Below are 72089 nucleotides of genomic sequence, written 5' to 3' on the forward strand. Positions count from 1 at the left end.
TCACTACCCGATCCGTCCCACAAGCACGATCTGTGCCATCGGCTGTATATATGGGTTCCATAAATTATGTAACAATGTTACTAAAATTACTTATTTCTATCCTTAACTCACTAAAGAATGCTAAAACATATTTTTAAAAAATGTGACATTATTATAAATTATGACATTTTCTGAGACAATTTCGATGCTTTTTATGTTTTTCTCTGTTGAAAAATTTGTCTAACGTCATCATTGGACGTGCTCAGAGTAGTTAGGCGAATTATGATTTAACCATGTTTATCCACATTTCAGTTGTTTCTTTCTTTAGGTTACAAGTTATATACCATAACATTAACATGAAAGGAAAAAACTTAAAGACAAGCCGGTAGGTTAGCTCCAAGAAGTGGCGTTTTCAAAATACACGAGTGATAAAACAGAAAGGATTTTAATACATTAATTTTCTCAGGAAATACATTATTAACCTTTAACACATTATATTTAAGTACGCTTAATAGCGTAATTTAGATATTTAAAAAAAATAAATTAAATTGAGGGTGACCTGGATGTATATCATTGCGCATGCGCGAAAAAGCTGATGGTACGGATCGTGCCTCCGGGACGGATCGGGTAGTGACAACTACAAATTGGACTCATCACTGAGGGATGTCGCTGGTCCGACTCAGCAATCTGGAAGAAGAAGAACTCCTTTGTTTGCACATGCGCAGTGCGCAAAGTTCGGGTAAATCGGCTCGTATCTCTGCTTCAACAGCAGGATTTGCCCACGACAACCACGAAAATCGAACATGTTTGATTTTCTCTTGACCTTACGATTCCTGATCAGGAGGAGATCGTGACAGACTAATCACCCCTCATTACCCGCTGTATACTACTCCACACAGGACACACCATGAGGCTATAACTCGGCCGGTCCCAAAAATTCGCCCGAAAGGACAAAAACTTGTACAGTCTATAGACTCGCTTAAAGTGTTAAGTGTAGTCTACACGTCATTCAACATTTCTTAATTTAGTATTCAAACTTACAATTTTTACTATTCATGGCTGTTTTGTTACCTGAAAAAAACAAAAAAAGAACAAATCTCAACCCAAGTTCAGCTTTAACAGTTGAATTGTGTTTTATCAACGTTTAAGAAGTTTTTTTCTTACATAAAATGCTCAGCCATATGATAACCATGCAAAGACATATTAGAGATACTGCTAAAACCAAGCAGAGAATGATGTGTCTGAGAAAAAAAAAGAATTCCCTGGAAATAATAAAAAAAATATTGTTATTAAGATTAATAAGAGAATCTGCTAGCATGGGCAGCTGGACTGTCGATTCTAGGATCCTACCAGCAAATTGAAGCATTTAGGAATATTTTTAGATACATTTTCAGTATTGTTCTGTTGTTGCTTTGCAACAAACTCTATCACTTTGATCTCTAAAAAAACAAAACTGTACACAGTTAACCGATATCATCGCCAACATGTCACTCTGAAACTTTGTATTTAAAGGAGCAATCAGTAAGACTTCTATTGAAAAATTTGTCTTAAATCTTTCTCATTTGTAAACCAGGATTTAAGCAACATTCCATACAATAAACCCAGAAAAATCCTCCCTCCCCATCAACAATGTCTTAGTACATCTTAGCAGATAAGAGTAAGAGCTTAAGTATACATAATAAAACCCTGAATATGTGTCTCAGGTCACAAGTGCATGTAAACAGTCCATCATCTCCTCGACTGTTTTCTTACCTGATGTCTGATGGCTGAAGGTGAACAGGTAATCTTTTTTATTGTAAGCCTCTTTAACTTTGCACTTTAATAACTCATAAAACTTAGAATTCTGATGGAGATAAGACATTGGTACTGTGACTGCTGCTGCACAGGAAGTTGACATGTTCTTGTCTGGGGATATGTTCTCTTTGCCCTCATACAGCCACACCACTAAGTGCTTGCAGACGGTATACACTGACACAGAGCATCTAAAGGTAACTTCCTCCTCGTTCCTATGTTCAGTCACTGCAAAGATAGAGATATTGTTTTTAAAAAGACAACATAATTAAATGTAGCTGGATTGCTGTATTACTACGGTAAAATCTGAAAACAATGTGATATAAATACTCACTGGTGACAACATTCAGATCAACCTTAATGAGGGAGAATTTTTGGTCTGTTGTCTTCCTTCTGCAGCAGTAATAACCAAAATCATCTGCTGTGACGTTCTTAATGACCAGAGAACAGTTTGCTGTAACACTCAGTTTGCCTGATTTAGCTTTAGCTTCCTTTGTGAAAATCCCTTGTCCAAACCATGTTACAGTTTTCCGTCCTGTGTGTTTGAAATTCCATGTGATTCCGTCACAGTTATGATTCTCTGTCCTCACATTTCCAGACGGTAGGGTGACCTCATCACCAACTGCAACAGTGAAGAAAGCTCGCTGTTGCCCATCTGATGCTGCAGTGAAAATGTATATCAAATCATTGGGTATAAACATTTAATCTTTGGCTTAAATTCTACGAACAAAACATGATGAATACAGAGCACTTTTTAGTAACACATTTTAAGGCACATACAGTATGCATGTATATAGATAAAGCATATATACTGTATGCTACATACATATAGAAACTACCAACAGTGAACCATTAAAAATTAAACAATCCTTTTTCTTGTACTGGAATTCCTCAGGTTATCCACAACGTTCCCCCCTCTCGATTAGATATCTACATCAGAGTGTAACATAAGCAATATGTTATTTTCCTTTTTTTTGTATGAAGTACATTAAAGTGTACAAATAACAAACTGTTTTGGAGAACAGGTATTATGTCATTGGTAATATTATTTCGAATCTTCACTGGTAAAAATGATGTTGGGTATTACAATGCTGTTTTTTTTTTTTTGGTATGGAGGAAATTTCTTAATAAAAAGGGGCGTGTGCGTCGGCGCGTGCGGCTTGACCGGAGAGGAAGACCACTCTTTTTTTCTAATCTTTTTTTGGGGGGATTGTCGATTGGATTTTTCATTTTGGAACGGACCTTGGACTTAAACACTTCCAGGACTTTGCTTTGAGTTTGGAGTACTGTATATGGAACTCCTGTGTGGAATTTATTATAAAAAAATAAAAAGAACGGGCAGTTTTGGACTTTCAGTTATTAGGGTTGTTTTTTTTCCTCAGATATAAGGATTTTTGGTTATTGATCTATTTATACCGAATTATTATAGAATTAAACTTTTGGTTCCTGGTAGTATTGTGATATTTTTTAATAAATCTTTGTTCCTAAAAATCAACAACATCTTACGAAGCGGTTGGATATTTTCCTTTAGTATCAAATTTATAAGACATTTTACTTGTTTTTTTCTTGTGAGAGAATCCCCCTTGAGTTTTTGTGAGTTCTGCTTTTAATAAAGCTGAATTTGACAAGAGAACCGGAAATAGGTTTTCTACTTTCTACTAATAACTTTTAGCTTAGTTCGCACTCCTCTCTAAGGAAGGCTTAGACTACTAGGCACTCTCGATCACATGACGGATTCGACCCTCTCCTGTTGCATAGGTGAGTTTTTAGAAGAGCAGTCCACAATGAGCATTCATAAATTAAAAGGGTTTTATATTGACCCAATAAAAACATTTAAAGGGAGAATGTTTAAGATTTACTTCTTTCTAATGGTGCACTATATGTATTATAGATGATAGACTGATGTCTCTCCCTCAAGTGTGTGAAACCTACTATGAAAGCCACAGATTGACATTCTACTCTTTCATAATGGAAGAGACACATCAACCTTCCTCACCCTTGTTACATCAGCTAAAATAAATTCTGAATACATGGAACATTTCTCTAAATACAGGACATAAATAAGACTTTGGATCAAAGGAAGAGGTTAATTTGACAGTGGGTAAGAGAGAGGGATGCTGAGCTTGTTCCAGAACTAAACCTATTGAAGAATGTTTTCAGTTCATTGGTTCTGTCCAGACTTCCAGAGAGACAGCAGGTGCAAATCGTGGCAGGTACCGCTGCCATGGCACTTTGCACATTAGATGGTATGACTTCAATGAAAAAAGCTAAAATTGTTGCATTGGAACTATGCTAACGAAAAACAAACAAGCAATCTCTACTGGGGGGGCAGCGTCAGCTTAATCTCTGATCACAGCAGAGTGAAGCTTATGATTACCTGCATGTTTGACTTTTGTTAAGAAAAGCAACAGCTAATAATAACTGTTAGACATAAAGCTTCACAAACAAATAGTTCAAGTTGTATGTTATATTAAAATAATATTTGTTAGATATTTTCTTACCTTTGAATTGAAGCATCAGAATTGTAAAGAGAGATGTTGAAATCCGTCCAAAGGAATGCATTTTCCTTCTCTCCCTGTCTACCTTCACAAATGGCTGAGGCTGTAAAGCAGCCCTTTTTATCATAGATAACATAACACCCCTCCTCTGGTTTCTGGAGGAGGAACTTTCATAAAAACTCATAGGGACTTTCCTTCCTTCGACACTTTCCTTAATATCTTTTTTAAGATATTCAAATAGTTCCGAAAAAAAAACATGTTTTTTTTCCTTAGTTTTAGAAGGTAAAATTTAGAAAACAAACGGATGGTACTAAATGAATGACGCCTTCACAATTCCATTTTTAAACGGAGTCATGTCTTTTTAAAGTGTTCGTTTTTTTTCAAGGGTTTTATATTTAATTATGCCACCCAAAAATATGATTTTACTAAGAAATATAAATTTACACCTAAAACCAATCTATGACTAATTTCTGATGCTTTATTCTTCCATATAAAGTAAAAAGGAATGAATAGAGATAACTTTATATCAACTCACCCCCAGCTCAGTTTCCTGTTAGTTCTCCCTCATGTCGCTAATTTTAAAGTATTGATTGATTGATTGACTTTATTGATCTCACAGTGGAGAAATGTTCTCCACTGTGAGAGCTCAAATATACAAAGAAGAAGGTGCCAAAGGAAGAAAAGGGTGCATGGGATACATACAGTGCGTCCACATATGACAGCTTTTTAAAACATTTTTATAGTAGGATCATTATACAAATGTATTGCACAGGGTCTTTACATGGGTATTTATATAGATGGATATTTATATTTAGATGATTCATGTCGTTCCAGAGGTTTATGCTTGCCCTCAAATAACTTTTTAAAAAACATTCCAAGGAAGGCATTGCTAAGGGGACAGCTGATTGTGTGGAGGGAGTGATTGAAGGACATTGGGGTTTGCTTTTGGGGTCTAGCATGGTCACTGACATCAGCGCACAGGCCGTTTAGAGTGACGCAAACGTGGAGAGCAGAGCAATCACAACGATGAGATTGTGTTATATAATAATACCACAGGGCCTTCTGTATCCTTCACATTTCACAACCAGTGATTTCAAGATCCAGTAAACAAAAGATCAAAACATTTTTGTGATACATGCTAACATTTTTGGTGGCTAAAAGCTTTTTGGACAAGCTTATATTAAGAGTGGCTCAGGTTATCTGGAGCTCTTTCCACAAGTATGCTGCTATTGGCATAACAGGGGCCATTTTTCCTCTTTCTGTTTCATTCTATCTCTATTTTCTCATTCTGCAGTATTTTTTAGTTAAACCCCTGACTTAACTTAATGTTCTTTCTGCTTTTTATCTAATTGTTACTGTTTGGCCTGAAATCAACCTGGAAACATGGTGATGGTAGCTGGGCTGCTACCATCAACACCTTTGCTTATGGGTGCTGGACTGTAGAACTATAAAATTCTATGATACAATAGTATGGGAAATTGACTGGTTATACAAGAGGATGGCAGTATTCTCTCCCCTGTGTGTTGACCAAGTCTCAGGGAAAGGCTGAAAACATTTTTGTCATGGTTATTTTAACTTGCGGTGGGAGCCTTACACCTATTTATACTGCTTTACATGCTATTTTCTAGGCGGGCACTAGCTTCTCAATATGCTCCTCATTTCTGGGAAATTTGCCTATTTTGCATACCTGAATGGAAAAGCAAATAACTCAGGAACTATAAGCCCAAATTACATGTGTGAAACGTTATTTGAAAGCTAACACCTTCTAGTGTCTGAATATATACATGAAAGTAGGGTGAGTAAAAAACCCAAGCTGCATCAAGCCCAAGCTGCATCAGTTCAAACATGACTCAAAGTTGTATACTGCAGTCCTACTCATATCAATGTTTATACATGTATGCATGGCCTCTATAGCTGTGTCTAGTTAAGGGGCTGCATCTTTTGAAGACCACATTTGTTGCCTGATTACATAACAGTGAGACTACAAATGCTGTACTAATTTAGAGGCTGAATCCTCCCGAATACCTTATTCATAAATATCAGGTCTTACAAAAGACGAACGGCTTTAATTTGGATACAGCAGTTTCCTTTTCTTGTTAAGTGAGGCACTAAGTCTGAATAAGACCTCACTTTCGGTTGTTCAGCCAAGTGTAACTTGCAAACCTTTTTTAGTGCAATGTTGGTGATCAGATACTCCATTCATTCTGTCACTGTGATGGTTTATAAACACATTATGAGCCAATTGTTGATGGGGGTTGGCGGGCGGAAGCACGGGGCCGCCGTTGTCCAGGCTACCGTCACCGGGTCAGGTTCGGGCGCTCCGTCCACCACTGGCTTCCTGTTTCGACTACATGCAAGACTGCAATTCCCCCTGGACATTTTTTCTAGGTATGAAAAGTAGGACATGTTCGGATGTCTGGTCACCCTACCATATCCACAATTTGATGTTTCAGTGACTGAGTGCTTGTTGCTATGATGCATCTTTGCTGAGCAGCATCTCTCGTTATAAACCAACCAATCAGTGCACAGCTCATATAAATATTCATGAGCATACCATAAAATGAAGAAAACCTGTCATTTCATTCTGAGGCTTATAACCAGGCTTGCATTAGGGCTCATAGAACAGCAAATATGACATTTTCAGCCCAACCAATGTTACACACCCTAATGCTGTGCTACAGAAGGTAAATCAAACTGATTGTCATTCTTTTTCTGTTTTTACCTTCTTACTGTCACTAGTTAATTCAGCTTAGGTTGGTGGTTTGATTTTATTCTGAAAATTCACTAGGACTGGTGCTTGTTTTACTTTTTGGAGTGCAGGCTTGGTCCAGAGATCACAGAGGCATCCAGACACACTCCCTTTCCTTGGAAGACTTTTGAGCATTGAGTGTGAGCCTGACTTTATTCGTGGTTCCCATGGAAAACACAATTTGTGGTAGGGGGAAGCAGCCACACAGAAACATGCTGTGTGGCTGAAGTCTCTACAAACCTAAATGAAGAAACATGTTCCAAAAAAAGAAAAGCATGAGTGAAGAGCACATACCAATGAAGATGTTGAAAACAATGCAGCAATCATCTTCACCTATCATCAAGCAACTTCCTTCTTGAAGAAGTGGCTCAAGGAAGGAGATGTATTTTTGCTACACTTTGATGATCAGTCGTGGGAGGACAGAGAATGTGTCAAAAGGAACAAATTAGACAAATAAGGGCCTACCAAGGTCCGCTCACCTCTGATTGGTGAACTGGCACAGCTTTAAAAAACTGCTCAATTTAGTACCGTGGGACGGCAGTTTGGTGGTTGTGAACATGAGATATGTGTAAATGTCTTCATGGAAACAATGCTGGTTAGATGTGAGCTATGTCACCAATGATGTTAACTTCCTTTTTAACTTTTATATTTTGAGAATGTGAGATAGTAGAGAGGAAGTTTGCTGTGGTGGCTGCAATAGCTCTATTACACAGAGCATATTGAACACAAATAAAACCTCTTGTTTTAATGGCTAAATGAAAAAAAAGATGTCTATTAAAAAAAATTATGATTTTTGCATGTTTTGCTGCATAAAATCTCAATGAAATTAGGTATAAGTCAGTTAGTTTTACAGAAATGTTTCAGGGTTAGAGGTTCCACTTCTTTTATTTTGCTGCTTTTGTTTTTAACATGATACATCATTTTCTTCTACATCTCAAAAAGAGGCTGCCCCAAACTCTAAAACTGTTAAAAAAGAATTTGAGAAGATTTTAAATATTGCAATGAATTAAATGATGTCAGAGAAACAACATCCTCTGAGTCACAGAGGTTGTTGAGACATCCGCTAAAAAAATGACACCTTAACTACATGGGCTGTGTCATGTGTTTATGTTTAAAATAAGCTGCTTTACAGCCTCAGTCATTAGTGAAGGTATGAAGAGACAGAAGCATGATGATTTCATTTGGACTGATTTTCATGCCTTTATTTCTAATTCTGATACTTCAGTTTACAGGTAAGAAATATTCTAAAAAACCTCAGTTTAACAATATTTAGGAGGGCTGTTAAACATACTACTAGAAAGTGTTTAATATTTATTATATTTTGTTTGTGGCCTAAAAGCAGAAGATGAGACGTTCGAATAAGCTTGTGTTAAATCTTGATCTTAATCTACTTGTAGCAGTAATTTGTGACACAGTCTTTTATGTTTTCACTGCAGCAGCTGCTGGGCAACAACGAGCTTTCTTCACCGTTAAAGTCGGTCATGAGGTAACTTTGCCCTGTGCATATGGAGGACAAGAGAAAGATAACAGTCACAGAATAGAATGGACGTTTGATCATCCAGGAAGCAGAAACGTATCGTTGTTCAAACAAGGGATTTTCACAGAGGAAGATCAAAATAAATCAGGCAGACTGAGTGTTACGGCAAACTATTCTCTGGTCATTAAGAACGTCACAGCAGATGATTCTGGTCATTACTACTGCAAAAGGAAGACAACAGACCAAAAAGTCCCCCTCATTAAGGTTGATCTGAATGTTGTCACCAGTGAGTATTTATATCACATATTCAGTCAGTGTTCCTTAGTAATACAGCAATGAAGCTGGATTTACTCTTGTTGTCTTTTTTTAATAATATCTCCATCTTTCCAGTGACTGAACAGAGGAACAATGAGGAAGTCACCTTTAACTGCTCTGTGTCAACTCCTACCATCTGCAAACATACAGTGGTGTGGCTGTATGACGGCAAAAAGAAAATATCTTCAGACAAGAACACATCAACTCTCTGCTCAGCATCTCTCACAATCCCATCATCTCAGCTCAATCATTCTAAGTTTTATGAGTTATTAAAGTGCAAAGTTACAGCTGTTTATGATAGAAAATACGAACTGTTCACCTTCAGCCATCAGTCATCAGGAGAGAAAACAGGTGAGAACACGGCCCACTTTTTAACAACAGCCTTTGTCCTGTTACCTATCACTAGTAAAGTTAGCATGGGTTGATTTTATTCTGAAATTCACTGGAATTCTGTCTGATGCGTGCATTTCTGTTTTGGTGTGTAAGCTTGAACCAGAGATGAGGCATCCCATTAGCAGAAAGAGTTTTTAGCTTTCAGTGTCGGCCAGTTTTTATTTATGGTCCCCATGGAGACCACTGTATTTATGAGGTGGGAGCAGTAACACATAAACATGCTGTGTGGCTGCTGTTTGTGAATACTCTACAAACCTTAGCTATCAAGCATTTTGCAATAAAAAACAAATCATGAGTGAACAGCAGGTCTCCAAAACAACAGAGGAATAAACTTTCCCCCTTAGGACTGGCATTTCATACACTGTATGGGTTTAAAAGTTCACAGCTCATCATATATGTTCTGACACAGTGAGGCCTGACTGTCTGATGCCATCTAATTGCTCACACTGTACATCCAAAAACCTCATATTGGACTCAGCGCAGTAGAGAGATTATCGCTGGTCAGACTCGTCTAACTGACTGTAAAGTTAAAGAGGAACTCCCTTGTTTGCACATGTGCAGTGAGTGTGTGAGGTTGAGCTAAATTGGATCATAGACGCTCGTACTCTGCTCAAACAGCAGTAAGCCCTCATTCTCCCTACGAGGGCAGGCGGAATTGCAAAATGTTTGATTTTCATCCAGCCATATGATTCCAGATCAGTAGGTGGTCATGAGAGACTGATTACCCCTTGTAACTACCTGTATACCACACGAAGCAGGACATATGATGAGGCTCCATGAGGCACAATAGTAATAAAGTGTATTAAAGGAGAAACAAAACAACCTCTGAGTCCCTATTACAAAATCACACATCCATAAACCATATGGACTGTCTCTGTTTTAATGTTTAAAAGAAGCTGCTTTACAGCCTCAGTTATTAGCGAAGGGATGAAGAGACAGAAGCATGATGATTTTTTTTGATACATTTTAATGCCCTTATTTCTGATTCTGATACTTCTGTTCACAGGAAAGAAATAATATAATAAATGTTCATTTTACAATATTTAGGAGGGCCATTAAACATGTTACTAGAGAGTGTTTAATATTTATTAGTTTTGTTTGTGGCCTAAAAGTTTAAAAAAAAAATAGATGTTCTAATAAGCTTGTGAGGTCACTTTACCCTATGCAAAGGGAACACAAGAGAAAGATAATAGAATGGGAGCTTGATCATCTTGGAAGCAAAGACGTATCATTGTTCAGACGAGGCTGCTCATTGCCTGAGTGGGTAGTACAGTGGATAGCCAGCTTCAAGTCCTGGTCTGGGGTCTTTCTGCACCGAGTTTGCATGTTCTCCCTCTCCATGCGTGGGTTCTCTCAGGGTACCCCGGCTTTCTCCCACAGTCCAAAAACATGACTTCTCTAGATTCTCCTTAGTTGTGAGTGTGTGTGAACAGGTGTTTGTCCTGTGTGTCTCCTGTGTGGTGTACTAAAGCAGTTTACTTTAATTTAATTTCTATAATATTACAATTGCTGTAAAACCACCACTGTTTAGTCTAACATTATAACTTCAATTACAAAAGAGTTACCATGATATTAGAATAAATTACTGGGGAATAACAGCATTTTTCTATACATCCTCTTAATTGGCCCTGTGTTTAACACTGTAATATTAAAGTAATCTACAAGTTGACAGATTTGTACAGTATATCAAGCTCATACATTCATCTATCTTTTGCCGCTTCATCGCTCAGGGTCCATGTGGGGCTGGTGCCTATCCGGGGTACACCCTGGACAGGTTGCCAGTATGTCGCAGGGTAACATAGAGACACACAACCACTCACACCTAAGGGAAATTCAGAGAAGCCATTGAACCTAACAGTCATGTAATGTTAATTCGAGAAAAAGGCGGAGTAGGGGGAGAGAATTGATGCATTCAAGGGGAGATCATGTTTCCATGCTGACTGACCCTTGGCCATAAATCGCACCCAGGACCTTTTACTGCAAAGCAGCAGTGTTACAAACAGTGCCGTCGTTCAGCTTCAAACAAATCCATTTACTGTAGATTTAATATCATTGTACTAAAAAAAAAGTTAATGTTAGCCAAAGGCATGTTTGTTAAAAAATAAATATTTTTAACATACATTAAATATTAAGAACTTTATTAATTCAATTTATTTGAATTTCTGGCCATAAAAACACCTTAAAATGCAGTTGAATATTTCAGAAACTGCAATTTCAGCATCCTGTCATTCATCTAATTAATCAGCTTTGTCACAATAACATAAGACTCAATTAAGGTCTACCTGCCAAGATCAGAAAGGACGGGAGAAAGATTGATGAAGGGATTTGGAAAGGGTCAGAAACTGCTCACACTGAGTCCACACACAACAGTGTTGACAGTGTGAAACTCTTATATTGAGGTGTTTTCTTTAGTAACAAGTGTTAAACTTTATCTTGAGTTTTAAATGTATTTGGATTCTTTTTTTAAACTTTCTGTGTCGTTAATATTGATGTTCCTTCAAAACTCAAATTATGTGATTATGCAAAGAAACACAGCCGTACGAAACATGAATTGTTACCTGAGTTGTTTATAATAATTATTAAAAAATGGTGCTATTTAAAAAAATATCTTTGCTCCTAATCTTTATTAATTTTGGGAGCCGGGGTGTCCTGGTAAAAAAAAGCTAAACACACAGCCCTGGTTATGCATGTTGTTTACCTTCTCAATTCTACATGGAGGAGAGAAACTGCTTCTTCCATTCTAATAGTTCAATTTCCATTATGCATTTAAATAAAGTATTTTACTAGAATAATACAACTGAATCTCTGGAATCCTTTTCATTTTTAAGTGTGCTGCTGTGATATTACAGACCTTGTTTTGAAATAACAATGTTTTTGATTGTGGGATTTTACTGTACATTAAGAATTTGATGCTTTAAAATCAGGTATTCATTGGAATATTACAGGAAAACTAAATTAAAAGAAATTACTGTAAAATAATACTGTTAATCATCGTGGAAATATGGTAATTTCTAACATTGTAAGACGGTTGTGTTAAATCTTGATCTCTTGTTAGCAGTAATGTGTGACACAGTCTTCCATGTTTTCACTGCAGTAGCTGCTGGGCCACACCAACCTTTCTTCACTGTTAAAGTCGATGATGAGGTCACTTTGCCTGCTGCAAAGGGCAACACAAGAGAAAGGTAACTGTGACAGAATAACATAGATGTTTGATCATCCACGAAGCAAAAACATATCATTGTGCAGACGAGTGATTTTCACAGAGGAAGCTAAACTAAATCATTTATTTTAGGTTGTTTTTGTTTTTTCCCACATGCAGAAATTAACCTAGCCTGAGTCTGGATTGGAGATTATCACTGATTAACTTTGATCAAAGTGTTTTCTTTTAATTCCAGGTGATTTTTCCTTCCTGAGATACATCATTGTACTTGTGGGTGTAGCAGTACTTCACATATGTGTTGTATCAGTTACTATATGGAGGAAAAGGCAAAGTAAGAATATCCCGAAAGTTCTCAGAAACATTGATAACATATAATTTTGATTGTTGGGGCAAAATATTACAGGAAAACTAAATTAAAAGAAATTACTGTAAAATAATACTGTTAATCATCGTGGAAATATGGTAATTTCTAACATTGTAAGACGGTTGTGTTAAATCTTGATCTCTTGTTAGCAGTAATGTGTGACACAGTCTTCCATGTTTTCACTGCAGTAGCTGCTGGGCCACACCAACCTTTCTTCACTGTTAAAGTCGATGATGAGGTCACTTTGCCTGCTGCAAAGGGCAACACAAGAGAAAGGTAACTGTGACAGAATAACATAGATGTTTGATCATCCACGAAGCAAAAACATATCATTGTGCAGACGAGTGATTTTCACAGAGGAAGCTAAACTAAATCATTTATTTTAGGTTGTTTTTGTTTTTTCCCACATGCAGAAATTAACCTAGCCTGAGTCTGGATTGGAGATTATCACTGATTAACTTTGATCAAAGTGTTTTCTTTTAATTCCAGGTGATTTTTCCTTCCTGAGATACATCATTGTACTTGTGGGTGTAGCAGTACTTCACATATGTGTTGTATCAGTTACTATATGGAGGAAAAGGCAAAGTAAGAATATCCCGAAAGTTCTCAGAAACATTGATAACATATAATTTTGATTGTTGGGGCAAAATACAAAGACTACTGGTCTGGATACTGAATTCACAAAAAAATACATCACAGGCGGAATACACTATTGCATTTGTTATAATTACCTGTATTGAATAGTTATACAATGTGTTGCATATTTTTTAAGAACATGATTTCTGATTTGAGTTAATTGATGAAGAAAAATTTATGAAGAAAAATATATATTTTAAGAAACAGAAAATCCATAACTAAATCCATATTGCTAACCCACTGTGTTTTTTCCAATTAGGGGATGGTGGTCTTCAGCAGGAAGAGACTGTGGTGTATGAAAATACAAGAGAGCCTTCTGCATCCATCATATTAGACTGATCAATTTTTTTCAAAATCTACAGCGCAAAAAAACTCAAAAATATGAAAGTGTGCTGTTTATTCATATATAATTTTTCAATAATCCAAATGGTGTTAATAGTAATATATACGTCGAGAGCATTAGAACAAGCTGGAATAAAAGTAAAAAAGAAATAATAAAATGCATATGACATTTTTTGGACTTTTCTTATAAGTCATATAATACACTCACCGGCCACTTTATTAGGTACCCCATGCTAGTAACGGGTTGGACCCCCTTTTGCCTTCAGAACTACCTCAATTCTTCGTGGCATAGATTCAACAAGGTTCTGGAAGCATTCCTCAGGGAGTTTGGTCCATATTGACATGATGGCATCACACAGTTGCCGCAGATTTGTCGGCTGCACATCCATGATGCGAATCTCCCGTTCCACCACATCCCAAAGATGCTCTATTGGATTGAGATCTGGTGACTGTGGAGGCCATTTGAGTACAGTGAACTCATTGTCATGTTCAAGAAACCAGTCTGAGATGATTCCAGCTTTATGACATGGTGCATTATCCTGCTGAAAGTAGCCATCAGAAGTTGGGTACATTGTGGTCATAAAGGGATGGACATGGTCAGCAACAATACTCAGGTAGGCTGTGGCGTTGCAACGATGCTCAATTGGTACCAAGGGGCCCAAAGAGTGCCAGGAAAATATTCCCCACACCATGACACCACCACCACCAGCTTTAACCGTTGATACAAGGCAGGATGGATCCATGCTTTCATGTTGTAGACGCCAAATTCTGACCCTACCTTCCAAATGTCGCAGCAGAAATCGAGACTCATCAGACCAGGCAACGTTTTTCCAATCTTCTATTTTCCAATTTCGATGAGCTTGTGCAAATTGTAGCCTCAGTTTCCTGTTCTTAGCTGAAAGGAGTGGCACCCAGTGTGGTCTTCTGCTGCTGTAGCCCATCTGCCTCAAAGTTCGACGTACTGTGCGTTCAGAGATGCTCTTCTGCTCACCTCGGTTGTAACGGGTGGTTATTTGAGTCACTGTTGCCCTTCTATCAGCTCGAACCAGTCTGGCCATTCTCCTCTGACCTCTGTCATCAACAAGGCATTTCCGCCCACAGAACTGCCGCTCACTGGATGTTTTTTCTTTTTCGGACCCTTCTCTGTAAACCCTAGAGATGGTTGTGCGTGAAAATCCCAGTAGATCAGCAGTTTCTGAAATACTCAGACCAGCCCTTCTGGCACCAACAATCATGCCACGTTCAAAGTCACTCAAATCACCTTTCTTCCCCATACTGATGCTCGGTTTGAACTGCAGGAGATTGTCTTGACCATGTCTACATGCCTAAATGCACTGAGTTGCCGCCATGTGACTGGCTGCTTAGAAATTAAGTGTTAACGAGCAGTTGGACAGGTGTACCTAATAAAGTGGCCGGTGAGTGTATATTATCTAAATGAAAAAAACATCCAGATAATTATTACATGAAAAAATTAAACTGAACTACATGGTAACTGAGCATCTGAACAGCTGGGTTTCCAGCTCTGAACTAAAACCTGCTGGCTCAGTGATTGATTGTTAGTCTGTTAGTAAGGAGCTCTAGAGCTTTGAGACAACAGCAGTAAACCAACGATCCTCCTATTTACAGCATGCTCTATTTGTGGTGGGTAAGAGCTCCGTCATGTAGGCTGGAGAATGGGCATTGATGGTCTTTAAAAAAAAACATTTGGGACCTTAAAGTCTATCCTGTATGTATAGGAGCAATAGAGAGAGGCAGGCCCCTTCAATTTATATTAGCTGAAGCTTGTGGAGGATGAATTAACTCATTTCTGTGGATTTACAATCCAAACTTGAGGTAATGAACACATAATTTTTTTATTAGTCTGGGCAAGAAAGGCTTCGCTTTCATTAAGAGCTATAACTGGGAATGTTTGCTCTGATCTCTGAGTTTGAAAAACTTAAAGACCCTGTCAAATACCTCCCCTATGACTTCCTCATGGGTGAAGGAAACGGATGAGGAGCCAAAAATGACAGCATTGCAATGGGACTGAGAACTGAAGATATGTACTAACTTTTGCCCTTATGTTGGTGTAAGAAAAAATGTATTCGAGCTATTTTAGTTCAAGAAATAAAAACGAACTATTAACAGTATTTGTTATTACATTACTTATAGTTTCCCAGGATGACTCTTCTTGATTTGAATTTGTGATAGTTTTCATAACACCTTTCCTTTTTTTATATTAACTCTGCAGTTATTTGCCTTTCTTTTTCAAGTTGGTTAGTTTTCTTGTGCTTTGTATGACGTTGGTTTAGCTATATTTTAATTGTCCATCTAGAGAGTTTTTTTAACTGAAGCATAGTAACTATAAATCGATAAATTCTTAGGTTTTGAAGGGTTGTCTGTTTCTTCTGTTTATGTGTGTTAGCATTGATTTTTGTAAATGCACTCATTTATTCAATGTATTCTTCTATACCACTTCACCAGCAAAATTTCCATAAAATAACTTATAAAGACTTACAGCTGTTGTGCTTTTAATTCCTAAAGACCAGGTGGTGCTCCAGCAGACCATATGCATCACCACTCTCTGACCCATCTGTACAGTTTCCAGTGCAGGGGACAAGAGAATTAAGAGTTCCTTATTGTGGTTAAGGCTGGGGGTTTATCATAAACTTCAACAGGAGCTGGGTGGCAATTATGGCCTTCTCTTTTTATGTTTAAATAAAGCAGAGAAGCACGGTCAACCATGGGTTAAATGCTGAGAGTTAATTTGGTTGCTTTATACTTGTGACCATGTAATGACAATAACGTTAAATTCTAATTTAAATCTTATTTTGTTTTGAAGGGCTTATGGAATAAAAATAATGTGTTCAAACAGTGGAATAAGGCTGATTCCACTTCTTTTCCATATTTTTTTTTTTTTTTTTACAGTGTCCTGTCTGGCAATGTGGCAATAAGAATAATTGTCTTGATGCCAAAAAGAGCCCAACAGATTTTACTTTCACAAGTGTAGCGGTATGGCAATTGCCATACTGCTCCACTTGTTTCATGCATATAAATAGCTTTATTATAATTATGCAGGGAGTTTTACAGTTTATATGGACACTGCAATGTAAATAGAGCAGAAAAACAGAAGAAGAAAAGGAAAAAAGAAAAAAAAAGGACAAAAGAAAAAAGAAAGAAGAGATACAAAGGAGATAATAACAAAACATTTTCAGTCTGCTTCATCACCTGTAACGAGATGAAAAAAGAACAGCACAACCGAAAGACATGGTACGAGACATACAATAAATCAACACCTTGAACTATCGCTAAAGTAATATTATTAAGTCTGACATGTACTCTGTGTTACCTGAAGATATGAATGTGGGCTTTCTGTATGGAAGTGAATCTCTAAGTACCTGGAGCCTAGCACCTGTAGTTGTTTGTGAGGGTGAACTTGTGCATGTAAAGTTTATCCTTAGAAAAAAAAAATGCTCAATAGTGGTTGTGGAGAGCTGAAGAGGCACACCCCCCAGAGCACTGAGTCCAGCGCCGGGAGACCCAAAGCCCCAGGCGCCAAAGGGACCCCAAGAGCGAAGGCACCAAGGAGGGGCCAGCCCCGGAAATCAGACCCCCACCAAGGGAGGAGGAGAGACAGCCCCGAAGAAGCCCCCCAGCCACAGCATGCCGCCATCCTGAAGTAGGGCCGGGCACCAAACACCGGCCCCCCCACGGCACAGACCGAAACGCCCCAGCCCCACAGAGCACCGAAACATGCCCCGTCCCCCGGCACCAAGCCTTGGCGACCGGCCGCAACACCCAACACGACCGCACCACCCAGGAAAAACACACAGGTTTGTGTGTCCGCCGCCCCCCCTGCCACTCACACCAGCCCCCTACACGGGCCGAAGCAGCTCCACCGCCCCGGCCCCCCGACGCGCGCCGGCCGGAGCTACTTCACCCCCCACCCACCAGGCAGCCACACCCACCGCGATCAGTGGGAACAAAGCAGTTCCACCATGCCTCCAAGTGGGAAAACCCACCCACACCAGCCCCCCAACACCACCCCCGCCGGAGCCGCCCAGACCACCACACAACGGGCCCGCCCGCCCCCCGAGAAAACAGACATGCCAATCCCCCCAAAAAAGAGAAAAAAAAAACTCCAAGCAGAAAGGCCCGCACAATGCGACAGTGGACACCGATCCACCCACAACCGCTCCCCCCCACCGAAAAGAAAAATAAATAAATAAATTAATTAATTAATATAAAAATTAAATAAATAAAAATTCCCCTATGCAAGAGGAGAAATGCAAACGGAAAAACCAGAGCCCAAAACAAAAGCCAAGACCTGCACCTCATAATGTATTGCAACTCTCCTCCTCCCCGATACCACAAAACCGGCATCGGAAAAAGCATCGCCAAGGAACAGGCATCGAAGCGAAGGCACCGGCCCCAGCACTGAAAATCCCCGAACAACACCCAGCCTCACCCCAAAGTGAATCCAGTCCTGGGCCCCAGGGATTCGAGGCCCCAGGGGCGCCCGACCCCCAGACAGGTGCCCCAGCAAGTCCCCGGCCGGCCAGGGCCCATGGAGAGGCCGCCAGGAATGAGCCAGCAGCCACCCGGGCATCCACCCCCAGACCCCGAGCTCCACCAGTGCACCGGCGAGCCCTGACGCCAGCCAGCGGAGGGAGAGCAGGACGGGGGGAATGGGCTCCGAACTTAGCGGAGATTTGAGATGTATTTGGGAAAGGGTGCAGTTGAGACCCCAACCTGGGAGAGAAAAAAAACCAAAAAAAAAAACCACACACAATCTCAATCTCGTGCCCCCACTCGCATCACGCACCAAAGACCCGGTGGCACCGGTGGTTGGTCCCGGGACTATCGGATGACCCAATAAGTGAACCTAAAATCGGGATGAGGGGAGGGGAGCGGCAACACCGCCACAACAACCCATCTCATTCCTGCTTCGAACCTGGCCCCCCACCCCGCTCACGTACCGGACCACCACCAGCAAGGGATGATACAGACTCCAGGCGGCAGCCGGAGAACAGGGGTGTAAGAAGAACCCGATCCTCCATCAGATGTAATTAAAACTGGGAGTACCAATAGGGGGTGTCCGGCACAGTCCACCCCCCCTCCGGGAGATAGACAGTGCCAGGGCACCCCCCCCCCCTCGACAACCCTGAACCCTCAATGTCTAGATGCGAGAGGGGATGGAGGAGGCCGACCGTGGTGAGGCCCATAAAATAAGCCGACCACAGGGCCCTTCTATCATTAACCCTGTATGTGCTTGAGGAAATAGGAAAGTCTTTTTGCTACAATTTTATGATCAGTTGTGTGATGTCAGAGAATGTTTCAAAAGGAACAAATTAGCCAAAGGAAAGCCTCCCACGATCCACTTAGCTTTGATTGGTCAATTGGTGCAGCAGAAAAAAAACCCTCACTTTAGTACCATGGGATGACGTGTTTGTGGTTGTGTGCATGAGCTATGTGCTTAAATGGAAACAAATCTGGTGGTACAGCTTCTGTATGTCACCGGTTATGTTTTTAAATATAGAGACTGAGTTAACTTCCTTTTAAAGCTTACATGCTGAGAAAATGAGCTACCAGAGAGGAAGTTGGCTGTGGTTGCTGCATTAGGCATGATACACAGAACACAAAATATAAATAAAACAGAAATAAAAGTTTTGGTTTTCCTGGCTGAATAATGACATATTTTCATTTAAAAAAGCTTAAATGTAGCATAATTATAATATTCTAATGCTTAAGTAGCTTTTACGGTGCGACCAAACAAACTGCAGTTAGGCACAAATCTGTTAGTTTTACTGAAATGTTTCATGTTTAGAGACTCATGTTCTTGTCTTACATTTATGCTCTCTTTTCTAATAGCTGTCAGTTTTAAAAATATTTAAAAATATTTTAAGAATTATAATGAAGTGAATGATGTGAGAAAAACAACATCCTCTGAGTCATTATTACAAAAATCACACCTCCATAAACCACATGGGCTGTGTCACGTGTTTATGTTTAAAAGGAGCTGCTTTACAGCCTCAGTCATTAGTTTAGGTATGAAGAGACAGAAGCATGATGACTTCATTTGGATTGATTTTAATGCCTTTATTTCTAATTCTGATTCTTCAGTTCACAGGTAAGAAATAATATTTAAAAAAAACGTCCAATCAACAATATTTAGGTAACTATTAAACATCTTACAAGAGAGTGTTTAATATTTATTATGTTTTGTTTGTTGCCTAAAAGCAGAAGCTGAGACGTTCTAATAAGGTTGTGTTAAATCTTGATCTTAATCTACTTGTAGGCAGTAATTTGTGACAGTCTTTTATGTTTTCACTGCAGCAGCTGCTGGGCAACAACGAGCTTTCTTCACCGTTAAAGTCGGTGATGAGGTCACTTTGCCCTGTGGAAATGGAACACAAGAGAAAGATAACCGTGACAGAATAGAATGGGAGTTTGATCATCCAGGAAGCAAAAACGTGTCATTTTTCAGACGAGGGATTTTCACAGAGGAAGCTAAAGCTAAATCAGGCAGACTGAATGTTACAGCAAACTATTCTCTGGTCATTAAGAACGTCACAGCAGATGATTTTGGTCATTACTACTGCAGAAGGAGCACAACAGACCAAAAACTCAGCCTTATTAAGGTTGATTTGAATGTTGTCACCAGTGAGTATTTATATTACACTGTTATTCAGTCAAAGTGTCCGTTATTAATTCAGCGATGAAGCTGGATTTACTCTTGTCTTTTTTTAATAATATCTCCATATTTCCAGTGACTGAACAGAAGAACAATGAGGAAGTCACCTTTAACTGCACTGTGTCAGCTCCTCCCGTCTGCAAACATAGAGTGGTGTGGCTGTATGAGGGCAAAGAGAAAATATCTCCAGACAAGAACACATCAACTCCCTGCTCAGCATCTCTCACAATCCCATCATCTCAGCTCAATCATTCTAAGTCTTATGACTTATTAAAGTGCAAAGCTACAGACAGTTATGATAGAAAAGACCGACTGTTCACCTTCAGCCATCAGTCATCAGGAGACAAAACAGGTGAGAACACGGACCACTTTTTAACAACAGCCTTTATCCTGTTTTACCTTGTTGCTTTCACTACTAAAGTTAGCATGGGTTGATTTTATTCTGAATTTCACCGGAATTCTGTCTGATGCTTGTATTTCTGTTTTGGTGTGCAAGCTTGAACCAGAGATGAGGCATCCCATTAGTAGAAAGAGTTTTTAGCTTTCAGTGTGGGCCTGTCTTTATTTATGGTCCCCATGGAAACCACTGTATTCAGGAGGAGGGAGCAGTAACACATAAACATGCTGTGTGGCTGCTGTTTGTGAATACTCTACAAACCTTAGCTATCAAGCATTTTGCAATAAAAAACAAATCATGAGTGAACAGCAGATACCTGAAACGATTTCCAAAACAAGAGAGCAATACACTTCCACCCTTAGGGCTTATATTTAATACATTGTATTGGTTTAAAAGTTCACAGCGCATCATGTTCTTACACGGGGGGCCTAATTCTCTGATGCCATCTAAATGCTCACACTGTACTTCCAAATACCTCACATTGCACTCAGAGCAGTACAGAGATTATCGCTGGTCAGACTCGTCTATCTGACAGTAAAGAGGAACTCCCTTGTTTGCACATGTGCAGTGTGTGAGGTTGAGGTAAATTGGCTCATAGATGCTTGTAGCTCTGCTCCAACAGCAGTAAGCCCTCATATTCTCCCTACGAGGGTGGGTGGAATTGCAAAATGTTTGATTTTCATCCAGCCATATGATTCCAGATCAGTAGGTGGTCATGAGAGGCTGATTACCCCTTGTAACTACCTGTATACTACAAGACACAGGACATATGACGAGGCTCCATGAGGCACGATAGTAATAAAGTGAATTAGGGAAAAAAAAAAGAACCTCTGAGTCCTTATTACAAAATCAAACATCCATAAACCGTATGGACTGTCTCTGTTTTCATGTTTAAAAGAAGCTGCTTTACAGCCTCAGTCATTAGCGAAGGGATGAAGACTAGAGACTGACATTTTTTCGGGAATCCCACAGGTCACGGGATTCCCGTGGGATGAGAGTCAGTATTAGTAACGATCACATGATTGGGACGGTACAGGATTAAACATTAACGGGAGCAGACGGGAGCGATAGCAAACCAATAGTAACAAAAAAATAAATAAAATAGGATCGATGCCATAAAATAAAATAGAAAGAAAAAAAAATCCAATACTGGCGCCGCCATTTTGTAGTTTTTGTCCTTGAAGCCTGCACTATAATGCGACCCAAAAAAACTACACGACCCAAAAACCAACAGTGCTTCCCCTCTGAGTTTTTCACCCGCACTCAAAAGAAATTCAGATTCAATGAATTGGCAGAAATCTTTTTGAAGACAACAAGAATGGGAGTGGTGCAGGAGCGGGAGTCATTCTGAATGGGAGCGGGATGGTACTGGGAGTAATTTCAACAGGAGTGGGATGGGACAGGATTTAGATTTCTACTCTGGCCCGGGATCGGGACGGGACACACTTTTTTTCTGTGGGAGTGGAACGGGACAGGAGTGAAAATCCACTCCTGTGTCAGTCTCTAATGAAGAGACAGAAGCATGATGATTTTTTTGGATCTATTTTAATGCCTTTATTTCTAATTCTGACACTTCAATTCACGGGTAAGATATAATATACATTTATAAAAAAATATTTAGGAGGGCCATTAAACATGTTACCAGAGAGTGTTTAATATCTATTATGTTTTTTTTTTGTGGCCTAAAAGCAGAAGCTGAGACGTTCTAATAAGCTTGTGTTAAATCTTGATCTTAATCTACTTGTAAGCAATAATTTCTGACACAGTCTTCCATGTTTTCACTGCAGCAGCTGCTGGGCAACAACGAGCTTTCTTCACTGTTAAAGTCGGTGATGAGGTCACTTTACCCTGTGCAAATGAAACACAAGAGAAAGATAACCGTGACAGAATAGAATGGGAGTTTGATCATCCAGGACGCAAAAACGTATCATTGTTCAAACAAGGGATTTTCACAGAGGAAGATAAAAATAAATCAGGCAGACTGAGTGTTACAGAAAACTGTTCTCTGGTCATTAAGAATGTCACAGCAGAGGATTCTGGTCATTACTACTGCAGAAGGAACACAACAGACCAAAAAGTCCCACGCATTAAGGTTGATCTGAATGTTGTCACCAGTGAGTATTTATATCACATATTCAGTCAGTGTTCCTTAGTAATACAGCAATGAAGCTGGATTTACTCTTGTTGTCTTTTTTTAATAATATCTCCATCTTTCCAGTGACTGAACAGAAGAACAATGAGAAAGTCATCTTTAACTGCTCTGTGTTAACTCTTACTGTCTGCAAACACACCCTGGTGTGGCTGTATGAGGGAAAAAACAAAATATCTCCAGACAAGAACACATCAACTTCCTGCTCAGCAGTTCTCACAGTCCCATCATCTCAGCTCAATCATTCTAAGTTTTATGAGTTATTAAAGTGCAAAGCTACAGACGGTTATGATAGAAAAGACCAACTGTTCACCTTCACCCATCAGTTATCAGGAGAGAAGACAGGTGAGATAAATTTCTCAACATCATCTTAAATAACAAAATATTTCTTTTTTTTTGCTGTGCATTTAATGAGTTTAATATAATCAAAGATATCATGTATCTAAACTGCTGCTTGTTTCCAGTTAATAATACAACTACTGTCTTCATTAACACAAACGAATCAACATCTACAGAAGAATCAACATTAGCTACAGTAACTAAATCAGAGACAACAGAGTCCGTTTTTTCATCAAACGATGCATTTCCAACATCGGTTACTCCAACAACAACCCGACTTACCAAAATGAGTCGAACTAAATCCCGAGGTACAAATGAATTTTATTTAGTGTTTAAATTAAAGCCCTGCAGTTTTTAGTTGTTCAGTTATCAGAAGTTAGAGCAAACCTTGTTTGATGGACAGACAGCCATTAAATATCTTAGTGCTTTTTTAGGTCTGTAATGAAATAAAAGTACCATCAGAGCATAAGAACAATTTATACAGCATAAAGTTCGGGACAAATTAATATAATTGTTAAAACAAAGTAAAACACAGGATCCACGTGATCTTTTCATTTTTTAAAAATAAACTTACTCTAATGTGACATCTGTCTGCTACAGGAAAATAAACAAATGGGAATATCCCCTAGATAAATCCAAACCAATCCTTTAATTGCAAACAAAGCCTACATTTTAGGGTTGCTTATTTTTGGTCCCCCTGACTGTGCTTAATATCCATCATCTTTTTAACAGGTTGGATTTGGTGGACTTCTATGTTTTCTGTGGTGTTAGCAGGACTCATAATAACTGTGATAGTAACCATCAGGTTACGGAAAACTAAAGGTCAGAACAATCACTTATTCATTTTATAAAGATATTTGAGACTTTTATGATCTCAAACTACAGTACTTGCTCTTCTAACGTGCACAACGAGAGATAAAGAAACATTAACCTTCAAAACAATGATTGGATGTATAAATACATCCACATATACTTGTTTTGAACTTTTATGAGTTAAAAATTTTCATTCTAAACCCGTTTCTTCTCTTTCAGGAAATACGAGGGAACCTGAAGAAAGAGCTGTGAGTTTAAACATTCAAATACAACATCTCAAAATCTTTCACATTTTTTGTTATGCTTGTATTTAGCCATTTTTTGACTTTTACCAACCAAAAAAAGAGGTGGTAGTCAGTGGCGGCTAGTGAAAAATATTTTTGGTGGGGCTGATATAGCCTAGTGAATGTCTCCAACTAATCCAGAATAAGAATTCAAATAAACAATTGGAAATGAAATACAATTTAACAGTAATGATTTAATTTACTATATAATAACAGTAACAGTGATGATTTTGGTCACTGTGACGGGGTTCTTTGGCCTCCAAGAATCCAGTCTCAGTCGGGTTACCGGTGTTGGGGATTTATTGTGCTCAAAAACTCAAAACAGGGTGCAAAAGAAACTAAACATATACAAGATAATCTGGGCCTCAGCCTCCCTCCAGTTACCAGCAATGTAACAAAGAAACAGAAAACAAAAATGGCCGCTCATCTTCCCACAGCCCTCATTAAATAGTTTAAGCCCCTCCCCTCAGGCTCTCTTATTTCCGATTTCTTCTCATAAATCAGTTTTGTCCATATATTACCTCCACAAACAATTGATGTACAAAAACAAATAATTTTTACAACTTAATTTCTTTACACAGATTCATTGAATTATTCAATTACACCAAACTTTTAAACATAAAATAAAAAAAATATATAATCTGACAAACATTTAGCAAGTCACGTGTTGGTGACGTCACTTCCGCATTCCAACAACTCTGGCGTTTTAACCGCTTACTGAGCGTTTCCTCGGGTTTGAACCCAGCAAAGACGCCGCCAGACTGAAGATGACAAGTCCCTGTAGCATACACACATACACACACACACACACACACACGGCTAACCCCACTGAAATATTAAGTGTTCACCCTCAATACGCCAGCAGGTAACCAGGTACAGCTTGTGTGTTTTAAGTTAATTGACCGCTACTGTAGGGCTCAGCGCGAGTGTATTGGTCCTCACAAGCACAGTATAACAGGAATGTGTGTGTGGCACGCAACATTAGAGAGGTTGTTTTAAGTGACGAGGTGGATTCGTCACAGTCACAATAACCATGACATGAAATTTTCATATCCTACTGTACAACAGGGATGCTCTTCTGGCAAACGGGTAGATAAGTAAGGAGCTCACCGAATTTGGTGGAAGCTGCATCTCGTTCGTTACATTCGCCATTGTCCCTCTAATTGTCTGCACCTGCGCATTGAGTGCAGAAGCCTGTTAAAGGGCAGTATTTTCAGAGCCCCAAGACCATAAAATTCTGAGACGCTGATTGGCCATTAAATTATTAAGTTGACCTAGCAATAGTACATGGTTGGCAGATTCTATGCACTTGTGGGGCAGTCAAATCAGAGCCCCAAGACAGAGACGGTAGGAGACTGTCTGTGGAAATCCACAAATGAATGACAGTAGATAGGGAAATGTAGTTTATATAATTTGTTTTGCTTATAGGTACACACTCTAGAGAGTACAACTGACATTTATGAGTTAATTTCTAAAAATATATTTTACGTTTCTCTCTTCTTATCAGGGAGGGCGATGGCCCAGCGCCCCCTATGGGCCGGCCGCCACTGGTGGTATTTAGCCCAGAATCTTCCATGACTCAGTTATATAAAAAACAGGGTAGAATGACAACACATGCTTCATCAGCTATATGTAATTGTGATGGAAAACAAACTGATAATATTTATTTTAACCAAAACAGGAAGGACTAATAATTAAAAAACAATAACCTCAAGAAATAGTTTTATTGCTATATACTAGTAGGAATAGATACACAGGAAGGTGTGTTACTAAGGAGTCCCTCTGTTTCGCTGTCCTTTAGGAGGTTGACCCTGTGAAGAATGTTTATACATATATCACCTTCTCCAAGAATTCCAAGAAGAAGAAAAGCAAGCCTGCAGCTCCAGTATGTTCAAACCTTGTATTTAATATATTATTTATTTATATAGGAAATGGTATGAACCAATATGCAAAAATGTGTCTATGCTTTATAACCTTATTTTAAGTTTCCCTTTAATCTTTCAAATAATTTACGGATTGCCTTTAGGGTTGGGAATTGATAAGATTTTCACGACTCCGATTCCCTTGTCAATTCTGTGAAAGGATTCAATTCCTTTTCAATTCTCTTATCGATTCTGTGAATAAAAGAACTTGGTAAGTGCACGGTGACATTCGCCTACCTTAGCCTGGGACATTCTATTTCTCACTGCCTCGGCGAAAACAGAAGGTTTTGAACGGGAGCTGCCAGCCTCTGATTCAGCAAGGCTACCCGTCTTGTCACAGTCATCTAAATCTAATGGAGAAGGCATCAGTTTAATGAAAAAGCATTACTGTACAATTTCGGGAAATAAACTCATCTCCCCCTGATTTAAATAAACGAGCGTCACCTTTCTCTCGCTCCCTGAACTGCAGAGCATCTTTGTAGCATGCTTCATTACATCCATTGCAATAGCTAGAATAATGTAAGAATTCCAGCTACCTGTAGTTGTAATTAAACATGCTAGCAATCAAGGGCTGGATAAACGAGGAAGGCAGATTCCCTTAATAACCCCAGAGAGGGGTGGATAGTGATGTTATGAGATGAGACAGGCATCAAGGCTTGTGTTGAGTAATGGAGGGGGTGTTTCCCTGAAGCGCATGTCGAGGTGTGATTCATTTAGAGGAGGGGCCAAAATTGATGACGTCCGAGGCCTCGCTACCATGATACCATGTGACCACTTCAGGAAGTGGTTCAGAAAGCGCAAGAATTTTGACAGGCATCTAAACAGCCTCAGAATTCAGTCAAGATGTGGAGTTTGTAGGAGTTGCTGTCAGTTAGATAGAGTTTGGATAGATTCTAAGAAAAGATTGGTGGGAAAAACAACAAATCTAGTTGCTTAAAACTATTTTGGTTAGAATAAACAATGTAGTGATCAAATTCTGAGCAAGCAATCGGACAAAGTTGTAACATTAGTACTAAGGAGTATTTTCTACGTTGAATGGTTAACCACATAAGTGGCTTCATCTATGAGACATAGACTCCCTCTCCTGAGGTTGAGGGTTCAAGACCTTGCTTTGACTTTCGAAAGATAGGATTATATTTCATTATTTTGGCTAATGAGACTAATTTGCATAGGTTTGCCCTTGTAAAAATATAGATTGGGTAAAAAAGCTGGCAAATTAGGTTAGCTTAGCCAAAAGATTGGTTGTACACATAACTTCCAACCCAATTAAAACCAAAAACTGTGGAGAAACTATTATATTTGATTAAAAATGACTAACACCTTTCATTTTACTCATCATTGCCCAATTTACACTTTCACTGTCTGTTTGAGTTTATTTCACTAAAATGGCAGTAAAACTGTGCACCGTAAATGATTTTTCAAAGATATTTTAGACTTAAAAAAAAAAATAAAAAATTATTTTATTATACACTCCAACCATTAACAACTTCAGAGGAACTTAAAAGGGGTGGACAAAAAGAGAAACAATTGCAAAAATTTACAGATTTGATTACAAACTGTAGTTCTGCTCTCCACCAGTAGGTGGTGACATGTTCACATGGAGCCTCATGAACTGTGGGGATTGTTGAAGCAATTAGCTCAAACTGTTCAATGCCTCATGAGGCTTCATCTCTACGGAGCCCCCTAGTGGACATGGGGATTTTTTTTTCTTTTGTGTTCCCTCGCAAAACCTTTTGCATTACCTCGCAAAACCTGGCAGTGGAGTTATTGATTTTTATTTGCAACGTTTTGCTGTTGTTTTACCATTTGCAGACGGTCCATAACCACTTGCCTGGCCGTTGCCTGTGCATAGCGATCAATGTAATACATCCAGCTCGGAGAACTGCTCGTTTTTCTCGAAAATAATGCTTTTTGATTTTTGTAGTATGTAGTCTGTGCTATCAGGACATGAAAGAGGCGTCATTTGTGTTTCAACAACGAGAGTTATTGATCCCGGAAGTCCGAATCTTTGAACATCTTTCTAACTTTACCGAAGTAAGGTTTTGCGTTCTCATGCAAAAGGTTTTGCGTGGGAATGCAAAATTTTGTGAGGTAACGCAATACTTTTGCGAGGGAACGCAAAAGAAAACAAAATCCCCATGTCCCTAGGGGGCTCCGTACATCTCAACATCACTAGAGGTAGGAAATTGCTTTATTTCCAGAAATGGCATATGATTTCCTAGGAACCACAATAAGTACAGCCAGTGATATAAAACTAGCTACTTACCAGCAGAGTTGCCCTCCATGCTGGTAACTTTAGCTTCTGTCTGGAAGCATCCAAAATACGGCATTCGTTAAAATGTATGCCATGTTGTGTGCGCAGGTGTTTCTGCATGTTGGATGTATTTCCTCCCACGGATGTGATTGGCACTTTGCAAAGCGCCTGCAAAGTGCCTTGTTACCATCTGTCTCTTCCTTAAAATGAAGCCAAACTTTCGATCGCTTTGACCGATTTTGTTTTGCTTGTCTAGACTTACGCCTGTTCACGTTGTACTTGCTTATTGTGTGCGTAACTTGCGTAAAATACGTGATGCAAGTCGTTCAGCCCAGAGCGGCTCTGGTGCTACCTGGAATTGATAAGAGAATCGTTAAGCGAGCTGCCAAACGGTGCCATGGAATTGGAACACACAGAACCGGTTCTGAACAGGAAGCGGTTTTCGATTCCCATCCCTAATTGCCTTTATGTGCAGTTTTTGAAATAGGTTAGATATCAGGAAGCAATATTCCTCTGATTGACTGGAATTTACAATCATAACCCATTCTTGCTAATCTGCTTCCACTGTGCACAAAACAGCAGTGATAATCTGAGTATTTAAGGCAGCTATATGTAAAATGTTCTAAAATGGCATTTTAATACGAATTTATTGTTTCATTCCAGGTCCCTAACCCGGTCATTTACAGCACCCTGCAACCTTTTTCTCCAGCAGAATCTCCTTACTCTACTGTGTTCTAAAGACTTTTTTTTTCTTCTATCGATAACAGAAATATTACCCAGTATATTCTTTTATATGCATGTTGTAGATCTGAATCTTGCACTAAAGTTCTAGATCAGGGTTCTGCAGCCTGTGGCTCTGGAGCTGCAAGTGGCTCTTTGGACCGTCTACAATATTTTATAGAAATGTAAAAAAGAATATAAAGAGAAACTGAGAGTTTTGAATATTTTATATTAGCAAATACCATATTCAGAAGCTTTTTCTTTATTTAAATTATATTTTCCCAACAGATGACATAGAAAACAAACAGGAATATGTTTTTAATTCTCTATTTCTTGTCATTCACTTTGAAAGGATGTGCTTATTTTTTTTTACATAAAATAATATCCTATTAATCAAAATTCATGCTTCTTCTTCATGAAATGTTTATAGTTTTCTTCTATAAAAGACATGGTGTTATGTCTAATATTGACTGAGTAATCTGAGAAGTGACTGTTTCTAACAAAGTTGCAAACGTGAAAGAAAAAAAAAAGAAAAAAAAGGAAACCACACACTTCTGTTCTCACTATGTTAAATCTCTGATCAACAATTTGCCAGCAGCACACTTTTTTCCCAATATATGTTCGTATAAATCAACCCTCAGACTATTAGTTTTAAAGATCAATGAAAAATAATGAATTTATTTTAATGTAGAGGTTAAAAAAGCAACACTATTACTTTTGACCCAGGGATTTGCTAAATTTGAATTATAATTCAATGTTCTGGTCAATGTTCAGCACCTGGAGCTGTCACTGAATGAGTCATGTGACCCAGATCAGTCTGAGCTGCTCTTTAGCACGAGAGCTAATAAAGCTAATGTCAGGTTTGGTGGAGGTTATTTGAGCACCCAACTGTAGAGATGAGGAGGCAGAGATGATTTCTTGCAGATTAAATTTAAATGCAGATGGCAACAGAAGCAAAAACCCATGAACAAAAAGACAGAGAAACACACATGAGGAGCAAAGCAATAAAGAGAATCCAGCAATGAGCAACTGCACAGAAGGTGTATATATGGGGGACAGAACAACCTTAGGTTGTAAGTTTGCTTTTTAGGTAGCTTACATGACTGTTCACAACAAAATAAACAACATAACCAGACTTAATTTGTCTGTTATGTTGTTATGATGGGAAATTGTGAAAAAAAATAAATAAATCAATATATCTCACTGAAAACATTACATGCATTTTAGACGTTATGAAAAAGAAACTTAAAAAAAAAAGTTAATTTTAATTTCTACATTAATAAATCTTATTTGATACTGCTTTCCCCCTTACTAAACCTGGAGTAAATGGGTCTAGCGCCCCTTGTGGCTAAAAGTTACATAGTGTTGCTTTAAACAATAGTTGCACATTTAAAGGTCCTGGGTGGAAAAGCTTCTGGAAAAGATTCACTTTCACAGCCATCATACCTTCTTACTGGGATAAAAGGAAGTAATATGACAGCCTATATAAGGAAAAACTAGTTTTGTCTTTTGAGACTGAATTGTGTCATACAGTGTGTGGTCAAGAGTGGATAATAATGATAAACCAAAGCGCCCACCACATTATATATAAATATATAAACAGTTTTTACATGTCATGTATTAAGCTACTTTTAATCATGATCCCAAAATAAAAAATAAAAAAAGTTTCCAGTTTGGTACAAGTTGAGCTTCTACAAAGGAGATGTGTTAACACTGATTAACTCAAATCAAAGATATATTTACTCACAAAAACACTGAATGAAACATTTCAGGGCTTGGTTCAAATGTTTTATTTTCGTTCTAAGTTTTTCTATTTATTTATTTTTTATTCCATAATGCCCATAGGTGGAGAATTTGGTTGCTGACTCACGTTTCCAGAGAAGTTGTTGACTCTTTGACTCCAGTCGGTGTGCGGTAGTTCCAATGTTTGTCTGATTCGGTGGAGGGCGGACAGGGTTTACCCAGAATGCGGTTGTTTGTAGGTGAACGGAGAAGCTGACTGCCACTCAGATTTCCTGCTGTACTTGAATGGGTAGTGGGGGAGATTAATCACTTCATCAGTGTGAAGCTCAAACGATCTCTTGAGAGAAAGTGAATTCAAACCTCCAGTTTTGAAAACACAAGATTAAGACTCGGGTTGACAAGAACTCAGTTTGACTCAGCAAAACTCAGCTTGGCTAGAGTACCCCAAACTGGCAAACACTCTGGCGTTGAGGTAGTGGCAGTCAGCAGCTTAAGAGGGCTCAATGAGGTAACCCTCTGCAGGTGTGTGGGGAGGCAGACCACAACCAGGCGCCTCCTGGTGGAGGAAGGGAGACAAACACAGAAACACACAGAGAGGAATCCTGACAGTAGACGCCCCCCCCCTCAACGACCGCCACTCGGTGGTCCAGAGGAACCGGATGGCTGAGAGAGGCGGAAGTCCCTAATGAGGGAGGGGTCTAGAATATACGATCCCGGGACCCAAGAGCAATCCTCGGGACCATAATCCTCCCAATCAACTAAATACTGCCACCCTCGCCCAAGGGGACGAGCATCAATGATACGTCGAATGGTGTAGGTGGGGTGGCCATCAATGTCCAATGGGGGAGGGGGCTCAGCGGGTGAGCACAATGGGCTAGATGAGACCGGCTTGACCTGGGACGTGGAATGTAGGGTGTATGCCAAGGGAGGATGGTAGTCGGAGAGGGAGGAGACTCTCCAATGGTTTTCTCCACTTCTTAGGGTCCAATAAATTTAGGAGACAGTTTGCGTGACATCGCCTTGAGGGGGATGTCAAGGGTGGAAAGCCAGACCTTCTGGCCCAGGCGATAGGAAGGGGCAACCCTCCTCCTGCGGTTGGCCCACCTTTGATTCTGAATAGGCAGAAAATTTAGAAGAATGGATCCAATTGATAACACGAGCTTGGATGGAGGAAGGTACATAAATTCTGTTAGGTGGCCCGGTTCCAGGATCAGGTTCAGTCTGTTGGGCCTGTTTGATGAGATCCTCAATCCCCCAGGTTACTGCGGCAACAGAGCAGCTAGGAGGCAGGATGGGAGCAGCCGACTCTTCAGATTGGTCAAGTGAAAAGAGCCAGGGCGAAAAGAGATAGAGAGGTTGAATCGAGAGAAAAACAACGACCATCGGGATTGGCGGGGCATGAGTCTTTTGGCGGATTGGATATAGGAGAGATTTCTGTGATCTGTCCAAACCTGAATCGGATGTGCAGCTCCCTCTAGCCAGTGTCTCCATACCTTCAGAGCCAACTTAATGGCTAAAAGTTCACGGTCTCCAACGTAGTAATTTCTCTCCGCGGGAGTGAGTCTGTGAGAGAAAAAGGCACAGGGGTGTAATTTGTTGTCGGTACAGGAAACTTGGGAGAGAACAGCTCCAACTCCAGAATCCGAGGCATTTACCTCCACCACAAACTGTCTGGAGAGATTTGGCTGAGTGAGAACAGGAGCATTGGTGAAAAGTTTCTTGAGACGAGAAAAGGCTGCTTCCGCCTCAGAGGACCAAGCAAAGGGAACCTTGGAAGAGGTCAGGGCTGTCAGAGGAACAGCAGTTTGGCTGTAGTTGCAGATAAACCTGCAATAGAAATTTGCATAACCAAGGAAACGTTGGAGCTGCTTGCGAGTCTGGTGTAGGCCAGTCCAAAACAGCCTTAATTTTTTCCTCAGTGGGTCTTACCTGTCCGCCCTCAAGGAAGGAAACTGATGGTCTGTGGAAATCATATTTCTCAGCTTTGACGAATAGTTTGTTCTCAAGCAAACGTTGAATATTTACTGAAATATTTCATAATTTAATTTTAATACATTTTTTTTAAGTCTTAATCAGGTTCATTGGGTAGGGCGGCTCCATGGTGCTCTCTATTGGCCAGCCGTCACTGCTGCTTTAAAGATTTTCAAAGCCTCCTTGTATGATCCATGAGTGGCAGTAATTTCCTTTGTTCATAGTCTGATGATTACGGTCATATTTATGGACCATATTTCAGAATGAAATTTGAGTATCGATGCCAAAATGGTTAAAGCACAAATTTACTTTACTCATGCAAAATGACTCATCCCTGTTAAAGGGTGTATCAGGTTTATTTGGAGTGAGAGTGCATAGGGTTTAGAATCCTGAGGTTGTGAGTTCAAAACCCACTCCCACAGACTGCAACTCTGGGTCTTTCAGCAAGACCCTTAACCCCTGATTGCTCCCCGGGCACCCCACGATGGCAGACCACTGCTCCCCAAGGGGATGGTAAAATGCACAGGTACATTTCTCCTATGTGCGATCAATAAAATTCAATTAGTTGGCGCTCACATTTGCGCCGAGCATCCATCTGAACCTGCTTAAGCTGCTATTTGCAGAAATTTTAAGGATAAGATCAGGAGCTTTCAAAACGGAAAGCCGATTTGGGCCCTGATCTTTGAAGCTAGTTGCTCATCAGATATGCTACCAAATTTTCTAGCTACCTTCAATGGAGCAGGAGATCAGGATTCAACTTGGGTGCAGATACTATGCTGTCTGGTTAGTTCTACTGGGAAGGCCAAACATTTGTTTGTAATCTAGTTAATTTAGTTACTTTACTAAAGGTGCTTTACAGAAACAATTCCATCAAATCATATAGACAGGTTGGTCAGAAGTATTCTGATTAAGAAAAACCCAGCTAAATGCATTGGGTACCAGCATATTTTGATGGTGGATGGTTGCTTGCATTGTGTATTTTACTTTAAATCAATCCCTCACACCAGCATGCCTTGGCTGCTCAGCCTTGTGCTGAGGCCAACTGCGGGTTAAAACAAGACAGACACCGCATACAAGAGGAACATTAAAGCAATGATTCATAAAAATGTTCTATGTTGGGGAAGGTAACAATAAAATAGCTCCAGGTGGTGCTGTCTAAGAAGGACACAATGGAACAGATAAGATATGAGCTGAGGAAAACAGGAGGAAAGAGAGCATATATAGCTATTATCAGCTAAAACAGAGCTCATAGCCTTGTCTAGGAGAGAAACGGGACTAAATATTGGAAGATAGGCTCAATTATATCAGTTTAACTATTCATTATGTTCTCTAGGGCGACAGTGGCATTGGATGTAGGAGTTTTCCCTGAAATCCAAGGATTGACAGTTCAAGCCCCGACTGACTTTCAGTGTAGTTGTGTTCTTGGGCAAGACACTTCACCTGCATTGTCTACTGATGGTGGTCAGAGGGCCCGGTGACGCCAGTGTACGGCAGCCCCGCTTCTGTCAGTGAGCCCCAGGGCAGCTGTGGCTACAATGTAGCTTGCCACCATCAGTGTGTGAGTGTGTGCGTGAATGGGTAAATGAATGTAATGTAAAACGCTTTGGTCAAGTTTCCTGACTTGAATAAAGGCGCTATATAAGTACATGCCATTTACCATTTAGTTCAAATTATGCTAATTAGCATATGTGGACATACTCTCATACTTCAAACTGTCAGTATTTGTTCTATATCAGGGATCCTGGTTTAAATTGGTCACTGATCTGTCATTCCTGGCGCAATACCTTGCAAATAGAGTCCCTGAGGCCTCAGAACCAGAACATCTTTCCTTTAACACCTGTTGTAGAACCTTTCTAAAAAAATGTGGGATGTTACTATCAACGACTATAGTTAAACTGATATAAATGAGCCTATCTTCCAATATGTGATATTGAGATATATTGATATATTGAGAATGTGTCAAAAGGAAGACATTAGCCAAATGAAAGCCTCCCACGATCCACTTAGCTTTGATTGGTCAATTGTTGCAGCATGAAAAAAACCCTGCTAACTTAAGTACCGTGGGATGATGTGTTTGTGGTTGTGAGCATGAGCTATGTGTAAGTACTTTAATGGAAACAAAGCGAGCTTCTGTATGTCAGCAGTATGTTTTTAAATATAAAGACTTAGTTAACTTCCTTTTAAAGCTTACTTTCTGAGAAAATGAGCCAGAAGAGCGGAAGCTTGCTGTGGTTGCTGCATGATACACAGAACATGTGTAAGCGCCTGAACTTACATGAGAATTTCTATCCTGTATCACTTAATACTACTAGTAGTAGGTTAAGAAGCGTAGAAGTTATTTGAAGTATGCGCCTGTGAGAGTGTGATATGTTGATGTCTTTCCCCCCCACAACTTAGAATAAACCACCAGTTTGGATAAACAATTATATTTTATTAGAGCTTCAAGCTCAGAAACTGGTAAATGGAAATGGAATAGTAAATTGCTTTTTTCTAACGAAACAATCGGACCATAAAATAAAAGTTGGCCTGGATTAATCAACAGAAAATTATGTCACCAAATAGCCTTCAGAGGCACTTAAATGCAATCAGTTCCTTATGAACCCAAACTCTTATTTTGAATCGACATTTAAAAAAAAACCTCAAAACTATCAAATATGTCCCGGGACCGTACTAACTGAAATGCTGGATCATTTAACAGTAACCTCATTTGAAAATGCAAACCGTGGTGAGACAACCCCAATTTACCCACATAAAGTAAACATCATCAGTGTTACCGGCAGTCTAGGCATACAAATACATCACAAACATACAGCAAAACAATATAGGCAATAACGTCACGGCGTCCCGAATGTCCACCAACACAACTGTAAGCACAGTTCCTTGGAATCGAATACCGGTTATCCGTTCGGTGAGACCCCGCCCCGCAGCTGCACAAAAGTTCTGTCCCCAAAGTGCAAAAGGCTCCTTAAAGCAATGCTGTCTTCGGTGAAGTCAGGTGGCAGGGTATACTCACAGTTCCATAGAAGAGAAGAAGGGAGAGGGTAGAGAAAGGAATGTTCGACCTGTTCGGATCGGAGCGAACCAACGTTCATGGACCCCAGCGCCGTCTTCTCGCTGCGGCTCGCCAGCTGTCACCACTCGCACGGTTCCAACACCCGAACTTTTCTTAAGACAAGTTTACTTGCAGGCATTTATCTTCACTGCACCAAACTCCTCTGGCTGTCGGCGTCCGCAGCACGGTCGGAATTCCCCCTCTGGCGTCCACTGCCCGGTCGGAATTCCCCCTCCTTCCTTCTTCTGCTCCGCATCTCCACTCTCTCTACACCTGACGCTCTCCCTCCTTGGCCGAGCGTCACGTTACTCCCCACACATGCTTCACATAGATCAAATTTCTGGTTTTCTTGGCTGAATAATGAAATATTTTCATTAAAAAAAGCTTCAATCTAACATAATTTTATCTAATGCTTTAGTAGCTTTAAGGGTGCGATCAAACAAACTGCAGTTAGGCATAAATCTATTAGTTTTACTGAAATGTTTCATGGTTAGATACTCATTTTCTTGTCCTTCCTTTATGCTGATTTCGTGGCAATATAATAATCTCTTTTCTACTCGCTGTCAGTTTTAAAAATATTCTTAAAGATTTTAAGTATTGTAATGAAGTGAATGATGTGAGAAAAACAACATCCTCTGAGTCACTATTAGAAAAATCACACCTCCATAAATGACACGGGCTATGTCATGTTTAAAAGAAGCTGCTTTACAGCCTCAGTCAATAGTGAAGGTATGAAGAGACAGAAGCATGATGATTTCATTTGGAGTGATTTTAATGCCTTTGTTTCGAATACTGATACTTCAGTTCACAGGTAAGAAATCATCTAAAAAAAATGTCCATTTAACAATATTTAGGAGAGCCATTAAACATGTTACTAGAGAGTGTTTGATATTTACTATGATTTGTTTGTGGCCTAAAAGCAGAAGCTGAGACGTTCTAATAAGCTTGTGTTAAATCTTGATCTTAATCTACATGTAGGCAGTAATTTTTCTTCCATGTTTTCACTGCAGCAGCTGCTGGGCAACAACGAGCTTTCTTCACTGTTAAAGTCGGTGATGAAGTCACTTTACCCTGTGCAAATGGAACGCAAGAGAAAGATAACCGTGACAGAATAGAATGGTGGTTTGATCATCCAGGAAGCAAAACCGTATCGTTGTTCAGACGAGGGATTTTCACAGAGAAAGCTAAAGCTAAATCAGGCAGACTGAGTGTTACAGCAAACTATTCTCTGCTCATTAAGAACGTCACAGCAAATGATTCTGGAAGTTACCACTGCAGAAGGAACACAACTGACCAAAAACTCAGCCTCATTAAGGTTGATCTGAATGTTGTCACCCGTGAGTATTTATATTACATATTCAGTCAGTGTTCCTTGGTAATACAGCAATGAAGCTGGATTTACTCTTGTTGTCTTTTTTTAATAATATCTCCATCTTTCCAGTGACTGAACAGAAGAACAATGAGGAAGTCACCTTTAGATGCTCTGTGTCAACTCCTCTCATCTGCAAACATACAGTGGTGTGGCTGTATGAGGGCAAAGAGAAAATATCTCCAGACAAGAACACATCAACTTCCTGCTCAGCAGCTCTCACAGTCCCCTCATCTCAGCTCAATCATTCTAAGTTTTATGAGTTATTAAAGTGCAAAGCTACAGACAGTTATGATAGAAAAGACCAACTGTTCACCTTCACCCATCAGTTATCAGGACAAAAGACAGGTGAGAGAAATTTCTCAACATCACCTTAAATTAAAAATATTTCTTTTTTTTTTGCTGTGCATTTAATGAGTTTAATATCATTAAATGGCCTGTACCTATATAGCGCTTTTTCAAATCAGGAGACTTGACCAAAGCTCTTTACACTACATTCAGTCATTCACCTATTCAGGCACACACTCACACACTGATGGTGGAAAGCTACATTCTAATCACAGCTGCCCTGGGGCTCACTGACAGAAGCGGGGCTTCCGTACAAACGGTGCATTTCCGACATTGGTTACTCCAACCACAACCCAACTTACCAAAATGAATCGAAATAAACCTCGAGGTGCAAATGGATTTTATTTAGTGTTTAAATTTAAAGTTTTTAGTGAGATTTATAAAATCTAATTTTACTCGAGTGAGTTTTAAGAAAGAGAAATATTCATAATTGGGGTTAATGATTAATGCTCAATAGGTAAGCGTCATCACATATTATCCATCAGAGATATTAGAGCAAACCTTGTTTTATGGACTAGAGACTGACGCGGGAGTGGATTTTCACTCCTGTCCCCACCCACTCCCCCAGAAAAAAAATTGTGTCCTGTCCCGATCCCGGGCCAGAGAAGAAATCTGTCCCTGTCCCTGGTGAAATTACTCCAACTCCCATCCTGCTCCCATTCAGAATGACTCCCGCATCACTCCCATTCTTGTTTTCTTCAATGAGATTTCTGCCAATACATTGAATCTGAATTTCTATAAAGGGTCAGTTAAGTTCAAATCAAACTTTTCGAAGTCGAGTTCGCATTAACTGTTGGTCCCACAATTGTTGTTTTTGAGCGCGGGTGAAAAACTCAGAGCGGAAGCACTGTTGGTTTTTGGGTTGTGTAGTTTTTTTGACTCGCATTATAGTGTAGGCTTCAAGGAAAAAAAACCTACAAAATGGCGGCGCCAGTACTGGATTTTTTTTCTTTCTATTTTATTTTATTTTTTGGCATCGTTCCTAGTTTTTAGTTACTATTGGTTTGCTCCCGCTCCCGTCTGCTCCCATTAATGTTTAGTCCTGTACCGTCCCAATCACGTGATCATTACTAATACTGACTCCCATCCCACGGGACCTGTGGGATTCCCGAGAAAATGTCAGTCTCTATTATGGACAGACAACCATTAAAGATCTTAGTGCTTTTTTAGGTCTGTAATGAAATAAAAGTGGAAAAATTTGTACGGCAAAACATTTGGAACAAATTCATATAATTGCTGAAACAAAGTAAAACACAGGATCCACATAACTGATGATCTTTTCATTTGTTAATAATAAACTTACTCTAATTTGACATCTGTCAGCTACAGGAAAATAAACTAATGACACTCTCCCCTAGATAAATCCAAACCAATCCTTTAATTGCAAACAAAGCCTACATTTTAGGGGTGCTTATTTTTGGTGCCATCACTGTGCTTAATATCTATCATCTTTTTAACAGGTTGGATTTGGTGGACTTTTGTGTTTTCTGTGGTGTTAGCAGGACTCATAATAACTGTAATACTAACCATCGGGTTATGGAAAACTAACGGTCAGAACAATCACTTATTCATTTTATAAAGATATGTGAGACTTTTATGATCTCAAACTACTGTACTTGCTCTTCTAACGTGCACAACAAGAGATAAACATTAACCTTCAAAACAATGACTGAATTGATAAAGACATCCACATATACATGTTTTGTACTTTTATGAGTTAAAAATTTTCATTCTAAACCCATTCTCTTTCAGGAAATATGAGGGAACCTGAAGAAAGAGTTGTGAGTTTAAACATTCAAATACAACATCTCTGAATCTTTCACATTTTCTGTTACGCTTGCATTTAGCCATTTTTGTACTTTTATCAACCAAAAAAAGGAGTGGTAGTTAGTGAACTGATAGCCCAGATTCTTCCATGACTCAGTTATATAAAAAACAGGGTAGAATGACAACACATGCTTCATCAGCTATATGTAATTGTGATGGAAAACAAAATGCTAAAAAAAAATGTTACCTAAAGAGGAAGCGCCAATAACTAAAAAAAACCAATAACCTCAAGAAAGAGTTTTATTTCATGCTAGTAGGATTGCAGGAAATTGTGTTACTAAGGAGTCTGTTTCGCTGTCCTTTAGGAGGCTGACCCCATGAAGAACGTTTATACAAATATCACCCACTCCAAGAAGTCCAAGAAGAACAAAAGCAAGCCGGGAGCATCGGTATGTTCTAACCTTGTATTTAAGAAATTATTTGTTTATTTAGTAAAACGTATGAAGCAATGTGCAAAAATTTGTCTCTTCTCTGTAACCTTATTTTAAATTTCCCTTTAATCTTTCAAAGAATTCATGGATTGCCTTTAGGGTTGGGAATTGATTTTTATGATTCTGATTCCCTTATAGATTCTTTGAAATTGTTCGATTCCTTATCGATTCTCTTATTGATTCAGTGAAACAATTAACTTGTGCACTAAGGGCATGGGGACATTTGTCTACCAGTAGTTGTAATAAAACATGCTAGCAATGAAGGGCTGGATTAACGAGAAAGACACACTCCCTTAATAACCCCAAAGAGAAGTAAGAAATTGCTTTATTTCCAGAATTGGCACATGTTTTCCTAGGAACCACATTAAGCACAGCCAGTGATATAAACCTAGCCACTTACCACCACAGATGCCTTCCATGTTGGTCGTAACTTTAGCTTCTGTTCAGAAATATCAAAAACATGGCATTTGTTTTTATACTTTTACCAACCAAGAAAAGAAGTGATTGTTAGCCCAGATTCTTCCATGACTCAGTTATATAAAAAACAGGGTAGAATGACAACACATGCTTCATCAGCTATATGTAATTGTGATGGAAAACAAAATGCTAAAAAAAAATTTTACCTAAAGAGGAAGCGCCAATAACTAAAAAAAACCAATAACCTCAAGAAAGAGTTTTATTTCATGCTAGTAGGATTGCAGGAAATTGTGTTACTAAGGAGTCTGTTTCGCTGTCCTTTAGGAGGCTGACCCCATGAAGAACGTTTATACAAATATCACCCACTCCAAGAAGTCCAAGAAGAACAAAAGCAAGCCGGGAGCATCGGTATGTTCTAACCTTGTATTTAAGAAATTATTTGTTTATTTAGTAAAACGTATGAAGCAATGTGTAAAAATTAGTCTCTTCTCTGTAACCTTATTTTAAATTTTCCTTTAATCTTTCAAAGAATTCATGGATTGCCTTTAGGGTTGGGAATTGATTTTTATGATTCTGATTCCCTTATAGATTCTTTGAAATTGTTCGATTCCTTATCGATTCTCTTATTGATTCAGTGAAACAATTAACTTGTGCACTAAGGGCATGGGGACATTTGTCTACCAGTAGTTGTAATAAAACATGCTAGCAATGAAGGACTGGATTAACGAGAAAGACACACTCCCTTAATAACCCCAAAGAGAAGTAAGAAATTGCTTTATTTCCAGAATTGGCACATGTTTTCCTAGGAACCACATTAAGCACAGCCAGTGATATAAACCTAGCCACTTACCACCACAGATGCCTTCCATGTTGGTCGTAACTTTAGCTTCTGTTCAGAAATATCAAAAACATGGCATTTGTTTTTATACTTTTACCAACCAAGAAAAGAAGTGATTGTTAGCCCAGATTCTTCCATGACTCAGTTATATAAAAAACAGGGTAGAATGACAACACATGCTTCATCAGCTATATGTAATTGTGATGGAAAACAAAATGCTAAAAAAAAATTTTACCTAAAGAGGAAGCGCCAATAACTAAAAAAAACCAATAACCTCAAGAAAGAGTTTTATTTCATGCTAGTAGGATTGCAGGAAATTGTGTTACTAAGGAGTCTGTTTCGCTGTCCTTTAGGAGGCTGACCCCATGAAGAACGTTTATACAAATATCACCCACTCCAAGAAGTCCAAGAAGAACAAAAGCAAGCCGGGAGCATCGGTATGTTCTAACCTTGTATTTAAGAAATTATTTGTTTATTTAGTAAAACGTATGAAGCAATGTGTAAAAATTAGTCTCTTCTCTGTAACCTTATTTTAAATTTTCCTTTAATCTTTCAAAGAATTCATGGATTGCCTTTAGGGTTGGGAATTGATTTTTATGATTCTGATTCCCTTATAGATTCTTTGAAATTGTTCGATTCCTTATCGATTCTCTTATTGATTCAGTGAAACAATTAACTTGTGCACTAAGGGCATGGGGACATTTGTCTACCAGTAGTTGTAATAAAACATGCTAGCAATGAAGGACTGGATTAACGAGAAAGACACACTCCCTTAATAACCCCAAAGAGAAGTAAGAAATTGCTTTATTTCCAGAATTGGCACATGTTTTCCTAGGAACCACATTAAGCACAGCCAGTGATATAAACCTAGCCACTTACCACCACAGATGCCTTCCATGTTGGTCGTAACTTTAGCTTCTGTTCAGAAATATCAAAAACATGGCATTTGTTTTTATACTTTTACCAACCAAGAAAAGAAGTGATTGTTAGCCCAGATTCTTCCATGACTCAGTTATATAAAAAACAAGGTAGAATGACAACACATGCTTCATCAGCTATATGTAATTGTGATGGAAAACAAAACGATAAAAAAAAAGATTACCGAAAGAGGAAGGACCAATAACTAACAAAAAAACAAAACAAAAAAAAACAATAACCTCAAGAAACAGTTTTATTACATGCTAGTAGGAGTAGGTTTGCAGGAAATTGTGTTACTAAGGAGCCTGTTTCCCTTTCCTTTAGGAGGTTGACCCCGTGAAGAACATTTATATGAATATCACCCACTCCACGAAGTCCAAGAAGCCCAAAAGCAAGCCCGGAGCTTGCCATGTTAGTATGTTCTAACCTTGTATTTAATAAACTATTTATTTATTTAGCAAAAAGTATGAACCAATGTGCAAAAATTAGTCTCTTCGCTGTAACCTTATTTTAAGTTTCCCTTTAATCTTTCAAAGAATTCATGGATTGCCCGTAGGGTTGGGAATTGATTTTTATGATTCAGATTCCCTTATAGATTATTTGAAATTGTTCGATTCCTTATGGATTCTCTTATTGATTCAGTGAAACAACTAACTTGTGCACTAAGCGCACGGGGACATTTGTCTACCTTCGCCTGGGACATTCAATTTCTGCCTGCCTCGGCGAAAACAGAAGGCTTTGAACGGGAGTTGCCAACCTCTGAGCCAGCCACGCTACCCGTCTTGTCACTGTCATCTAAATCTAATAGAGAAGGCATCTGTTTAATGAAAAAGCATTACTGTACAATTTTTTGAAATAAACTCATCTCCCCCTGATTTAAATAAACAAGCGTCACCTTTCTCTCACTCCCTGAACTGCGGAAGTAATGTCGTAGCATGCTTCGTTACATCCATTGCAATAGCTAGAATCATGTAGGATTTCCAGCTACCAGTAGTCGTAATTAAACATGCCAGCAATGAAGGGCTGGATTAACGAGAAAGACACACTACCTTAATAACCCCAAAGAGAAGTAGGAAATTGCTTTATTTCCAGAATTGGCACATGATTTCCTAGGAACCACATTAGCACAGCCAGTGATATAAAACCAGCTACTTATCACCACAGTTGCCTTCCATGCTGGTCCTAACTTTAGCTTCTGTTCAGAAGCATTAAAAACACGGCATTCGTTAAAATGTATGCCATTTTGTGCGCGCAGGTGTTTCTGCATGTTGGACGCATTTCCTCCTGCGGATGTAATTACCACTTTGCAATGACTGCAAAGCGCCTTGTTGCCATCTTTCTTTTCCTTAAAATTCAGCCAAACTTTGGATTGCTTTGACCGCTTTTGTTTTGCTTTTCTAGGCTTACACCTGGTCACATTGCACTTGCTTACTGAATGCCGTGTGTTTAAATTAGGTTAGAAATCAGTAAGCGATATTCCTCTTATGGACTGGAATTTACAATCCTAACCTATTCTTGCTCATCTGCTTCCACTGTGCACAAAACAGCAGTAATAATCTGAGTATTTTAGGCAGCTATATGTACAATGTAATAAAATGGTATTCTAATATGATTTTATTGTTTCATTCCAGGTCCCTAACATTGTAATCAACAGTACCCTGCAACCTTGGTCTCCAGCACAACTTCCTTACTCTACTGTGTTCTAAAGACTTTTTATGCATGTTGTAGATCTGAATCTTGCACTAAAGTTCTAGATCAGGGTTCTGCAGCCTGTGGCTCTGAGCTGCAAGTGGCTCTTTGGACTGTCTACAATATTTTATAGAAATATAAAAAAGAATATAAAGAGAAACTGAGAGTTTTTAATATTTTATATAAGCAAATACCATATTCAAAAGCTTTTTCTTTATTTAAATTATGTTTTCCCAACAGATGACATTGAAAAAAAAAACAGGAATATGTTTTTAATTCTCTATTTCTTGTCATTCACTTTGAAAGTATGTGCTTTTTTTTTACATAAAATAATATCCTATTAATCAAAATTCATGCTTCCTCTTAATTAAATGTTGATACCTTTCTTTTATAGAAGACATGGCGTTATGTCTAATATTGACTGAGTAATCTGAGAAGAGACTGTTTCTAACAAAGTTGCAAATGTGAAAGTTGGAGAAATAAAAAAAAAGAATACCACACACTTCTGTTCTCACTCTGTTAAATCTCTGATCAACAATGTGCCAGCAGCACACTTTTTTCCCAATATATGTTCGTATAAATCAACCCTCAGACTATTAGTTTTTAAGATCAATGACAAATTATTAATTTAGTTTAATGTAGAGGTTAAAAAAGCAACACTATTACTTTTGACCAAGGGATTTGCTAAATTTGAATTATAATTTAATTTAATTTTCTGGTCAATGTTCAGCACCTGGAGCTGTCACTGAATGAGTTATGTGACCCAGATCAGTCTCAGCTCCTCTTTAACACGAGAGCTAGCAAAGCTTATGTCAGGTTTGGTGGAGGTTATTTGAGCACCCAACTGTAGAGACGAGGAGGCAGAGATGATTTCTTGCAGATTTAATTTAAATGCAGATGGAAACAGAACAATATGACCGAGAAACACACATGAGGAGCAACGCAATGAAGAGAATCCAGTAATGAGCAACTGCACAGAAGGTGTATATATGGGGGACAGGTCAAAGAATGGGCCAATCAGCTGATATGGAACAGTTGTGGATAGAAGTAAATAGAAAGGGGCAACATAGAAACTTAAAAAAATACAACTCTGCTTAAATATAACAACAACAAAAAAATGACCAAGAAAACAGAATGACTCTTAGTTCATGAAGGGCTCAGCGTTCAGATGAGGAGATCTGTCTACTTTTCTCAGTGTGACGAGCATTTCCCTTCCAGACTTGAAGGGCCAGCTTATCCAGAGGATCTGGAAAATCCTGCCGGAGAATCAAAGACAAAATAAGATGAGGACTGAAGTGCTATGAAGACACTTAGACTCAAAGTTGACTCAGCAAACTCAGAGGGGCTAGAGTACCCAATGCTGGCAAACACTGGTGAGGAAGTGAAGACAGTCTGCTCCTTAAATACTCCTCACGGACTGATGACCCAAAAGGCTGCAGGTGTGAGGTGAGAAGAACAGGAACATCCTCCAGACCAGCAGAGGACAATGGCACCATCAAGTGGTTGCACAGTGAAACTGCAAAAGAACATAAACAAGCCCCACAAACTTGAATCCTAACATTTGGAAAGAAAATATCCAGTGTGGGGGGGAAAGGCTTTTCCTTAAAAAGAAAAGTCCAGTCACATTCAGAATAAAAACTTCTGAAAGTATGAAATTATTACATACTTTTTAATAAATGTGTTTTTAATTAAAAACGGTTAGCTGGTGCATCATGACACGATGAATTTAAAAACATTTTAACATCTGTGGTTAGTTATGCAATGCTAGTTCTTAGTGACAATAAGCAATGTCTTCAAAAGCACCTAATGTTTGGATGGAGCAGTGGTAGAGTAAGTCCGTTTTAGTTTAGTTTATTTTAAATCTATATCTGGAGACTTTTTTTCATGTCCCCAACCCCCCACCTCGCTTTCAATTTGCATTTGGTGAGTTATGGAACACTAAAGCCCCCCAAAAAACCCTAAACCGTCTATTTATTAAATTTACTTCCTTTTTTATTCTACTGTAAGGGGGTGACTGTGTTAGAAAGGAAGCATGCTGTGGTTTCAAGTGGTTGCCTTTAAAGGCAGGTGTTAAAATGGAAAACATGAATCATTTTGTTAAAGGTCACTTCTTAAATTATTTTAAAAAATGCATCAACACTCCATTTATCTCATAAAGATAAAATATGTTAGTTTGGAGTTTATTTTTGCTAGAACTATCAAACAACCAGAGATCATTTTGTTCATGCGTCCCAACAAAAACTATTATTTATACATATTTACAGGAGATATATCAGACACAATAAGGAAATCATTCTTACATTAACTTTTTCCATAAAATTAAAGGTAAACTCCACATTAGCTAGTCACTTTAACCTATATTTATGTTATGTTGTAAGTAGTTAGTCATATTCACTTATTTATTTTTTTGTCTCCTTCCTGTGGGCTTTTAGATGTGGGGGAGGAGATTAGAAACACCATGAGGCAGTGACATCCCCTTAACCACAAGAGTTATATTCTTTTGTATAAAAGAAAACACTTTCACTACCTGATTTATGACAGTGAAGGAGACATGATGTCTGCACTATAGACTCCAGATTTGATCAACAAGATGGTGATCCTTCAATTTACAGGTGAGCATACTTTCATACACTTTTTACTCTACCAAGCACAATACAAAGCTGTTTTCATGCAATCCCTTAATTAATTTAGTCCAACTGTCTGATTTGTGACACATAGCTCTAATCTGATGTAATGAGTTGATCTTAAAACTCAAAGTTAAGACAGAAGTTGGTAATCTGTCAAAAATGTATTATCTTTCTATAGAAAATGATCATTATTATGACATTTTTCCTTTTTAACTGTAGCAGGAGCAGAACTGGGACAAAGACCTACATTCATCGAGGGTAAACTAGGTGAGAAAGTGACTTTGCTTTGTGGGATTGCTCAGTGGAGACCACTTAACTGGACTGGAGTTACATGGTCATTCCAGCATCCAAAGGAGCAAGAAGTGAAGCTGTTTGAAAAAGGACATTTGATAAAAGAAGATAAACGGAAACTCTGTGCATTGATAAAAATTGTTCTCTGGTTTTAAAGAGAGTCACAGCCAAAGATGAAGGAATCTATAAATGCAAAATGAATATGTCCAGAAATCAAACATGTGATTCATCTATCACGTAATACTGATGAGTACTTCACTGATATGACTGATTTTATCCTAAATAAAAAACTAAATAAAAATACATTTTATGACAAATGTGATGACTCATGCTGGTGATGGATACTAAAAAGAGCATTGGGCTCAGGGGGGATGACCAGAAAGGCTATTTAGAATTCATCTTAAATTATTATAAAAATTAAAAATCACAGATTTTTACCATGCCAATACAGTGTAAATGTATTTTTTCACTTTATCTTTTATCTTTATATTTTCATACTATAATTTCAGGTCATAATGCAACAACACGATCAAACACAACGAAACAGACATCAATCAAGTCAACCACATCAAGAATAAGTGAATCAACATTAGCAATGAGAGATAGATGGACAACCTCTTTCAACACAACTCCGATTATTTACAAAATTCCCCCAACCCAACAGGGTGAGTAGTATTTGAGAGTATTTGTCTGAAATGTTAACTTTGCAGGAGGACAATCGATCAGTACACTTTTTCAAATCAGCTGGTTTTAGAAGTCCCAAGGTGAAGATGTAAATGGTTGATCAGGCTTTTTCCTGCCCCGAGAATCTGGAACAAGTTACCCCTGGATATTTGCGCTGCCACAGATATTGCTCTTTTTAGGTCCAAACACAAGACATATCTGTTCAGGCTGGCTTTTAATATGTAACAGTGGTGTGACAATTTCCTTTTTTGTTTCTTTGTATCTTTTTTGATTTTACTGTTTTCTATGTTCATTCTTTCTGTTATACGTTGTGGTTCTACTCATTTTGTTAAGCACTTTGGATGCTTGCTGACTGTTGCAAAGTGCTATCACAGTCCCTCAAAGAGGAAAGGTCACAGTTTTATTCTGATGCCATCAGAAACAACCCAGGAAGTTCCAAGTAGCTTTTTTCCACTATATACTGTATCTTCACATCAAAAACTGCACTTGTTCGCTCTGTTCTCTCTGGTCCTCCTACCCAAAGTGTTCCCCCAACTCATACCATCTCCAATCCTGTTGGGATCCTCAGGCTTGCCCACCAGAGGGCGCCGAGGATCCTCTTCTGCTCCTTGTCTTTTCTTAGGTTCTGGAGATTACCCTCTGCCTCCAGCAGAGTGCGCCGTGGGTCCTCCTGAGCTGAGCCTCCCACACACCTGTGGCTGATCTACTCATCAGGAGGACCACAGTATTTAAGCTGCCTTCAGACCTTGATTCCACACCGCAGTGTTGATCTTAGTTGGTTAGCTTCCTGAACCTTCTGCTATTGACTGAGTCTTGGTTGTTCCTAGGTCGAGACCAGGTCCTAATATCTCTTTATCTGTGCCTCACAGGAATCCTGTCTCCTCGTGAAGTTCTGGATGAGCTTAACCTCCTGTCTCCTCGTGAAGCTCTGGATGAGCTTAACCTCCTGTCTCTTCGTGAAGCTCTGGATGAGCTTAACCTCCTGTCTCCTCGTGAAGCTCAGGAAGAGCACCCTCACTGGAACCCAGTCTCATGGTCTGCAGCTCTGGAGGAGCTGCATCTCGGGAAACCAGTCTCAAGCCTGAAGCTCTTGAAAAGCCTAACCAGCTAATCTGCCAACCCGAAGATTTCTACGTAGATGAAACCTGACGACTTCTCTGTGGAGTTTCCCTAGAGGTTCCCATGTGGATTTCCCCTGTTGTTCCCTACGGCGAGCAGGAAGCTCAGCCTGAAAGATCCCTCGTGTTTTCCCCTGTTGTTTTCTGTAGTAAGCTGGAAGCTAAAACTCAGGACTGCCAGGCTAAGCCAAAGCTAGATGCTTAGCCTAACCTGAACTCAACTACCAGCCATCTCCCTTTCCCTGCACAGACCCCAGTGAACCAGCCCCCCGCCAGAACTGTTCCGGTTTCATACTCATGTGTTTTGTGCTACAATAAACTCTTTTGGACTTTTTACCCTGTGTCTCCGTGTGTGTTCTGCATCTTGGGCTTACTCTCTTAGAAACCCATCATGACAAATCCCCTAAACTAGTTCCCTGAGATTTCATCAGAAGACGTGAAGAACATCATCAGGAAGATGAAATTCTCCACCTGTCCCATGGACCCTCTCGCAACAGCCCTGGTAAAATCCCATATCACTGCCCTAAGCCCCCTGATTTGCTTTTATAAATAACTCTGTTCAATCCGGTCATGTTCACCTGTCTTAACAAAAGCCATTATCACACCATTGCTTAAAAACTCACTCTGGATTCAGAAGTCCCATCTTACACAAATCTCCCTTTCATATCAAAAGTACTTGAGAAAGCAGTTGCCAATCACCTTCAGGACCACCTCAAACATAATAACCTCTTTATAAAAATCCTCGTCAGTTTTCCACTCTGCCCACTGCACAGAGACAGCCCTAGTCAGAGTCAAAAACAACCTCTTCATATCATCTGATGCTCGGTCTTCATCCCTCCTCATCCTCCTTGACCTTTCTGCTGCATTTGATACTGTTGACCATGGGATTCTCTTAAACCGGCTCCACCTCACTACTGGACTACATGACACTGCTCTCAGTTGGTTCAGATCATATCTCAAAAACTGGACAGAATATACTGTATCTCCCTAGGCCACTCCAAATTAAGTCCACACACAGTTAGGTGTGGTGTCCACCAGGGGTCAGCGCTTGGCCCCATCCTCTTCATCCTTTACCTTACCCTCCTTGGCCAAATCATCAGCATAAAACAATATTTCATTCCACTGCTACGCTGATGACATACAGCTCTGTGTCAATGTCACAGCTGACACCCCACCCTCACAGCCATCCCTATCAAAACTCACCACCTGTCTGGAGGACATAAACGAATGGATGGAGCAAAACTTTCTTCAACTCAATAGCTCCAAACCCAAAGCGATCCTGATTGGAACTCCTCATTAAACCAACTTATTATCCATAACCAGCATCTCATTTTCTGGTACTAACATCCCGCTCTCATCAACAGTTAGTAATCTTGATGTAAAAATTGACTCCAAACTTACTTTTGAAGCCCATATACAGGTGCTGGTCATAAAATTAGAATATCATGAAAAAGTAGATTGATTTCAGTAATTCCATTTAAAAAGTGAAACTTGTATATTATATTCATACATTACATACAAACTCATATATTTCAGATGTTTATTTTGTTTAATTTTGATGATTACAAATGACAACAAATGAAAATCTCAAATTCATCATATCAGAAAATTAGAATATTACTGAAGACCAATAAAAACAAAGGATTTATAGAAATGTTGGCCAACTGAAAAGTATGAACATGAAAAGTATGAGCATGTACAGCACTCAGTATTTAGTTGGGCCTCCTTTGGCCTGTATTACTGCAGCAATGCGGCGTGGCATGGAGTCGATCAGTCTGTGGCACTGCTCAGGTGTTATGATAGCCCAGGTTGCTCTAATAGTGGCTTTTAGCTCTTCTGAATTGTTGGGTCTGGTGTATTGCATCTTCTTCTTCACAATACCCCATAGATTTTCTATGGGGTTAAGGTCAGGAGAGTTTGCTGGCCAATTAAGAACAGGGATACCATGGTCCTTCAACCAGGTACTGGTAGCTTTGGCACTGTGTGCAGGTGCCAAGTCCTGTTGGAAAATGAAATCTGCATCTCCAAAAAGTTGGTCAGCTGCAGGAAGCATGAAGTGCTCTAAAACTTCCTGGTATGTGGCTGCGTTGACCCTGGACCTCAGAAAACACAATGGACCAACACCAGCAGATGACATGGCACCCCAAACCATCACTGACTGTGGAAACTTTACACTGGACTTCAAGCAACGTGGATGAAGTGCCTCTCTTCTTTTCCTCCAGACTCTGGGACCTTGATTTCCAAAGGAAATGCAAAATTTACTTTCATCAGAGAACATGACTTTGGACCACTCACCAGCAGTCCAGTCCTGTTTCTCTTTAGCCCAGGCAAGACGCTTCTGACGCTGTCTGTGGTTCAAGAGTGGCTTGACACAAGGAATGCGACAGCAGAAACCCATGTCTTTCATACGTCTGTGTGTGGTGGTTCTTGAAGCACTCACTCCAGCTGCAGTCCACTCTTTGTGAATCTCCCCCACATTTTTGAAGGGGTTTTGTTTCACAATCCTCTCCAGGGTGCGGTTATCTCTCTTGCTTGTACACTTTTTTCGACCACATCTTTTCCTTCCCTTCGCCTCTCTATTAATGTGCTTGGACACTGAGCTCTGTGAACAGCCAGCCTCTTTAGCGATGACCTTTTGTGTCTTGCCCTCCTTGTGCAAGGTGTCGATGGTCGTCTTTTGGACAACTGTCAAGTCAGCAGTCTTCCCCATGATTGTGTAGCCTATAAAACTAGACTGAAAGACAATTTAAAGGCTTTTGCAGGTGGTTTGAGTTAATTAGCTGATTAGAGTGTGGCACCAGGGGCCATCAATTTTGAACCTTTTCACAATATTCTAATTTTCTGATATGATGAATTTGAGATTTTCATTTGTTGTCATTTGTAATCATCAAAATTAAACAAAATAAACATCTGAAATATATGAGTTTGTATGTAATGTATGAATATAATATACAAGTTTCACTTTTTAAATGGAATTACTGAAATCAATCTACTTTTTCATGATATTCTAATTTTATGACCAGCACCTGTAAATCACCTGTTCTACTTACATTGCAGTATCCATAAAATCTGTAATACTCCCTGCATGAATTATAATAAAGCTATTTATATGCATAAATCAAGCGGAACACTATGGCGATAGCCGACTGCTCCACTTGTGAAAGAAAAATCTGTTAGGCTCTCTTCTTTTCATCAAGACAATTATTCTTATTGCCACATGGACAGACAGGACACTGTAAAAAAAAAAAAAAAAAAGGTGAAGTAAAAAAAAAAACAGATATGGTAGCAGCAGCTACGCATTTATCTTCCTGCACTGTTGTGTGTATTTTGGTTCTGTGGGCTCAGCAGCTCTATGTCCCGCCTTAAACCATAATACTTCAATGTTATTGGCTGACCTCTTGTTGGCCGGACCGTACATTTAAGTTAGCGTGGTTAAAGACGTATTGTCATTTGTTGGTAAACTGCAAATAGTGTGAGAATTTAGCTAGCAGCAGACAAGATTAATGTTTTCACTTGTTCATAACAGTGAATCATAACCTCAAGGGCATCTTTATTTAAATGTTGTATTTGATTTGTTATGGATTCAAACTGATAAACCACTGTTGCTATGAGCACTATCTTTTAGAGGGTGTGAATAAAAATAGCAGAACTACAACTTCTTCTGGTACTTCTTTTTTTATTTTCATCTAGATTAGCAATGGAAACTGACACCTTTTTCATCACTGAAAGTCCCTTTGCTTTACTTGAACACATCTCTTAAAATAGGTGTTTGATTTTCATATATATTTCTAAAGTTTAAAAGTATTAAGTGTAAAAGAAATTGATTTTGAAAGTAAATGAAACACTATGTTAAGACTCCTTAGCCATTATGATATGTCAATATGTTCAAGAAGCAACATAAGTAAGAACATGGAGTGAAGTCATGGTGAGGAAGTAACACCCTCCAACCCTCACTGAGCTCATATGCATTTGTTTTTTAAGAAGAAGCCATTTTAAACAGAGTCATTTGTGACCATGAGAAGCAAAGAGGCAGGTTTAGCAAAATGGCTGAATTAGTTTAGATCTAACTGCGTGATTACTCTTCAGGTAAAGTTGCCATTTTTCAACTATGAATATAAATTCTTTGATTATTATTAATGTTACTGTTTTAGTATTTTTTGTCTAAGTAAAATGAGACCGTTATCTGGTCTGTAGCCTGGTGGCTCTAGCTGACTCTGAAAAGAAACAACTCATTTGGTATTTTCCTTTATGTGATATACAGAAAATTAAGGTTTGTGAGATTTAACTTTGACATTTACCATTTTAAAAGCGCATTTCTGGATATAAATGTAATCCTCTGGTGCGTCTGGATGCACCTCAGGAGGCCTGTGTCTGGAGTCGGGTGAGGGGAGGCTGCCTGGTGTCTGGTGCCTGGGCTAGAATGACTGGCACCTTGTACTTGGCCTAGGAGGATTGACAGCCTGGGTTTTGACTGCCGCCATGGCTATAAGAATACATAAGTGGGGGAATGGCATGGCTGTGACTGACTGGGGGAGGTGTGGGCTCCTTGGAGGGTTCGCCACCTGCTCGGGCATATGTGGGTGCAGATCTGCGATTTATGGGGTGATGTCGTGGAGGGATTATGGCCGCCATCGTTTGGGAAATGTCTCCCGGGGAGTGTTTGGGGTGGTGTTTGAGGCTAGACCTGGGCTACAATGCTGTTCCTCTCTCTTTGGTGGGGCCTGATCCCAGATCCTTTTTTTCTTTTTTTTTTCTTTGGAGCTCAAGCTATCAGCATACTTCCCATACTGGGGGTCTGGGGATCTCTTCCTGGGTCTGAGGCCAAATTCCCTTAAGGGGGACAGTGTATTTATGAGGAATGTGATGACATGTTTAGTGTCTTCCCCGTCTGCATCTCGTTTAATGCAGATATATATCTCCGTAGGGGTGTAAGGGTGGGATTATATGAATATGACTCAATGAACGTGACTTTGTCTTTTTCTGCTCGATGGGTTGAGTGTTTGCCTCCCCTACTAGAACATCATAGGCCCCAAGTATGTGCAGGGCTAGCATAAGAAGGGTCCACCCCCTTGTTTCGCTCCCTGCAGATAACAGGTGCCTGTTTTTGGTTTTTGCTGGTGTGCTGATGGTTCTCTAGGTACAGGATTGTGTATTTTCATGGTTCTTCCCATTTATTGTAACTCTGAGTTTCCAGTTTTCTTGTTATCAGTTGTTCTGTTTTGTTCTTTGATTTATTTTCCGTTATATTCAAATATTCTTTAGTTTCTCTCTGTTGCCCTGTTGTGCTTCTTTTTTTCCCCCTTAGATTCCTTCTTGCCAGTTCCACCCACACCTGCTCCTTATTCAGCTAATTAGTTAATCCTTTGTTCTGTTCTCCTTAAATACTCAACCTCTGCAGTCGCTCAGTGCTGGTTCCGTTGCTGAAGTTGTCTTCTCAGCTCATCTCTCCCTGGCTCCTCATGCTCGTTTTTTTCCCTGATGTCTCCATGGTTTTTGGTTTGTTTAACATTTTAAGTTGGATTTCTGCCCCTGTTAACTGTGTTCTTCAATTAAATCTGTTAGAACTCATCTCTGCTTCACTCATCTCTGAATCTTCTCAGGAAGCATGACAGACTTTCTGAAGAACTGTCGGATCACTCTGGATAAGATTGCCACTCTCAGCCCACCTTGGAGACGGGTATGTGCTGCTGCCAATCTCCAAAAGATTTTAACCCCCAAAACTACTCTCCTCTCATCCCTAGGGTTTCTGGACATTTTAGAAGAGGTGGAGTGGAACCACAAGGCCGCTTTTGCTCAGCTTTTTAATAAACCTCCTACTCCTCGACCAAAATAACGTGCAGCGGCTGCCTGCTCAACCTCTCCATCAGTTCCTTTCACTTCTCCCTCAGCCTCTACAGTTTCTCCCCTGCCATATGCTTCCTGCAAGCGTAAGTGCCGCTGGGGGAAGAAGACCACTCCCCCTCCAGCAGGTCAGCCTGATGCTACCACTCCCCATCGGGCGGATCAGCCTTACAGCTCCATTCCCATGGGTCATGCAGCTGCTAGCATTAAAAAAAACCTCCTAAACAGGTCAGTCATCTCAGTCGGCACCTCCATGACCAGCAGCTAGCTTCACCGGTTTGAAGGCTCAGACCAGTAGCCATTATTACACCCCCTGCAGTCAGACCTCACCATCTTGAGGAGTCTCAATTATGGGGCTTCTTTTATCGGGAGAGGGAAGATCTTTACCCTTTCCTGCCACCTCCATCAGCTTCTAGCCAGCCAGATCCCCTAGCGTCAGAGCCCTTTAGCGGGCCAGATCCCCTAGTTCAAGAGCCCCTAGTGTCAGAGCCCTTTAGCGGTTCAGATCCCCTAACGTCAGAGCCCATTAGCGGACCAGTTTCCGTATCGCCAGAGCCCATTAGCGGGCCAGTTTCCCTTGCGCCAAAGCCCATTAGCAGGCCAGTTTCCCTAATGCCACAACCACCTAGCATGCCAGTGCCTGAACTAGAACCTATTAGCATCCCCACTCCTCAGGCAGATTCACTAGGCTGTCAGGCAGATTCACTAGGCTGTCAGGCAGATTTACTTAGCTGTCATGCAGATTCATTCAGGACCCATCCTTAGACAGACCCACTCAGCACTCCTCCTCAGACTGAACCTCTTTGCCAGCAAGCTCTGTGCTGTCCAGAGACTCCTGAGCCTGCTCTGTGCCGTCCAGAGACCCCTGAGCACACTAATAAAATGGTCTCAGATTTTAAGCTTGGTGAGAGTTCAGCTCCAAGGCCCCTCAGCGGGCACCCCAAGCCTCCAAAGCCCCTCAGCAGGCGCTCCAAGCCACCAAGGCCCCTCTGCGGGAACTCCTCAACTGCCCCCCCCCCCCGAGGTTGCTCCAGTGCTGCTGCAGTCGGCAGCCCCCTCTGAAGTTGTTCCAGTGCTGCTGTTGGGGGTCCGCAAGGTTCCTGTTGCACCAGAGACGGTGTCCACCAAGGCTGCTGCTGCACCAGAGAGGGCGTCCCCCAAGGCTGCTGCTGCACCAGAGACGGCATCCACGAAAGCTGCTGCTGCACCAGAGACGGCGTCGTCGGCCTCCTCCAGAGGCCCTCCTTCGTCGCCGGCCTCCTCCAGAGGCCCTCCTTTGTCGCCGGCCCCACGGCCGGCCTCAAGAGACTCTGCCTCGCCGCTGGCCCCACCGCTGCCCTCCAGAGACTCTGCCTCGCCGGCAGCCCCAAGGCCACCCTCCAGAGACTTTTCCTTGCCGCCGGCCCCACGGCCAGCCTCCAGAGACTCTGCCTCGCCTCCGGCCATGGCCGAACTCCAGAGACTTTTGGTTTCCCTCGCCAACCTTTGGTGGATAGTTTTTTTTTGTTTGTCTTTTTTTTTTTGGATTCCTTTGGACTTGTTTTTTGGTTCCTTGTCGTTAAAGTTGTCTTCTCAGTCGTCTGTCCCTGGCTCCTCATGTTGGGATCCGGAGGCTTGCCCACCACAGGGTGCCAAGGATCCCTTCGTGAGGGCTTGTGCTCACCTGCAACACCTGTCTTCCATCTGCTCATCAAGAGGACTCCTACTTAAGGAGGAGGAGACTGACACTCCAGTGCCAGTGTTTGCCAGTAACGGTACCAACAAAACCTGAGACAATCTATCAGATCTTGCCTGATTCTTGTGAACCTGTCTGACCCTGTTTTCTCCCTGTCTCTCAGAACCTGACTTGCCTGGAAACCTGAAACACTGAAGAGAGAGACCTCAACCTGGAATCTGCCTGCCTGCGCTCAGTTTGCCTCTGCCAAGCTCTCAGTTCTCCGCCTGCCTGCACTCAGTTCAATCTCTGCTAGCCCTCAGCCCTCTGCCTGCCTACTAGCCTCTGGACCCTCAAGTTTCCCTCCCTGCTGATCAGTTCCACTTCTAAGCAGGTATTCCCCCATCATCTGATAAACAGCAGTTTACCTGGAACTCCTCTAACCTCTCTGTCCTCCTCAGTGGAGATCCAGCCGTGACCAGTCTGACCACCCAAGTTCCTGTTAACATTTTATTTATACCTTTGTGAATAAACCTTTTGAACTTTCTCCTAACCTCCGTGTGTTTCTTCATATGGGTTAGACATCTATTCCCATCATGACACCTCATGCTCATTTTTTCTCCTGATGTCTCCATGGTTTTTGGTTTGTTTAGCATTTGGGGTTGGATTTCTGGATTGCTGCCTCTGTTACCTGTGTTCTTCAATTAAATCTGTCAGAACACATCTCTGCTTCACTCTTCTCTGCATCTGGGTCCTAAAGCAACCTCACTACCCATTGTTGACATGTATTTTGGTGGGCACTCTCATTCCTGGTGACTGTCGGGCCAGGCCTAGGCCTCCTGGCCCTGTGGGGTTCCAACTAGTGGGTGGTGCGGCCCCGGGCCTCGGTTTCCTGGGCTCTCCTCCAAGTCCTCATGGACATGATCAGCCAACGGCATAGCCCATGGACTCACTGCCATTGTCCCAAGGGACATCTACACTATTTTGTCTGGGACTGAACCTCTTTGGGATCTGGGCCCTTGGCGGTTGGACTCTGAGTGCTCTTATCTTCCCTTCTCTGGTGGGAACGGCAATTCAAATGTCTGCACTCCCTGTGTCCCAGTGATCTGAGCTGCCTTTGGTTAACTCGGGGTGGCGTTGCATCTTTGAAATCTAAGGTCGTGTAGAGCAAGTGTGGGGTCACCCACACCTCCTATTAAGCATGCTATGAAGTATTTTCCTTCTGAAGAAGCCTTAATACACGAGAATGTCCATGCGTATATGGACATGCATACAGTTATATACGCATGTCCATGCGTCCATGTATTCACAGATACACAGGCGACCATGTATTCACAGATACACACTAATACTAAATGATAAGCTCCACCCACCAATATAAACAACCTGAATATTATTATGCAATCATATAGCTTTTGATTTCCACACACATGGATATTTAATGGATAACTTCTGCTCTTTAAGCTTTTTTTATTTTACGGTTGTCTTTTGTCTTGTTTTTGCTGTTATCTTCTATGCTTTCTGTCCTCGTCTCATACGTAGAGGTGTGGAAGCTCTTTCCTGTCTCTATCTCTCCGGGGACTAACTTTTTAATTAAGAATAATTTCACTGCACTCAACGGGGCCACCCATGGGACCATATATCATATCACCTTGGAGTAGAAAATCTTACCCTAGAACATTAAGGCAGAGATATGGATGCATCTTTCAGCATAATAAAGAACTAAAAAGAGCTATAATACCAAGAAAACTAACAAAATCATAGTAATAATAGGGGATGTAATTTTGGATAAATTAGCATGCAGGCTGTACTAATAGTTTGTTGCTTTGTTTTGTTGTTTCCTCAGATATACATCTGGCAAACATGAGAAACTTTTCAACAAGCACAACATCATTGCTGACAACATCAGCAATGATAACCATGACTACAAACACCAGTGAACCAAATGCTTTACAAGGAATTAGTGATGAAATGTGAATCATCCCATTCTGTCTCCAGTCCCACATTGATTTATTTGTTATTTTTTTATATCTCATATCATGTTTAATGTTGTAATCCTCTCCACAGGTTGGCTATATACTGTATCAGTGTTACCCTGGTTTTCACAGCACTTCTTATAACTGTTGTGGTGATCATCTCCCAAAAGAAAAGAAGAGGTCAGTGTAGTCTTACAATTTAATTTATTTTAATTGAACATTATCCAACTCGATAAATTTATATAAACATACTGTATACTTTTTTAATTTACCGTTTGTAATATGTTATTTTTATTAACTTTTCTTGCAGCAGATACACACTAATTGATCAAAACAATTTGTGAATTACAGAACCGGAGATATGACTTCGATATTCTTAGCTAGAACAGTTTAATTTATAAATTTGATTCTGAAAACTGATTGATAGAGGACAGTATAGGGATTGATGAATTTACTTGCTCAAATGCAAGATGAAAATTAAAGTTACATAAAAATAACTTTTAAGTAAGTTTAAAGGGAACTCCAAATTTGATGTCACGCTTTGAAGTCCTTTTTAGTCTTTATATTTATTATTATATTTGTTTGCTCTTATTTTTTTCTGAGCTTTATATATGAGTTTTTCTTTACTTTTTAAGGTAATATTTTCTGAGTAGAGTTGTTCCCCTGTTATTTTAATAATTTTAGCCTAAGATTTTTGGTGTTTTTTATCAGCACTTTTTTTTTTATTGTCATTACACTGTTACAAGTACAGAGCAACAAAATTAACTCTCTGCATTTAACCCATCCCCTTGGGGAGCAGTGGGCTGCCATTGTGCGGCGCCCGGGGAGCAGTGTGTGGTTAAGGGTTTTGCTCAGGGACCGAAAATGGCAGTCTGTGAGATTGGGGCTTGACCTCAGAACCTCAGGATTCCAAGCAGCACTCCACAAAGTAGCATTAGCGTGAAGGGTCCAAATTGGCAGCTCATTCCCTCTAGATGGGATACGAACCATGCGTTCCTGTTTGCAGGACGGGCTTACAACTTGAGGTCACCAGCCGCTGAATTGGGGGGTTTTCCATAATTTTTTATTCAATTACCTTTTTACTACTTGTTTTTATTTCTCTTGTTCATTTCTGTTTTTTGTAGTTGCTTGATTTTTTTTTAGTTGATGATTTTCTTTTTCTCTTGGGAAAAAGCTAAATGGTATTATGCAAAATTTCATCAACAGTGAGTAATAATAGGATCTGAAGGAAGAGACAATGAACATGTATATGAAAAGGGCTCCCTTCAGCAAATGTCATTCTAATTAGATCAGACTAAATGAACTGCATCATGTGCTGCTTTTATGTGTTATTACTAAATTATTACTGACCGTTTTTTCAACCGTTTAAAATATTTTTTTTCTGTGTGGAAGCACTGATGTTCATTTCATGTTTCTAGGAACCGAAAAAAGGAAGAAGATCAAATCTGTAAGTTAAAGTACTGTTTTCTAAATACACATATGTTATTGATATACAAAAAGTCCTTATCAGCTTATGGTTCTGAATTTCTAGGTATATATTTTTTTTTTTTATTTGTTGCAGTTGACCCAAACCCACCTTGAGTTAAGGTTGATAGATTTTGATCAATAATCTTTTTACAAAGCTCAGTCATAATTTATTCATTGACTTGCAGCATGCATCCCTCCTGGATGAACATCTACTAACTTGACTTTTCATTGCTCTAAGCAAAAAATCACTAACTTGTAAAGAAACAGCCAACTTGTAAAGAAAGCTAACTTGTAAAGAAAAAACCAGAAACTTTGGATTAAATCCTACTTTTGTAAGTAGTTTAATAAACTCAAGAAAGAGTGTAATAACAAAATATTTGTTTGCCTTTATATTTAATAGGCTAATATAACTTTCACTATATTTTTAGTTCAGCTATTGAAGGTCTATGTAGGTTATTTTATAATGAGGTACATTGCTAGCTAAAAGTTTGCTGTGTAAGTAGGCAGTGAACTAGGTTGAATTTTCATCTTTTATCTTGACAGCAGAGATGTGCCAGTTAAAAAAAACTTTTTAAAGTTATGTTGATAATATATAATTTATAACATGTTGCAATACAAAAAACAATCATTTAGTGGAAATAAGGGTTATAAAACGCTGTCAACTATTAGGAGGTGTAAAAGGGATTCTGGGTAATTTTTAGAGAGATGGCCCCAATGTGTCAAGAAAAGGAAAACAATGAAAGTTACATTATATATAAAAAATTTTAACCCCTGTGTATTAATTTAAGCATAGTCATCAATTAAACCTTATTATGTTTGGGCAAACATGCTCACCACTTCTTTTTCATAAAAGAGTTTATTAATTTTTCTGAAATTCTTTTAGAAATGTGTATTTTGAACTCTGGTACATATATTCCTATTCCCACACACCCTTTTAAATTCTTTGAAAAGCATAGTAATAATAATAATAATAATATTTTCTTTAAAGCAGTTAATGATTCCAACAAGCCAACTCATATTATAATTACCTTAAAATATATTCTGATGGTTCTAGGTACCATGTAAAACAATGTTGCTACACACTCATGAACAGTAGGTGGCGGTATGCACGCCCCTTCCCTATAGCCCGGTGGGACCAAAAACATTTTGAATGGAAATCAATGGGGAGAAATTAATAAACTTTTGGTCCCAGTCGCTCTCTGTCATTGATTCCAGATATGCTGGTTGTGTATTTAAATTGTTTATTTTTTTTTAGTTCCTCTTTGGTCAAAATCTGGTCAAAACCCATCAATGAGATCGCACCAAACAGGAAGTTAAATGCCCATGAGACTGGGTTGTCTACTCAAGAACACACTTGGTGAAGACATAAGTCCATATTTCAGTCTTTTGGATTGAGAAACGGCCTTAGACAATCATACAAAGTGGTGTAGCCCCTATGTAGAGCTCTATATAGGCGTTAGGGCAGAAGTTTGGAGGCTGCCATCAATTTTTGTTCCTTTGAAGGCCTAACCTACCAGACAAATCAACTTGTATTTGATTGGCTACTTTTCAGGAAAATTCTGCTTCTTAAGACGGTATTTTTTTTCCTCCTACCAAAGCAACGTTAACATAACCACTTCTCTTTAAGAGTTGGAAGTTGATAAGCAAAGTTATCATTAATATAAAATGGTCTGGATGAACACTGGATTCTGACTGGTTGTTTGTGTCCGTTAAAAAAAGGTTATAGGACACCTACAAAAAAATGTTGTGGTCAAATAGCCCAGTAGTTTCTGCTATCTCAAACGTTACCTAGAAATGGGAAGACCATTTATACCGGTTACCTTGGCAACACGTCACAATGCAAGAAGCGAGATTTCCTGAAAAGCAGCCAATCGAAGGCAGGTTGTTTTTTCCGGTGAGCAATGCCTTCAAAGTGACAAAAGTTGATAGGATTGAGACGAAACAGGTCCACAAATGAACGTGTGATTTGATTTCCACGAGCATGCAGCCTCCCTCCTCCTTGAGAAGGAACAAGCACTCATGGCTGTGATACACTGACCCTATGGTATTCTATTTGCGTATGTTACGTGTGTGAGGAGTAGTTTATGAGCATCCGTATAAAGTATAACTTCTCGTGTGTATTGCATGTGGAAAATTTTGGCAAAATCTTGATGAGATACGTTACCTATTTTCTCATCCTGTTTTTTTTTACTAAGACTGGTCAGGGTGCAGGGTTCCTACAGCATAAGGCAAGTTAAATTCAAGACATTTTAAGACTTTTTAATGCCACTTGAAATTAAAATTTAAGACCAAATTCACAAGAAACACAAGAAAAACCCACTTGCGACAACTTAACCCAAAGGTTTATTATAACATAAACCACTGAACTAATGTTTCAAATTTTGAAAAGCTTCCCATACAGGAAGAAAGCTAAAAACACACACATGACAGATATATTTTAACAATTATTTAACTGAATTCACAAACTTTGTTTTAGCAGGGAACAAAACAAATCAGTTTTAAAGCGACAACATAACTATAACCAACAAGACTTTTTTGCAGCTATTTTCTTTGCGTCGTTTTCTTAGTATGTTTGATTTGGTGATAAGTGGAGGTGTTGCACAGACAAGGGTGGAACAAAACTGAGAAATACCGGCTGTTTCTCGTAACTCCATTTTGACACTTTGTGTTTGGTGCTTCGCATGTGCAACTCCAATACCTTAAAGGAATAGTACACCCAAAACATGATTAGCCTTCATTTTCTACTCACCCCCATGCTGAACAACACTCTGGAGTACTTTTTTGATATCTCAAATGCATCTGGGATCTGGGAGGCTTCTTGCTGTCTGCTGACATTCAAATAATGGAGGTCTATGGTGCCCGAGACAGAAAGGTCCATAAATGTCCACAAAAAACATGTCAATATTCCTCCATACTGCTCGTCCAATGTATTCCAAGTGTCCTGAGTGGGTAGCATCCAGAATTTACTCGAAACGAAGTCATTTAGAATGTTTTTAGAGCATAAACAGTAGTGTATAGGATTTCCTGAAAGCGCGCACAAGCGCGTTCACGACGCTACGGAAGCCGGCAGACCAAACCAGATGAAAGTGCGCATTCAGCGTCTGCTCTGCCAATAATGCAAGCGTAGAAGAAGAAATGTGCTGTTTACCTGTGCAAAGAAAGAAACAACGAAAGAAAAATGTCTGAGGACTTCAGTGTTGAGGAAGAGCATGAGTTCTTTGCCGAGCTGAATGCGCTGGTTTGGTCTGCCGGCTTCCGTAGCGTTGTGAACGCGCTTGTGCGCGCTTTCAGGAAATCCTATACACTACTGTTTATGCTCTAAAAACATTTTAATACCAATTAAGGCCTTAATTTTATTTTGAAGAATTCAATGCCTTTTAAGACTTTTTAAGGACCCGCGGGAACCCTGGGGTGATACTTACTTTTTTGTAAACTTAAATTACTTCAAAAGAGTAATCATTTTAGTATGAAGAGGTTGTAAACAACAGGATAATCTAATTAATTGTCTGTACAGTTATACCTTATTACCTCTACTTAAAAAAACTTTGTTCCTTTTATCCATTACAATTCTTATGAACAGTTTTTTGGAAGTGATATTGATCCTAACGAGTCCACATAGATTGTTCCATAACAGAGTTTCTAGAGGATCACACAGGTGTGAATCCTATCCAGAAACATAGAACAGAAATCTACATGGTTACAGCTCCCAGACTTACCCAAACTCTGTGATAGCCTTTAGAATATTGTAACCATGTGTTTAGGCAGGGGCGTTGCTAGGCACAAAGCTTTACTGGGGCACTGGCCCCCTACTGCGTATGCCCCTCCTTCCATACACTAATACAGACAAGCACACTGCCCCACCCTGATACATTCCTACCAAAATTACTAGTTGAGATATTACTAAGTGTAAGAGCATATTTGTTTTAACAAACATGAACATTTTCAACATTGCAGCTATAAAAAATAAGACATCATTAACTTTGACAAATAAAAAGTTTCCTTATACACATTCTTAAGTAATCATTAATTCCTAGGTTTCAGGGTTTTAGTTCAGGGGAAAGTTTACCTCAACCTGAACTAAGTTTTTCTTTTATTTTTTGAGCATTTAAGTGTACCTCCTATTTTTCATTTTTGCAAAGCGGTCAATCACTTGACTGTGACTCAGCTTAGAAAGTTCTTCCTTTTCAACTGATAAAATAGCAGGATGATGGAGCCTGTCTTGTCCCACTGTGCACCTCAGCCAAGTGTGGATCCTTCTCAACACACTGAATGACCTTTCACAACTCCAGCTGTAGACTGGGATTGTGAGGGAGATCTGGATGAACTGCGTTAGTGTGGCGAACATGATGTTATCAAGCAAGTTGAAAACACACTGCATATCCTTGATGACAAGGCTTTCCTTTTCAACCAGGAAAAGCTCAAACCATTTTGAATTAAATGAACGGTTTTTTTACTCCAAATTTGTCCTGGGGATAGTGGGACAACTTCACTTGTTTAGGACCATCATGTTTCCCCCTAAATCACTAATGTCCCCTTCTTGTTTGTGGAAGCTGGTTGTTGCTCCCTCATCACCTTCATGGTCCTGTCTCTTCTGTCTCTCACCTGTCTCTTGCCTGTCAGTCTCTCCTCCTCCTCCCTTTCCTACTCCAGCACCTTCATTCTCATTCTCTACAGCAAACATTAAAAACGTAAATCTATAATTATGTAAATATCAATCATATTGCTTATAACGTTCCTAATGTAACTAGTTAGCTTAAATCACTAATTCATCACGGGACCTTACCTCCCTCTCTCTCATCTTGTTTTACTGCTTCCCTGTCTCTGCTTCGTGTGAGGAGTTTCCTGATATCCATCTACAAACCAGTGAAGTAATTTTCAGTTAGTAGCCTATAAATCATGTGGTTTCACTGGGAAAATAATAAAATTGACAGGTAAGAAACGTTACCAGAACTAAAAATGCGTTGCGGCCGCACAGTGTCCCATCCAACTCAGTTGAGAGCAGCGCGTTAATTTACCGGCAGTTCATGCAGTGACATGCGCTGACGTGGGGGTGCTAATACATCCTCAATTTGGAGTTAACAACACACTTGCTGCGCATTTGAGTAGAAATATACGTCTCCTCCTGTTGGAATTATCTAAGTTGATGCATTAAAAAAAATGTAATACTGTTGCAAATATTCATGAGATTTATACTGGGGCACAGCTCATTTATACTGGGGCACGTGCCACAGTAAATGGGGTCTGGCGACGCCGATGTGTTTAGGGAAATGTGACTTCAAAGCAAGACTATTTTTGTTCTTAAATGGGTGCTGATGGCTAGCTGAATATAGCATGTTTCCAAAAGAGCAGGATAAAGCACTTTAGTTGCTGTTGCAGACAAAAAAAATGTTCAGACCCATAATTTATGCCCAAAAATATATTTGAATAAAAAAAAAAGTTATAATTATTTGCTATGATGACGTTAACTGAAATATATATGAAACATTATGTTGTGTTCACTTTGCAGAATGATGCTGAGGATCTCTGCTATGCTTCTGTCAGCCATATCAAGAAAACCAAACCGGAAGTACAGGTAAGGAATTAATTATTCATTGGATGCATCAAAGAAGCTGTTATGTGTTGAAAATATTGACTGAAGTTTATATTGTTTTAGGATGGGGCTGATGATGGCACTGATGATGATGCTGCGGTGACCTACAGCACGGTCATACCTGCTCCTTCTTCAGCTACAATACCTGTAGATCCAAACTGCCTCTATGCTACAGTTAATAAAGCAAAAAACTGAGAGAAACAAGTCATTATTAAAAGTCACTGCATTGTATTGAATTGCTGTTTCGGCAACAGGTTTAAACTCCTAAAGTATAAATTGAGATTAAATAACATTGCTTGCACCTATTGCTACCCCTGTGTTTCACTCTGGCTTTACTATTAGAAATCTTCATCTTAAATGAATGTATGCATAAAAAAAAATAAAGCTTCATAAATAGTAATCAAATGTTACTGTTTCTGTTAAAACTACACTCCTCAAGTGCCAATTGGATGTAACTTTTAGATCCGTCCCTGTTCCTGAATCAAATGGACTCAGTATGCTAGAGTGGTCGATTTAGAGACACTAAGGAAGAAACACAACCTAAATTTACAGTATAACTGGCCTCCAAGAATTGGGATTTGACAACTGTGCTAATCTATTGAGATTATAGTAAGTTCAGGGAACTAATGATCGTGAGACGAGAAACTGCTTTTATATTTCATAGTTTTTGATTTAGTTGCAGCTCTCTCTGGGCACCTTACTCCAAGTTGCCAAACAATCTGTTAGAGTGACTAGTGGAGAAGGTTGGCAGTTATATTACCATACTATGCCATACCAAATTTATTTATAAAGCACTTTCAACACCCAAGACGACCAAAGTGCTATACACAATCAAAAGATAAAGATAGTCAATGATAAAACAATAAAGTGGCATATAAAAGTAGCCATAAAATAAAAAGCAGGAATAGAATAATAAAAAGAAACACAGTAAGACAAAGTCAACATCTTAGATTGTGTCAAAAGTCAAGGAAAAGAAATCAAATCAAAAGTAAAGAGGCCTGTCTAGTGAGCAAGGGAAGGTCATTCCAAAGCTTGGGAACTGTAAAAGAAAAAGCATGGTCCCCTTCTTCGCTTATTTTTTGTCTTTGTCACCTTCAGTAACAACTGGTCAGCTGAAAGGGTGAATAGGCATGTAGCCGCTTGGACAGGTAAGGTGGGACACAGCCCTTTAGAGTTTTAAAAGCAAATAATTCTAAAAGGAATCCTAAAATATAATAGCAGCCAACTTAAACAGGCTAAAATAGAGGAAATATGATCATATTTATTCGTACCTGTAAGAGACGTGCAGCAGCATTCTGTACTCTCTGAAGCTGGGAAATGCATGCATCACAGATACCATGGCATGGACCCCTGTTTCAAAATGCTGTTGTGAAAGGATAGGCTTTACTTTGGCTACCTGCCACAAGACTTAGACTCAACTTTATTAATCCCTTGGGAATACTCCTTGAGGGAAATTCTGGTTTCAGTAGCTTATATAGAGTACAAAGATAATATAAAAAGATGGTATATAGTAAAAAAAAGTATAAGAAAAGAAAAAAGTTGTAAAGTCCTGGAATATGTTTTCCTTAGATATAAAAATATCTACACAGTGGACGGCTAAGGGAAGATCACGCAGTAGTTGAATTGGATTATTGCACTTGTACTTCAGAGATACACAGGCTATACAGTAGTTGGTATGTGTTATTAAACAGTGAGAGAGAAGAATATTGCACGAGTGACAATAGATAAGGTTTTGCATAAAATGTCCAAAGGGATCTCAACGATTCCCCATTACTAAGGGGCGGACCCATTCTTCCGGTTCAATTTGCATGTTTTCTAAGCCAAAACAAGGCTTTTTTTGGGCTACTTTATAAAGCAAGGATCTCACTGCTAATTCTGACATTTTGAATTGAAAAAGCTTCCTGGATGGGAAGGGAAATGTTTCAACTTTTTTGCAACATCTGAAAGGTGTTTTCTTTTACAGTCCTTTGGTAATGGCGCCAGCATACCTTTAATATTTGGAGTGGCATCTGTAAATTTTCTGCTTTTTATTTAGCTCTGTGACAGTCCCTACTTGCAGCTCGAGTGTCATCATTTAACAGTGGTTCATGCATTATTTTATGGTGTTTAAATACATTTTTTTAAGAGGCCGAATTAAAGTTTACATCAGATTCCCTGCTTGTTTTCTTTTCATCTGCTCTTAAATCAGGTCAATTCAAAGTGGATTTAATATAATGCTGTTTCGACACATTGATTCTACTTATAACTAAGTCCTGATTTAATTCAGATCAATCCAGTTTCTTAACATCCATCCATCCATCCATTATCAGACACACTTGTCCCAATTGGGGTCGCGAGGGGTGCTGGTGCCTATCTCCAGCTGTTAATAGGCGAGTCCAGTCCATCACAGAGTTTCTTAACAAATAAAATAAAATAAACAAACATAACATATTAATGTATTTTTTGGCCTTCAATGAAAATAATCTAATTGAATCCAGTCTCACAATGTTAAAATTAGATTAGGTGATAAATCATAATCCAGTTTATATCTGGTTAACAAGTGGCTCAGTTGATCACTTCATCATTTCCCTCTTATTAAACAATCATGTTGCAACAGTGGAAAGAAATTACTCAATTTTGAACAATACCAACCCTGCAACTTGGAAGGGAAGTAGAGAGGACACAAAACGGTTGGTGTTTAAATATTTTCTTAAGGTAATCTAGAATATGCATCAATAAATGGAACCATGGACAGTGGCAAGGAAATGGACTGGGCAAGAAAATGCACATTTTTCATTTTAATCCTTAATTTCTATCCAATTGTAAGTTTGTGATAGAAAATCAAACTGTATTTTGTGTATTTTGAGACTTTTAGTAGCAGATTACATTACACAGCTTTATTTAACCTAATTCCTGTCAGTAGGATTTTTTTATAAGCAAATGTTATTCTTTACACAATTTCTGATGTCAAACTATATATATATGTATATATTATGCTTATATGTCAGTGCGACATAAATAAAAAAAATGAAACAATAGAGAACAACATGGAAGGGAGCATGTTTTGCTCTTTCGTCTTTAGAAAGCCTATTACCAGTGCTGCACTAAATTCGGGCATACACTGTGTGATTTTTTTCAATCGTTGCACGCAGCTACAGCTCACACTGTATGACCACCTGCGGTTTCGTCATACAGTGTGAGTTCACAGCTCACAATGTATGTTCTCACACTGTGCGACCCAACACTGTGATGCAGTCTACCTGCTCACAATGTACAACTAAAAACCACGTCAGACTCAGCTCTGCAGTGAGATGGCGCTACTTCGACTCATCAATCCGCAAGCCAAATGAATACAAGCTCACTAGAGTGAAATGCTCTTCCTTGGCAATTTGTGCAATTTTGTGTGCTGAAAGGCCTAAAATAAAAAAGGCAACGACGTATTTGGACAAAGACATGTCTGAGCAAACGTGGCTACGACGGTCTGTCAATTTTACAGAAAGAGCTCCACTTCACTCGCACCCCCGCCATGCATTTGTGTTTTCATCTGAGAGGAAGAACAAGAAGAAGAATCCTTGTTTGCGCATGATGGCATGTCCTCTTCTTGAGGGGGAAACAAGGATACAGCAGATTTTAGTATAGTGAATGATCTGATGCATGTTCCTTTTTTTTAGTAGCATACCGTATCCTTTTAAAAAACATCAAATATTTTTTTATTATTATCAACAAATCTTTAGACATTTTTTATGTTTTACCCTGTTGCTATAAACAGAGTGCTCTCAAATAAGAGAGGGAAAAAAAAATAGTGAAGTCACTGAGGAAGTGAAACTAGACAAGCAAATACGCATTCATTTTTTTTTTTTTTTATCAGGAGAGAAGGAATCATTTGCAAAAATAAGACAGAGCGACGGAACGGCAGCAGTTTGAAGTTAAAATGTTTTTATTCCTGATGTTCCTGCTTCAGCTTACAGGTAACTGAGTTGGTTTAAATTTTGCGAACATCACTGCACAAGCCTTGCAGTCATGTTATTAATGTACTCTGTGTCATTCTTTTAACAGCAGCGACCGGGACAGAACCAGTTTTTTTCACCGTCACCCATGGAGATGAAGTAACTTTTGCTTGTAGAAACAGTGATTGTCAGAATGATTCTGTGTCTACAGAGTGGCTCTTTAGTCATTTCAGATCGCCTAAATCAGAAATACTGTTCAAAAAGCCAAGCAGTGGAGCGATCTCTAGATCTGACAGACGTAGTTTTACAGGAAACTGTTCTCTGGTTATAAAGGCAGTCACAGCCGAAGATGTTGGCATTTACACCTGCAGACAAAATGTATCAGGACAGAAAGATGACCAGTCCTTCTTTTTGTCTATTATTGAGAGTAAGTAATAAAGTCAATTTATGAAGCTTAGTCATCCTATTGCAACAACGTAAAAAATAGAATTTTAAAGTTAATCCCTTGTTTTGTTTTCTTAAATTCGGACCTTTAACAGTAACTGAGCAGATCATCAGTCCCTCGTTCATCTTGAACTGCTCTGTCCTGCAGTACGAAGACTGCAGACATGAGGTGGTGTGGTCGCATCAGGGTAAAGAGGGAATATATTCAGGCATAGGGATTTCACCACCATTTTGTTTTGCAACTGTGACATTTGCAATGTCCGAGCTTCATCAGAAGTTTAAAAAGTCAATGATGTGTAAAGTCACCAATACTTACACTAAAGAAGTGCAACTCTTCCCTTTCAAACCTTCACCTTTCGGGACAGCAGGTAAGAACTTTTTGATCTTTTTAATCATGTTTTTTTATCATGTTTTTTTATACTTTTGTTTGGAATGTCAGTTTTTGGTTTAAATGATCCTTATTTGATGATGTTTAGTGTTTTCTTTCCTGTCAATTTCCAACCTTAGTTGTGTCACAAACTTCTCTTCACCTCTCCCTTTGTTTCTTACCAGGAATGTTTTTCAAACTTGGTTCATCATTATTTCTCCTTAGATGTAATATTCTCTTCATCTTTGTCATTATCTGGCCTGTAGTCCCTCCCTTAATTGGTAATTTCTTTCACCTGTCGTTTTCCCTCCCTGCCTCAATTAAAATGTATTCCTCTCACCTGTTTCCTCTTGATTATATTCAGTGCAGCCTGAGCATTCAGGGTCAGACGATTATTTGTTTTCTGTTAGTCTGTCTGTTTAGTTTGATTTCATGGTTCATGTCCTGGATCCTGGAGGCCAGTGGAAAGAGGGTTTTTGTGTCTGTCTCGTCTCCTGCTCGTCCACTGTTCCTCCCCCGCGGAGTCCTCTGGGTTTTTGGCTCTGTATGTGGGGAGGTTCAGTTTTTATCTCAGTAAGCCTGGCTCCAGGGAGGAGACCAGTTTAAAGTCCTGCATCAAGTTCTGGTTCCACGTCCTGTCTCGGCTACCCTCTTCCACTGAGCCTGCTCAGCTGCACCTGATCCTGTCTGCTCCTGTGTGTGACTGCCTGGTCATGCTTCCGGTCCCTGTCAGACTCTGAACCCTCCTAGGAGCCTGTGGATTCTTGGAAGTCTGGATCCTGCCACCTGTTTCTGTTCCTGCCTGATCTGGATCCTGTTCCTGTCTGTTCCTGTCAGTTCTGGATCCCTGACCAGGATCGGCTTCCAGCATGCATGTCCTCTGGGACTGCAGCACTTGGGGACATTCTAGGCCTGAACTGCTAAACTAGAGTGTCTGTGATTGGGCGTTGCCCCACTCCCCATCCTGCAGTGTCCGCAAGCCACAGCTCCACTTTAGTTTTTGTTTTATTTAATTAAGTTTTTGAACTTTCCTACTGACTGTCTCTCCTTGAATACTGGGTCCATCTGTCCTCGCTTCATGACAATCTTAGATATTCAGGTTTAGGTTTAATTTGTTTCCTTCCTTCTATTCTCCAATTGGGATACTGTTCTTTATTCCAGTTTATTTTCAACTTTTTCTGTCTGTCCTTAACAGTTTTGATTATTCATAATGCAATTGAAACATTTTTAAAGAAACGTCTTAAATAAGCTAGGTAAAATGCTAAATGTTTTTTTTTGCAAGTCTTTCAGTAACTTCAAATGAATGCTGTTCTGAATGCTGTTAAACACTGAACCATAGTCCTACCTTTTCATTTTTGTGCTATTTCAGGATCATTTGGGAAAAATCCAGCACACCAAGGTACTCTGTTGGTCTGCCTATAAGTGTTTTTTTGCACTTGTTAGGGGAAATGTGCCTGTCTAATGTTTTGTAATAATGCGTTCCAGCCTTGCCACATTTCCTTAGAGACATCATTGTGTGTGTGGGTTTGGCAATACTCATAATGTCTGTTGTCATACTTAACATATGGACAAAAATCCAAGGTGAGAAAATGCTAATTTCTTGTTTTTTCATAAAAAATTAGATGTTTTTCTACTCATTGAATTAATGTAATATTTAATCTCTGCTTGTTTTTTTTTTTCAGAAAATCAATCACAGATGAATAAAGACATTGTAAGTTTAGATAATACATAATAAGATTAACAAATGTATCAAAATATAGTGCCCTGATTCTGTTTGAGATATTTGATAATAGAGTAGTTTGTAGATGGCAACCCGTTTTTGCTATTCGTCAAAATAGCAAAAATGAAAAAGTAGTAAAGTAGTTGGCTGGAGGCATAGTGAGAGAAATCATAATTTTGTCCCAGATAATAAAAAATGCAATTTTAATGAAAAGAAGAAGAAAATAAGATTTAAGTGACTTCGTGACAGAAGAAAACAGATTGAATAAATTTAAACAACAATACTATCTGTCATGGTCAAAGATTTATAATTTTTTGTTTCATTTCAACAGGAACTTTCAGATAAAGATGAAGATGAAAGCGCAGAAGTTTATGAGAATATTAAAAAGCTTTCTGCATCAGTCAGTCTTAATTGATAAACAACAATGCAAATGAGATTAAAGCTGGTAAAGTTTCATGTTTTACACCTAATGGAACGCGGCCCATCACCTGGATGAAGGCATTACTGGAAGTTTTCCAATAACTCA

General features: G+C 39.4%; 3 protein-coding genes and 1 long non-coding RNA gene across 4 annotated transcripts in view; 3 read left to right on the forward strand and 1 right to left on the reverse strand.

Annotated features, from left to right (window-relative positions):
• Positions 1 to 1678: 1678 nt before the first annotated feature.
• LOC119795876 lies at positions 1679 to 4346 on the reverse strand. Its single transcript, XM_038304115.1, has 3 exons — positions 4272 to 4346; positions 2105 to 2431; positions 1679 to 1998 (listed from the first exon to the last, which is right to left on the reverse strand). The coding sequence occupies exons 1-3, from the start codon at positions 4330 to 4332 to the stop codon at positions 1679 to 1681; spliced, it is 708 nt and encodes a 235-aa protein (XP_038160043.1). The 5' UTR covers positions 4333 to 4346.
• A 2170-nt stretch (positions 4347 to 6516) lies between these two features.
• On the forward strand, positions 6517 to 29697 carry LOC119795878. Its single transcript, XM_038304116.1, has 7 exons — positions 6517 to 6577; positions 8885 to 9160; positions 23388 to 23570; positions 23995 to 24084; positions 24295 to 24323; positions 26161 to 26244; positions 29199 to 29697. Exons 1-7 carry the CDS (start codon positions 6517 to 6519, stop codon positions 29271 to 29273), a joined length of 798 nt encoding a protein of 265 aa, XP_038160044.1. The 3' UTR covers positions 29274 to 29697.
• On the forward strand, positions 12949 to 13801 carry LOC119795918. Its single transcript, XR_005282394.1, has 3 exons — positions 12949 to 13002; positions 13216 to 13311; positions 13622 to 13801. It is a non-coding gene; the product is annotated as an uncharacterized LOC119795918 (long non-coding RNA).
• A 22896-nt stretch (positions 29698 to 52593) lies between the features above and the next one.
• Positions 52594 to 72089, forward strand: part of LOC119795920 — a 19759-nt gene continuing 263 nt past the window's right edge. Inside the window, exons 1-8 of the mRNA XM_038304163.1 lie at positions 52594 to 52664; positions 68954 to 69053; positions 69142 to 69459; positions 69572 to 69844; positions 71213 to 71242; positions 71329 to 71424; positions 71526 to 71554; positions 71895 to 72089. The exon at positions 71895 to 72089 is cut by the window's right edge and continues 263 nt beyond it. Of these exons, the coding sequence (XP_038160091.1) occupies positions 69017 to 69053; positions 69142 to 69459; positions 69572 to 69844; positions 71213 to 71242; positions 71329 to 71424; positions 71526 to 71554; positions 71895 to 71978 (867 nt within the window). The 5' untranslated portion in view covers positions 52594 to 52664; positions 68954 to 69016 and the 3' untranslated portion in view covers positions 71979 to 72089. The remainder of the gene's footprint in view (positions 52665 to 68953; positions 69054 to 69141; positions 69460 to 69571; positions 69845 to 71212; positions 71243 to 71328; positions 71425 to 71525; positions 71555 to 71894) is intronic.

The sequence above is a fragment of the Cyprinodon tularosa genome, unplaced genomic scaffold (genome assembly GCF_016077235.1).
Source record: "Cyprinodon tularosa strain WSP-4 unplaced genomic scaffold, ASM1607723v1 ctg526, whole genome shotgun sequence".
Lineage (NCBI taxonomy): Eukaryota > Metazoa > Chordata > Actinopteri > Cyprinodontiformes > Cyprinodontidae > Cyprinodon > Cyprinodon tularosa.

Coding starts and splice junctions, on each gene's coding strand:
- LOC119795876 (XM_038304115.1), bottom strand. CDS start 4,332: ATGCATTCCTTTGGACGGATTTCAACATCTCTCTTTACAATTCTGATG. Junction 2,432..4,271: donor TCTGATGCTTCAATTCAAAG/GTAAGAAAATAT, acceptor TTTTCACTGCAG/CATCAGATGGGCAACAGCGA. Junction 1,999..2,104: donor TGATCTGAATGTTGTCACCA/GTGAGTATTTAT, acceptor CTATCTTTGCAG/TGACTGAACATAGGAACGAG.
- LOC119795878 (XM_038304116.1), top strand. CDS start 6,517: ATGGGGGTTGGCGGGCGGAAGCACGGGGCCGCCGTTGTCCAGGCTACC. Junction 24,085..24,294: donor CAGGTTACGGAAAACTAAAG/GTCAGAACAATC, acceptor CTTCTCTTTCAG/GAAATACGAGGGAACCTGAA. Junction 24,324..26,160: donor GGGAACCTGAAGAAAGAGCT/GTGAGTTTAAAC, acceptor GCTGTCCTTTAG/GAGGTTGACCCTGTGAAGAA.